This window comes from Lethenteron reissneri, chromosome 52 (assembly GCF_015708825.2).
Source record: "Lethenteron reissneri isolate LAM-NWPU_2019-01 chromosome 52, ASM1570882v1, whole genome shotgun sequence".
NCBI classification, from domain to species: Eukaryota; Metazoa; Chordata; class Hyperoartia; order Petromyzontiformes; family Petromyzontidae; genus Lethenteron; species Lethenteron reissneri.
The window spans coordinates 10,955,820-11,016,833 of NC_083830.1; the positions used below are offsets into that span (position 1 = coordinate 10,955,820).

A 61,014-nucleotide genomic window follows, 5' to 3' on the forward strand; every position below is an offset into this window, starting at 1 on the left:
GCGGTGGTGAGTGTGGTGAGTGTTGGTGAGCGGCGGTGGTGAGTGTTGGTGAGTGTTGGTGAGTGGCGGTGGGAGTGTTGGTGAGTGTTGGTGAGTGTTGGTGAGTGGCGGTGGTGAGTGTTGGTGAGTGGTGGTGGTGAGTGGTGAGTGTTGGTGAGTGTTGGTGAGTGTTGGTGAGTGTTGGTGAGGGCTGGTGGTGAGTGTTGGTGAGGTGAGTGTTGGTGAGTGTTGGTGAGTGTTGGTGAGCGGCGGTGGTGAGTGTTGGTGAGCGGCGGTGGTGAGTGTTGGTGAGTGTTGGTGAGCAGCGGTGGTGAGTGGTGAGTGTTGGTGAGCGGCGGTGGTGAGTGTTGGTGAGTGTTGGTGAGTGGGTGAGTGGCGGTGGTGAGTGTTGGTGAGTGGTGGTGGTGAGTGTTGGTGAGTGTTGGTGAGTGTTGGTGAGCGGCGGTGGTGAGTGTTGGTGAGCGGTGGTGGTGATGTTGGTGAGTTGGTGAGTGTTGGTGAGTGTTGGTGAGTGGCGGTGGTGAGTGTTGGTGAGTGGCGGTGGTGAGTGTTGGTGAGCGGTGGTGTGAGTGTTGGTGAGTGTTGGTGAGTGTTGGTGAGTGTTGGTGGTGAGTGTTGGTGAGTGTTGGTGAGTGTTGGTGAGTGTTGGTGGTGAGTGTTGGTGAGTGTTGGTGAGTGTTGGTGAGTGGTGGTGGTGAGTGTGGTGGTGAGTGTTGGTGAGTGTTGGTGAGCAGCGGTGGTGAGTGGTGAGTGTTGGTGAGCGGCGGTGGTGAGTGTTGGTGAGTGTTGGTGAGCGGCGGTGGTGAGTGTTGGTGAGTGTTGGTGAGCGGCGGTGGTGAGTGTTGGTGAGTGTTGGTGAGTGTTGGTGAGTGTTGGTGAGTGGTGGTGGTGAGTGGTGGTGAGTGGTGGTGGTGAGTGTTGGTGAGTGTTGGTGAGTGTTGGTGAGTGTTGGTGAGTGGCGGTGGTGAGTGTTGGTGAGTGGCGGTGGTGAGTGTTGGTGAGTGTTGGTGAGTGTTGGTGAGTGTTGGTGAGTGGCGGTGGTGAGTGTTGGTGAGTGGTTGGTGCGTGTTGGTGAGTGTTGGTGAGTGCGGTGGTGGTGAGTGTTGGTGAGGGCGGTGAGTGTTGGTGAGCGGTGGTGGTGAGTGTTGGTGAGTGTTGGTGAGCGGCGGGGTGAGTGTTGGTGAGCGGCGGTGGTGAGTGTTGGTGAGCGGCGTTGGTGAGTGTTGGTGAGTGGCGGTGGTGAGTGTTGGTGAGTGTTGGTGAGGGCGGTGGTGAGTGTTGGTGAGGTGTGAGTGTTGGTGAGTGGTGGTGAGTGTTGGTGAGTGGCGGTTGAGGTGAGTGTTGGTGAGTGGCGGTGGTGGTGTTGGTGAGGGTGGTGAGTGAGTGTGGTGAGTGTTGGTGAGTGGCGGTGGTGAGTGTTGGTGAGCGTTGAGTGTGGTGAGTGTTGTGAGTGTTGGTGTGAGCGGTGGTGAGGTGGTGAGCGGCGGTGGTGAGTGTTGGTGAGCTGGGGTGGTGAGCGGCGGTGGTGAGTGTTGGTGAGGTGGCGGTGGTGAGTGTTGGTGAACGCTGTGGTGAGTGTTGGTGAGTGTTGGTGAGTGTTGGTGAGTGGCGGTGGTGGAGTGTTGGTGAGCGGCGGTGGTTGAGTGTTGGTGAGTGTTGGTGAGTGTTGGTGAGTGTTGGTGAGCGGCGGTGGTGAGTGTTGGTGAGCGGCGGTGGTGGAGTGTTGGTGAGTGTTGGTGAGCGGGCGGTGGTGGAGTGTTGGTGATTGGCGGTGGTGAGTGTTGGTGAGTGGCGGTGGTGAGTGTTGGTGAGTGTTGGTGAGTGTTGGTGAGGCGGCGGTGGTGAGTGTTGGTGAGTGTTGGTGAGTGTTGGTGAGCGGCGGTGGTGAGTGTTGGTGAGTGTTGGTGAAGTGTTGGTGAGCGGCGGGTGGTGAGTGTTGGTGAGCGGCGGTGGTGAGTGTTGGTGAGCGGCGGTGGTGAGCGTTGTGGCTCCCCGTGTGGTGCGAGCCAGACTCGCTGTCCGCTGACCGAGTCGGAGGCAGACCGGCCGCTCCGAGTGCAGCGAGGCCTCCGAGCTCTCCTCCATGGAGCCGGGCGCCATCACCTTCATGGCGCGCTCGCCCAGCCAGCTCGTGTCCGACCTGCGCCAGGGTGAGTGGGGGAGGGGCACGGTGGCTATGAGATGTTAACTACCTCGCCTGGTGTACAGGAGGTCGTGGGTTCGATCCCGACCCTGGCGCCTGCTGCTGTTGCTGCGGTGTATTTGGAGTCTGCGGTGTTTCTCTTCCCGTGGCCGCGTGGATTTTTATCCGGGTCCTCCGGCTTTCCCCTCCACATTTAGAATCAACGTCTCCCCTCCGCCCCTCTCTCTATCCCCCGCCACCTCCGCTCGTCTCCATCCCTCCTCTGCCCCCCCCCCCTCCCAACAAACCAGCGCTGGGGGGCTACGAGAACCCGGCGTTCGCCGCCGACGACCCCGCCTCCGGCTGGGGGGACGCGGGGGCCTGGGAGGGGGGCGAGCTGCCGTGGAGGCGAGGGGACGAGCGGGCGACCCCGTCGGCGCGCGCCCAGAGGGCCATCCCCCAGACCCCCGGGGGCTTCCCGCGGCTGACCCCGCTGCGCGCCAGCACTCGCTCCACCGACTCGTTCGCGCTCGCCGACATCCCCGAGGAGGAGGGGGGCCGCGTGGGCTGGGGCCGCTCCCGCTCGAGCACGGTCGTCTCGCTCGTGCCGGGCTCCGTGGCGACCGCCGCCGCCGCGGGGACCCCCGGGGCTGCCGGGGAGGCGCGCGCAGCGGCTGACGAGCAGCGCGGCGGCGGTGCAGGAGAGTCGAGCTACATGTGAGAGGTGGTGATGGCGGCGGTGGTGGTGATGATGATGTTGTGGACACACGTGGGTGGAGTGTGTGAGGGTATGTGTGTGAGGAGCGGTGGCGCAGCGGTTGGCGTGCTGCACTACGAAACTGATCCACGCTCACGACCACCAACACCGGTAGCGATTATCTGAACCGGCCCTTGGCCTCCCTTAGGTCGACTCAGCCTCAAATGAGTACCTGGTGCGGCGTGTAAACGTCACCACGAGGGAGACAAAGGTGGCCGGGCGTGGTGCTGGCCACCCACCCCCTCGTGTGCCGTGCCAGCCTTCATCGGTGCTACTCACTAACAGCACTTTCCCCAAAAGGCAATACGGGGGGCGGGGGGGGGTAGGATCTTTGTGTTTGTCCCATGTGCGTGTGTCCCATGTGCGCGCGTGTGCGTGTGTGCGCGGAGTTGTCTCTCACACCGCACACTACACCAAAGTTCAATTCCAGACCGCGACCACACACACGCACGCACGCGCACCATGCCCCACGCGTGTACCCCCAGTACCGGACGCTGGTGTCGGGGTGGGTTGGCCAATTGCGGGGTAGCATAGATAAAGTACAGCACAATAATCTAGGGTTGCTGTACTGCACACCATCGTCCCGCGGTAGCCTTTAGCACCTGCTATGCACGGTCCGGACTGATCGCAGCGGGCACGCTCTGATCAGAATGATTGCTGCCGCTCAATTGTATGGCATGATAGTTCTTGCTGGGTTAGAGTAAAAACTAAAATGTCTATACGTGTTGAAAAATCGACATTTTATGAAAATATTTAATGTATCCTCAACTATTGACAGGATATTAAATAACTGTTAAATAATTTCCATAGAGTTCTAATCGCATTTACGCTTGTTTGCACGTGCCTTTTTTTACACTAACCAATAAATTACACGTTTTGATAATCGAGGACACATAACATCAACAAAGGGTAGTGAACACGTTCAATCGTCAAACGTTTAATTGTCACACGTAGATAAGCAAATCAACATTGCTGTGGAATTTTTGGAATCTTCAACACGGAGCCGTCCCCTAGGGGTACGCGGCGAGTCGGGACGACCGCCCCGGGCCCCGCGCTTTAAGGGGGGGGGGGGGCGGGGGCGCGCTTGGACGTCACAGTCCCACACTCCCCACGAAGGAAGACCCCGATGCTATATGTGCGGGGACTCCTCTACTTACGAACACTCGACTTGCGAGATTTCAGAGATACGAACAAACCTGCCCCCCCCCCCCCCGTATGTTATTTTGCCTGTTCGAGCCGAGCGCCGTAAGTTCAGCCGCCGCGCAATAGTTGGCAGTGGTGGTGGCGACATCGACATCAGCAGAGCGTGAAGCAGCGGTGGCACCTACGTCTACGGGAGACTATACAACTTTTAAAGCCATTCCCGTGTTGAGTGTACACGCCGTACAGCACGTTTGGAATCGATAGGAGTAAAGTTGGCGTTACGAACAAATCGACTTACGAACAGACCTCTGGAACCTCACTAGTTCGTAAGTAGAAAAGTCCCTGCATATCAAGAAATGTCAAACGTAGCAACAGTAAATATCATGCCATAGGCGGGCGCCTTCAGATGTGATCGATGCGCCCTGTCCAAAACACTGACTGCTGGTCGTAATCTTGCACATTACCATTCTGACCCCCCTTCCCACACCACACTTCCCAAAAATATATATTGTATATACTGTAGTGAGATATATATGTATACTGTAGGGGGAGGCGGGATCTATATTTGTTTTGCACATGCGTGGAAAAGTTCGGGTTTATACGTTTTGGAGTGATTGCCACAGGTGGTGTCTGTGTGTGTGAAGGCTATACGGGGGATCTTTGTCTTTGTACGTGTGGGGAGTGGTGGCGCAGTGGTCAAAGCACACGCGCTGCACTCTACTGCCAAGCCGGCGACCTGAGTGACGGCGAGCATCTGAACCGGTCCTGGTTATCTGCCTAGATCGACTCGGCCTTAAACAAGTACCTGGTGCGGTGTATATTAAACATCAACACTGGGGAGACAAAGGCGGTTGGGCGTGGTGCTGGCCACCCACCCCTCTCGTGTTGCCGTGCCGGCCTTCATATATGCTCGATCACACCACTGGGGGGCCCCTTACGTCTACACGAGTGATCTTTGTGTGTGCGCGTGCAAGATACACGTGTGTACGAATGTGTCTTGAAATAGGTACCATTTGGCCGGAGACGTCACCTTAACGCTTGGCATTGGACATACGTGGTTTAGCATGCAGTACAGCAAATAGGTTTTGCTTTTCACACAGACGTGGCACGCTCCGGTGTTGAACTCGTTTGTCTCCAGGTGAGAGAGACTCTCTCGCGAGGCCAGGATGGTGCGTGAGCGGTTGACCCGGGTCGCCAAACATCATACCAAAAGTAAATACTAAAATATTGGCAGCAAATAGAAGCTAAGAGAAATCTGAGATTTAAAAAAAATCACAAACATTAATTTCTTACGCACTGCACTTACCCGATGTTTGTTAAACAAATCCCACGCGACGTGATGCTCCGCCCCCCACGTCACGAGGGACACATACGTAGGCACACGCGCGCACACAATCACACGTGCACATGCAGGCACACACGTGCACATGCAGGCACACGCGCGCACACAATCACACGTGCACATGCAGGCACACACGTGCACATGCAGGCACACACGTGCACATGCAGGCACACACGTACACAAGCCACGTATGCACAGGCACACAACAACAGCCGCCACCATTCCCCACTACGTGGCAGTGACGCTTGTGCCAGGCTACGTGCACTTTGAGGCCACGTGAAGTGTAGAAGGCCCGCTGCTGGCAGGTCACGAGACAGACCCAGGTGGTGCCGTGGGTTGACTGACTGAGATGACTGGCAGATGCACCAGCTGTGCCCCCTACCGTGCCAACACACACAGACACAAGCGCGTACACGTTACATTAATCCGCACGTATCACGCGGAACCTGTTTTGCATCAGACGCGAGCAGTGTGTAGCCACCTAATTTATATTTGTCAAATATTAATATCAATAGATAATGATGATTGTGTGCTTATGTATGACGCAATTAAACTCCAAACACAATCAATAAGAGCGCCGCGTGTGACTTCAAAACACCGATAATAGGCGACGTTTCGGGCAACGGCCCTTCTGCAAAGCACACAGAGGCCCAGGACAGTGTGGAACGTTGTATATGTTTTGTTTTCCTTTCAAGGCCACGCCTGGCGTTGTTGTTGTTGTTGAGGAGCGCGTCGAGTCGCCGTTAGACCACCACTGCCATCACAGCAGCATCGCCACCCAGAGGTTAGCGGCGAGCAAGGACCCCGAAACCTCGCACAGAGGGCCTTGGCCAATGGACATGTGGCTGGCAGTCCACCTGCAGCATCGGTCCCAGCGAAAACGCGATTCTGCGGCCAATGAGACACTGCGTGTCGAAACCAGTCCAGAGTTTTGCCTGCGTTGAACCATTGCTGGCTGCTGAAATGATCAACGCTCCCAGCGAGAGGGGAGGTGGTGCGTGCCTGTGGCTGATGGGATGCGTGGAGCGGTTCGCGCGCTGCGCTGCGAACCCCGTGCCAACCAAGTTCGACTCCCGCTCACGGCTACCAACAACGGTATGATTATTATCTGGATTGGTCAACTCGGCCTCGACAGAGTACCTGGTGCGGTGTGTAAACATCGCCACTGGAGAGACGAAGGCGGCCGGGCGTGGTTGCTGGCCACCCACCCCCGCGGCCTTCATAGGTGCTTGTGAACAGCACCAACAGTCCGAGGCTACACGGGGGGTGGGGGGGGGGGAGATCTTCGTCGTTGACGGGATGAGTGGCTGATTGGATGTAAAAAAAATAACCACTAACACAACTTTGTGGAGGTGCTGGTGAAGATGTATTGTCTGCGATATTTATTGAGTAACGTATATTTGGCCGTGGAAGCTCTGTGCGGTGACCCCTTGCGGTGACCCCCTGTGGTGACCCCCGTGGTGGTGTCTGGCAAGGAGTAACTCTGCGTGTGAAGGCTTCGGCGTCGTGTGCCGCGACTCGGACGAGACCCTGACGATGAACCTGCAGCAACAGGCCTCGGCACTCTGCTGATCGCGAGTCTTCGGGCTCGTGTCGTCGTCGTCGTCGCTGTTCTTGTTGCTGTTGTTGTCACACTGTAATATACAGGCTGTTGTTGATGTCACACTAATATACAGGCTGTTATTGATGTCACTAATATACAGGCTGTTGTTGTTGATGTCGCACTGTAATATACAGGCTGCTGTTGTTGATGTCACTAATATACAGGCTCGGTGGAAGTTTGCGAGTTCAAATCCTTGTTATGAAGGGGGTGGGGAGTGGGCGGTAGTTGACTTAGCCTAGCATCATCCCAGCGGGGTCGATAAAATAAATACCACGTTGTGGTGAAGTCAACAGCGCGTTGGTCTATGTATGCACCTCCCCCCCCCCCGCCATAGGATGTGGAATGTAAACCGCTGGCTCTGCAGCAGCAGGGCTGTGTTTTTGAATGTAGGACGCGCACCGTGTGTATTCACGATAATCGTATCGTCCGTTCAGTAACGTAGCATCAAATAATTATACAATAGCGACTTGAACCGTGTGTGTGTTGATGAATAGCTTGGGTTTTGCGAAACAAATGTTTGATTTTTCTTCACGATCATCGACCGGTGTGGATGCAGTTTTCGACATTCGATGTTTCATCAGCAGCAGGGTCGGGCGTGGCTAGACCCAATGGTGTACGTGAAACTGCCTGCCAGATGTTAATTGGCAAGCCCCCCCCCCCCCCCTCGTGTTAGACGGCTGGTCCTGGATCCAAGCAAAACTCGATGACTGGCAGCACAGCATCATCATGAGTGTGTCGGAGCGGAGAACATTAAGTACAGAATAATTAAGCGTACAATTAGGCTCCTGTCACAGTTTGTCTCTCCACATTAAAAGTACTTTAAAGAACATTTAAACATCCCATCGGCCATACGGCCTTCCGGGGGGGGGGGGGGGTGAAGGTTCAACACCAAACTCAACCCTGCTGATGAGACACTGAATGTCGAAACCGGCTCAGGGTCAATGCCGCGGGTGAATTGCCCAGATGTTGAATGGCAAGGCGAGTCGCCTCGTGGGCAGCTGTGTGCAGGTGACCCCAGAGTCACTCGCCCTCACCCACACACCCTTCCCAATTCCAACCAAACACACCCCACCCCACCCACACACTCCACCCACACACCCCTCCCACCCACCCAACACACCACACCCCACCCAACACACCCCACCCACACACCACCCCACCCACTCCACCCACACACCACACCTCACCCACCCCTCCCACTCCTCCCACCCATCCCACCCCGACCCCTCCGGAGCGGAGAAGTGAAACCCGGCATGGATTTCCAGGCGCGGAGTGGAGTGTCGAGTCCGCGTTGTCGGTGACCCTCCCCCTCCCCGTGCCTACGGCGAAGCTGTTCGGAACGAGAGCAATAAAGAGAAGAGCAATCCGCGTGATGAGCACCCAAACTCACGCAGCAACCACGCGTGCTCCGTCTCGTTTGTTCCGTCTCGGGTTTCTCTCGGTCTGCCTCGATTGTTCCCGGCTCTCTTCTTAACCGGGGGAGGAGGCGGGAATCCATAATCCTCGGCCAGAATTTCTCAAAGTCCAGTCCGGGTTTTGTAATGAATTGTCACTTGTTGACTGACGCGTTGTCGCCTGTGGATGCAAGGGGCGTCCACTGACAACACGGCGGTCACGTGGCGTCACGTGGACAATCGGACTATTTATACTACAGCAGGAAAATTAACCCGATGAGCTATGAAGCTGTTTGTTTGACAGATGTCCAGTTGGGGCACGGGCTCAGAACGTTACAACAACAAACAGTACAACAACACGATAGGAGTGAAAAGTATTAGGAAGGTAAACAAATCACTTAGAAAAATATTGGGACGCTGTCTTTCCGACAGCTTTGTTTCTTCACCTGAGGACGGCTACTTGTGTTGTGCCCGAAACGTCGTGAATTTTTATTTTATGATGTTTTATTGTTATTATTTTATTATTTCCCTTCTACGTGACTTTACCAAAAGAACCAATAAGATATTAATACAACTTTTTTTTTACCAGGTAAAGCCCCACTGAGCTATTAGCTTCTGTTCCAGAAGCGACCTGGCCCCATGATAGCTCAACCAAGTGGCTTATCACGTGGAAATTAATATCAGCTAAATAATTATAATCTGAATGTGTAGCCTTTAAAAGACGGATGGAGAAAGAATCGGCCTTATTCTTGGGTCTTTCGGTAAAGTCATGTAGATTGGTTCAAAGAAAATAACAAAAAAGTAACAAAACTACGACGTTTCGATCGCAACACAAGCGGTCGTCTTTAGGAAAGGGGGGTCTCCACATTGACTCGCCCACCTACAAACTGCCCCGATTTCTGTCTGAGACCTAACAACCATTCACTGGTAAGACCATCTCAGCTGCACTCAATTCAGCTCACTTGGTATCGTTCATTAAGGGCATCTCACGATCTCCAGGTGATTTGCTCATGAGTTTCGATGTGGCCTCTTTACCAAAGTTCCTGTGCTTGACACCATGCAATTATTGAAATTTTGGTCCAATATGGACTCAATGCTGATGTATCGGCCCTTGTGAGACACTCATCAACACTTACTTCACTTGGAATGGAACATTCTACAAACAAGTTGAAGGTACCCAAATGGGGTTTCCCTTATCTCCAGTTGTAGCCAATGTTTGCATGAAAAAATATGATATTGATGCCATCCAGGCATCCACTCTTCGCCCGTTCTTGTGGAAGAGATCCGTAGATGACACGTTCGTCATCTGGCCACATGGCCCACCAGCTCTGAACCAATTCCTCAACCACATCAATTCCATACACCCAGCCAACACATTCACCATGGAGATGGAAAAGGATGGCAAGTTACCATTCTTGGATGTTTTAATCGAAAATAGAACACATTCCTGCGGAGGGAGGAGGTATTAGGAACGTTGGGTTCCTTTGTCAGTGGCCAGGGTAAACGGCGACGTGGTGTATTCCGCAAATATGGCCGACTGTGAGGGCGGGCAGAAACCTATGTGAGTAGGTTAAACGTTGAGTTTTATAAGGGCACCACGGGGTGACCAGCCCCTCCTCACCCAGCCCCTCCCTCCCCACCCAACCCCTCCCTGCACGACGGATGGACAGACACAATAATCCCCTGGGCTGGTGTAACCAGGAGGTTCCTACCGGTACCAGACACTGTCTACAGGAAAGCCACCCATACTGATGCCTACCTAAAACCTGACTCACCACCACCCATCCCAGAATAATTCTCTCCTCAAAACTCTACACCAGGGGTCGGCAACCAAAATAACAAGAAGAGCCATTTCTTTCCAATTCGGTACAAAATTCAGTATTTCAAGAGCCGCAATGCATCTGAGTACATACATACTCATCGTCAAGAAGCAGCCCGTAAAGAGCCGCATTCGGCTCCGGAGCCGTAGGTTGCCGACCCCTGCTCTACACCATAGAGCATGATGTATTTCCGACCGTAATCACCTAGCACGTCAACTGGAGCACGTACACCAAGCTCTCAAGATGAATGGATATTCAGACTACACAATCCGTAAAGCCATCACCCCAACCGTTGGGAAAGAACCATCTGAGGACCCAATCAAAACCATCACCTTGCCATACATAGCAGGGGTCACTAAAAATATTTCCAAAATCAAGAGCAAACACAAGATTAACACAGTTCGATTAACACAGTACATTTTTATTTTATTTTATACCTACATGACTTTGCTGAAATAACCAAAGAGTATGGATTCCTGCAGTTACGAAAGCTTCAAATCTAGACAGTACATACAATTTGTGATCTGATCTCATCTGTGAAGGATATGATCCCTGACATGCAATTACTCGGCGTCTACAAACCAAACTGTGTCTGCGGCAGCAGTTACATTGGGGAAACTAAGCGACATGTTTCGGACCGTGTTCGAGAACATAAGGCAGATCTGAAACACGGTAGGATCATTACCTCGGCCGTGGCTGATAATTGTTTTAATGCGGTGGGCTCACACGAAATTGATTTCTCTAAGACGAAGGTACTTTGCAAGCCCACTGGCTATCAACAAAGATTCGTTCATGAAGCCATCCAGATATATAAACACAGACACAATTTCAACCGAGAAGATGGCTACAAACTAAATAATCATTGGAAGGACGTTATCAACCAGTTTAAGTCCTAACTGGCTGTGATGTTCCCATCGTACCACCTTGCGATGTGAGTTGTGCTTTTCGCCCATTTCAAACTTGCGCTTTCACAGGGTTCACACCAACACAGCCACTTCGCGCGCCGACCTCTTGGTTGCGGCTCTGCGATCTGCCATTAACATTCTAATCTCTCTTTAACATTCTAATCTCTCATTAACATGCTAATCTCTCATTAATATGCTAATTTTCACCTGGCAGCCCTTTGATGGTGGAAAAGCAACCACCGCCGTGTTGGCTGCCCACCACTCACATTGGCTGTGGCTGCTGATATTTGGGCTACGCCCATTTCAAACCCTTATAAATAGTTTGCTTGAGAAGCTAAACCCCCTTTTCCTGAAGACGACCGCTTGTGGCGAAACGTCGTAGTTTTTTTTGTTATTTTTTGTTATTTTCTTTGAACCTATCTACGTGACTTTACCGAAAGACCCAAGCATATGAATTCCTGCAGTCACGGAAGCTTTAAGTCAAAAGAATCGGTCTAATCTCTTAATTTATCTTGAAGGAATCTGATGAGCTGTTAATATTTTTTGCAGTAGCGAGTAGCACCATCAAGTCCGGGACGGCACACGAGGGCGTGGTGCGCACAACACTCTCGGCCGCCTTTGTCTCCCCAGTGCTCATGTACACTCCGCAAGAGGTTACTCGTTTAAGGTTGAGTCGACCTAGGGGAGGCCCAGGACTGGTTCAGATAATCGTCACTGGTGTTAGTGGTGGCCGTGAGCGGGAATCGAACTCGGGTCGCCGGGTTCATAGCGTAGTGCAGAGCTAACCACTGCGCCACCGCTCCCCCCACACACGGCAAACATGATGGCTCACACACACACTCACACACACACACTCACGCACACGGCAAACATGATGGCTCACGCACACACACACGCACACACGCACACGGCAAACATGATGGCTCACGCACACACACTCACACACGGCAAACATGATGGCTCACACACACTCACACACGCACACACTCACGCACACGGCAAACATGATGGCTCACGCACACACACACTCACACACGCACACGGCAAACATGATGGCTCACGCACACACACTCACACACGGCAAACATGATGGCTCACACACACTCACACACGCACACACACACGCACACGGCAAACATGATGGTTCACGCACACACACTCACACACGGCAAACATGATGGCTCACACTCAACAACAACAACCGCCATTCGCCACTAAGTGGCGGTGACGTCACCACGATGCTTGTGCCAGGCCAAGTGCACCTTGAGGCCACGTGAAGTGTCGAACGCCCGCTGGCAGGAGGTCACGGGGCAGACCCAGGTGCCACGGGTCGACTGACCGAGATGACCGAGATGACTGGCTGATGCACCACCTGTGCCCCCTACTGTACCAACTTGCTGTGCTTTAGCCACCCGGCGCTCCGCTCGTTGTTGTGAGCGTCGCTCCTCCGCCCTCCGTTGTTGTTGGAGGGCGACTGCCTCCAACTGCCCAGTAGCGTCCTTCACGAGCCTCCTCCACTGAGGCCGATCTTGACACCGCTGGTACCAGTCATCGGCAAGTCCACTCAGCTCCACGTCCTCCTGTACCACATCACTCCATCTCTTCTCCAGCCCGTGCCGCGCCCGTCTAGCCCCCTCGATCCGGCCGAACAAAAGCTGTTTAGGCATGCGGTGGCTGGGCTCACACTCACGCACACACACACTCACACACACGCACACGCGTGTGTGTCGTGACGCACCATGTCCTGGGTTGTTACCGATCCGACCTCTTGTTTTGAAAAACCAGTGAAGTCTCCACACGCTGCACGCGCCTGATGATTGCTGAACGCGTCTCTCGATTTGACACTCACGTCAATCGATGTCGAACACATTATTGCTGGTCATGCTGCTGGCAGTGGTGAACACGTACAGCCGGCAACAGCACTGCGGCTGTCGGGTGGCGACGTTTCGCGTCATGGCCCTGCTGCATGGCTCCATCGCATGCCAGCGGAGGGCGGGGCTACCCGCGAAGTGGGCGGAGTCGGTGATTATAATCGAATTTACGGAGTCGGCGACAATCGATTCCTGTGAGTGTTCAGCAGTGGGTTGGTATCGATTCATCGAGTAAAGTTGTCGATTCCCCCCGCGGGACCGCCTCCTGACAAAACCCTGCCTTGCGATTGGTCAACTGGTTTTTTACCCGCGAAAACTCGTCACGTGGTTACCACTTTTGGCGGGAAAGGCACTCGGAGGCGGCGTGTACAGCAGCGGCATCTCCACCTCCACTCACTCGGTGAGAAATACAAGTGGGGGGCACGGGATTACAGGACCCCCCCCCCCCCTCCTCAACGTATCTGCACCGTTGGGGGGGGGGGGGTGCTCCATCGTGTATCGCGAGGGGATACGGCTCGGCTCGCTGACGAGGTCCGCGCGGGTCCCCCAGAGGGCAGAGAGACGCGAGGCGGGCGGGCCGGGGGGGGGTCGCGTCAAAGCGCTGGGCCCGCCGCTCCCGTGTCGGCTTTGCGAGGAGGACGGTTGTCCGAAACGTCGTCCGTCATGTGTTTCCGTTCGGGCCGCTGTTTGTGTGTTTGGAGAATGTGTTGAGTCGCGTTGCGTGTGTGCTCGTGCGCCACTTCCAACGCGTCACCGTACGACAAGTTTGTTTAGTTTTGGCGCGAAAGTCTTTAACAACCTCGAACAGCTGTCACTGTCTTATTTACAACAACAACAATCGCCATCACCACCGTGAGCTGTGGCGGAGGCTGTGGGGGAGGCTGTGGTTGTGGTGTCGCGCGCCCGCCTGTTGCTGTGCGCCCCCGCTGCTCACTCGGCAGTCGCTGTCAAGCGAGGCCTCATCCTAGCACCAACACAAGTCTAGCTCACACTAACACACTAACCTAGCTCACACTAACACACTAACCTAGCTCACACTAACCTAGCTCACACTAACACACTAACCTAGCTCACACTAACACACTAACCTAGCTCACACTAACACACTAGTCTAGCTCACACTAACACACTAGTCTAGCTCACACTAACACACTAGTCTAGTTCACACTAACACACTAGTCTAGCTCACACTAACACACTAGTCTAGCTCACACTAACACACTAGTCTAGTTCACACTAACACACTAACCTAGCTCACACTAACACACTAGTCTCGCTCACACTAACACACCAGCCTAGCTCACACTAACACACCAGCCCAGCTTAGACACTAACACACCAGCCTAGCTTAGACACTAAAACACTAACCTAGCTCACACTAACCTAGCTCACACTAACACACTAACGTAGCTCACACTAACACACTAACCTAGCTCACACTAACACACCAGCCTAGCTTAGACACTAACACACTAACACTGGCCCCAACCAGAACCGGCCCCACGACCTTTGGGGGCCCTAAGCAAAATTTGGTTGGAGGCCCCTTTGATGTATGATTTTTTTCACCCACGAGCTAGCAGTGACTCTAGGGGGCCCTCTGCTGGCCACGGGGCCCTTTGCAATTGCAAGGGTCGCTTAGTGGCTGGGCCGGCTCTGGCCCCAACACTCACCTAGCTCCGATGTAAACTTGAGCTGTACTCTAACCCGTGCCGCTCCGGTCCCTCTGCCCCCCCACCCCTCCTCTCGCCCCTCCCCCTTTGCCCTCTCCAGCCCCCCACGACCAGCAGCAGGACGATGTCTTCTCCACCCTCCACCCCGCAGGGCAGGCGCGGCAAGCGCGGTCGCGAGGCTGCCGGCGACAGCAGCGTGCCCAGCACACGTACGTGGCTGCTGCCCCACCGCCCCCCTCTGCCACCCCCCCCCCCGACCCGTCGCTGCCGCTGCCCTCCTCGTGCTGCCACTCGCTTGCATGCTCGCAATGACATCTCCCACCCCCATCGTTGACATCTGCTGCCCTTATAGTGATATCTCTCTTACTGCCCTCGCCACGGTGGCTATGAGATGTTAACTACCTGGCCCGGTATGCAGCAGGTCGTGGGTTCGATCCCGACCCTGACGCCTGCTGCTGTATATTTGGAGTCTGCGGGGTCTCTCTCTTCCCGTGGCCACGTGGATTTTTATCCAGGTCCTCCGGGTTTCCCCTCCACTTGATAAGCCACTTCGTTGAGCTATCATTTGTGAAAATGAGCTACGTAGCTCATTGGGGCCTTACCTGGCAAAATAAAAAGTTAGTTTAAACATCTCCCTTATGCCATGGCCTCGTGTGGCTGAGAGACAGAGACTCGCAACCAGGAGGGTATTTCCCACCGAGTAAAGCCGAAGAGCTAAAAAGCTCTTTGTCATGGGCCACTCGGCCTGCAGACGACATCAAAGCGTCCCACAGTTCGAGAGTAAATAAATAAAACCAACAAACTTAATAATAATTTCATTTATGTTTTTAAAATTACCTTTTTAACAACATATTAAACTAAGTGATTTTTAATAACACAGTCAGTTTAAGTGAGGACAGAGGAGGCAGAATGGAGATGCCAAAAGACGAAACTTGGGTGCTTCCAAAACAGCCAATTAGTAAGGTTTGTCACGTAAACAAAACGTGCCAATTGGTTACTGTTTCAGCACACACCGGTGTGTTGAAGAGTAAACCCACAACATTTACCATCTTGTTTACGTGGCGGTGTGAGCGGTGTGTATGGTGTGTGTGGTGGTGTGTCTGGTATTTATGGTGGTGTGTGTGCGTGCAGCGGGCTCCGTGGGGGGGTCCCCGCCCCCCCTCCAGCGTGCCCGGCTCTTGGCCGCCGACGCCGTGGCGTCCCCGGGCTCCGCCGACCTCGTGCCGCTGCCCGCGTCCCCGCTGGTGGTCGGCGCCAGTGTGGGCAGCGTGGACAGCGCCGGCGCCCCGAGCCCCGCACGCACCTCGCTCTTCTCCAGCCCCGCGCCGCCCTCGCGCCAGCCCAGCACCATAGGTACCACCACCACCCCCCCAAGTCCTCCTCCACCCTCACGCACCCCCACCCTCGCCTCCCCACGCTCACGCACACTGCGGTGCCAGGACGGTGGTGCCGTGGCCTCGCAGCGGCAAGCTCCTGGGTTCGTTTCCCGACTCGGGTGCTGCCTTTTCTCTGTGTGGAGTTTGCCTCCGCATGAACGGAGAACCGTGTGAGTGTGAGTGAAAGAGTGTGAGCGTGTGAGCTTGTGAACGTGTGAGAGAGGGTGAGAGAGTGAGAGAGTGAGAGAGTGAGCGTGTGAGAGGGTGAGAGTGTGAGAGGGTGAGAGGGTGAGAGGGTGAGAGGGTGAGAGAGTGAGAGAGTGAGCGTGTGAGAGTGTGAGAGGGTGAGAGGGTGAGAGGGTGAGAGGGTGAGAGGGTGAGAGAGTGAGTATGTGAGAGTGTGAGTGAGAGTGAAAGAGTGTGAGCGTGTGAGAGAGAGTGAGGGCGTGAGTGAGTGAGAGTGTGAGTGAGTGGAGTCTGTATGTTCTCTCCCTTGTCTGCGTGAGGTTTCCTCCTCCCATAGCGACACCCACACACACACGGCGGAACTGGTATCAGCCAAACAAACAAACAGCCACATCCCAATGCCATAGGCGGAGTTTGACGTCTATATTTAGGGGGGGGCAGGGGTTTTCTTTGTCTCCCACATTCGGAATTGTAGGTGCATATAATTTATTTATTTTAAATCTTTATTGTAAACTACTGAAAATAAATGGTTTGGGGAGGCCTTGCCCCCCCCCCCCCCCCCTGACCCCCGTGCCCCCCTATCCCAAACTTCGTCCATGCCCAGTGCTGTTGAGAAATTCCCCTGCAAATAATTCAATTTGGAGGCGGCAGGGGAGGCAGAGGTGGCTGCAGCAGCAGAGGCGGCAGTATCATCACCCCCCTTACTGCGGCACCTTGGCAGAACCCTCCTGAAGAAGAGTTGAGACTCGGCGATGCGTTCCTGGGTAAACGAGCAGAATAATAATGATGATTATGATAATACCAAATGCCAGGCTCGAATGGATACCTTTCGATCAGTGCTCTTCATTCATTTTCAGGTGGGCGGGGGAGGTACTTCCGCTGATAAGACATCATCTAGTGTGTGAGGGCCGCCACACGTTTGAAACCATTGGGGGCTTGACAGCAGCAGGATGATGATGGGGGTGCATCAGGGGCTGTACTAAAGCCCACCAGGTAGCCGCCAGTGGCCCACGGGCCTTGCAGTGAAGAACACAGCTCTTGATCATACCAGATGATGCCAGATGCACACCGGTACCATTGGACACTTGGCAGATGCCACCAGATTGCCATGGGCGTCTGTGAGTGCGTGGGAGACAAAGGCGGCCAGGCATGGTGCTGGCCATCACCCACCCCCTCCGGTGCCATTCCAGCCTTCATAGGTACTGCTACTCGCTAACAGCACTTGCTCTAACAGTCTGTTAAGGTTATATGGGGGATCTTTGTCTTTGCAGCGGTAGCTACGAGCCTGGCGAACCGAGTTCGGTTGCCGCTCGCAGTCACCAACACCGGTGATGGTTATGTGAACCGGATCCTGGGCCTTCCCTAGGTGGACGCAACCTTAAAAATTAGCTCCCGGTACGGCGTGTAAATGAACCAACCAGGCCGTGCCGGCGCGGTGGTGCCGGCCACCTCGTGCACGCGCATGCCTTCCCGGCCTTCGTAGGGTGCTACACTTTGCCCTATCAGCTGGCGTGGCCTACCCGGGGCGTCTTTGTCTGTGCAGGAGCGAGCGAGCCGTCTTCCCCGCTGTGCTACGGCACGCCGAGCTCGGGCCGCAGCGGCGCCCGCGGCACCCCCCGGCGCCAGCGCCCCGACCTCGGCTCCGCGCACAAACCCCGGCAGGTGGACCTGGCGGCCGTGGACCAGTCGGTGAGAGACTCGCCCGCTCACCCGCCCGCTCACCCACGCACACTACCACCCACCCGTCCATACACCCACCTGTCGACACACCCACCCACCTACCCGTTCACACCAACCCACCCACATACCCGCCCACCCACTCACTCACACACCCACCTTCGGTTGGCGTGGTTGGTATGGTCGCTGTGGTTGGTACGGTAGGTGTAGTAAGTGCGGTTGGTGCAGTGGCTCTTGGTTGCGGTTGTAACCGCTGTTGCACTCACGGCGGCTGTGGTGGTGGTTGGAGCGCAGGCGGATGACTCGGTGGCGAGCGAGCAGTCGCTGGGACAGAAGCTCGTCATCTGGGGCACGGACGTCAACGTCAACACCTGCAAGGACAAGTTCAAGGTTCGATTCCCGCCTGAGGCTTTTAGAGTTGCTTCGTGGAGTTGCCAGCCCCATACGATGTGAACTGTCTTGGTGGGTGAATGAGTGGATAGTTGAGTGGGTAGGTTGCTGGGTGGGTGAGTGGGAGGGTGGGTGGGTGAATGAGTGGGAGGGTGGGTGGGTGAATGAGTGGGTGAGTGAGAGGCAGGGTGGTCCAATATGCCACAGCCACATTCCGCACCTGTGAACGGGACCTCGTCTCCCCAATCCTCTGATCCCTCCACCGCCTCCCCACCCAGTTCCCCTGCGCCACCCACGAGATCCCTCTCACCGCCTCCTACGTCCTCCATGCACTCACCCCTGCCCCGTTATACGCATTCTCCTACCCATTTTTAACGGTGTACGCGTGCAGCGGTGGCGCAGCGGTTAGCGCATTGCGCTACGAACCCCGGCGACCCGAGCTGACGGTCACCACCAACACCGGCGGCGATTATCCCAATTGGTCCTGGGCCTCCGTCTAGTTCGAGAACCTGTCTCAAATGAGCGCCCGGTGCAGCGTGTCAAAAAGTCGACCCACTGGGGGAGACGGGCGGCCGGGCGGCCGGGCGCGTCGCTGTGCCGCCCACCTGTGCGTCGTGGGTGCGTTGTCCACGTGCGGCACTTGACCCCGCATCCCGCGTGGCCTCCCTGGGGAACCTGTGTCCGTGCGCCTGTGTGTTTGTGCGCTCAGCGCTTCCTGCTGCGCTTCGTGACAAGCGAGGAGCGCGAGGACGAGGACTGCCCCGGGGTCGACCTCGCGGCGCCCCTCTACATGCAGCGCCTCGAGGAGGTGACCGCCCGCTCACTCGCCACTCGCCCACTCGCTTGCTCACTCACCCACTTTCTCGCTCACTACTCACCCACCCTCGCTCACCCGCCCACTTACTCACCAGTTCGCTCACTGACCTGCTTGCTCATCCGCTCGTTCGCCGCTTGCTCATCACTCACTCGCTAGCTCACTCTCCCGCTCGCTCGCTCACCCACTCGCTCACTCACCCATTCGAAATTCACTTGCTCACCACTCACTCACCCACATACTCACCCACCCGCTCTTGCTCTCTCGTCACTCTCCATCTCGTTTGCCACTCACTCGCTCGCTCACCAATTGCCTGCTCGCTCACCCGCTAACCACTCGCCAGTTCACTCGCCACTCGCTCGCCTGCACCACGACGTTGCGTGCGAACCAGTCGCGTCCCTCTCCCGACACTCGCCTGCACCACGATGTTGCGTGCGAACCAGTCGCGTCCCTTGCCTCCCTCTCCCGACACGGCCTCGGCAAATGCAGCTCGCTGCTCGTCGCTCACTTCCTCTCTATGACACATCATCATCATCATAACTATCACTACCATCACCACCATCATCGTCGTTAGCAACAGCATCATAATTATTATTATCATCATCATCACCACGAACTTCATAATCATTACCACCACTATCATTCACAATCGGGTAACCAAGTTATTATATTAATAACTAAAACTATCAGCTATATGTTCATTTTACCAGGTAAGGCCCACTGAGCTACATCGGTCTTTTTTCACAAATTGTACTGCAGCAGCCAAATACTTGAAACGCATGGTGATGTCGATTGTCAATGTGGAGGGCAAAAGCCGGAGGAGCTGGAAAAAATCCACGCGACCACGGGAAGAGAGACACGCAAACTCCAAATACATACAGCAGGCGTCATGGTCGAGACGAACCCAAGGCCTCCTTGAAACCAGGCGAGGTAGTTCACATCTCCGAGCCACCGTGGCGCCCTACATACATGAATGTGTACCTCACCTTCCCGCCCCAGGTGAGTGTGATCGGGGAGCCTTTCCTGAACGTGAACCTGGAGCACCTGCGGCTCTTCGACGCCGACCTCTACCGCCAGCTCGTCAACTACCCCCAGGTAGCGCCCGTACCATGCGCAGCACGCGGAGCGGTGAAGTATGGTTACGCGCCCGCCCCCTACCCCACGGAGCCGTTTGCTCGCAAACAGATGCTGACACTCGCATAGGGACCGATAGACTCTCTCGCTCGCGCGGAGGCCCGTGATTGGCTACTTGTGTAATATAAATGCGCACTCTTTCTGTGTGCAGTGAGTAGGGACGCGGTGTCATTCATGCCGCTTTGTAACACGCACACCGCTCCTGTGGTCGTATCTCAGTGTAAGGGATCAGTGAGATTGTGACGAATGAGATTGTGGCGAGCGAGATTGTGACGAGCGAGATTGTGACGAGCGAGATCGTGACGAGCGAGATCGTGGCGAGCGAGGTCGTGGCGAGCGAGGTCGTGACGAGCGAGGTCGTTGCGAGCGAGGTCGTGGCGAGCGAGGTCGTGGCGAGCGAGGTCGTGGCGAGCGAGGTTGAGATTGTGAGGTTGAGGAGCGACTGGTTGTGCTTGCCATGGCAGGAAGTGATTCCGACGCTGGACATGGCGGCCAACGAGCTGTTTGTGGAGCGCCACGCGGACTCCGTGCTGGAGCACCAGCTGCAGGTGCGGCCCTACAACGCCGTGAAGACGCGCAACATGCGCAACCTCAACCCCGAGGGTACGGCACGCTACATGCCACACATGCTACACACCACACGCATGCTACACGCCACACACGCTACACACTGCACACATGGTACAGGCCACACCCGCTACACACCGCACGCATAGGACAGGCCACACACGCTACACACACCCTACACACTACACACAGTACACGCCACATTCGCTACATGCTCACACACGCACGGTGCACACACACGCTACACACGCTACTCGCCGCACACACGCTGCATGCTACACACGCTATTCGCCGCATACGCTACGTACTGCACACGCGCTACACGCTACAAGTTGCACACACGGGCTACACACCACACGCGCTAACACCCGTGTGCGTGCGTGCCCGTGCGTGCGTAGACATCGACCAGCTGATCACCATCTCGGGGATGGTGATCCGCTCGTCGCAGCTCATCCCCGAGATGCAGGAGGCGGTGTTCCGCTGTCACGTGTGCGGCGCCGGCGCCCGCGTCGAGATCGACCGTGGGCGCATCGCCGAGCCGGCGCTCTGCCGCAACTGCAACACCACGCACAGCATGGCGCTCATACACAACCGCTCGCTCTTCTCCGACAAGCAGATGGTGAGGGCCCGTGCAGTGGGGGGGGGTGAGGGCTCGCGGTGAGCGAGGGTAGAGGTGTGTGTCTACGTGTGTGTGTGTGTGCGGAGGGGAGCGGTAGCGGTCGCGGTTAGCGCGTTGCGCTACGAAGCCGGCGACCCGAGTTCGATTCTCGTTCGCGGCTGACACCAGTGACGATTATCTAAACCGATCATGGATCTCCCCTAGGTTGACTCGGCCTCAAATGAGTACCTGGTGTGGTGTGTAAACGTCACCACTAGAGAGACAAAGGCGGCCGGACGTGGTGTTGATCGTCCACCCCCTCGTGTGCCATGCCGGTGTTCATTGGTGCTACTCGCTAGCAGCACTTGCCCCAACAGTCGCTAAGGCTCCACAGGGATCTTTGTGTGTGTGCTGCCCTCTGGCGGTGAATCGGCACAATCGATTTCCAGTCGGGTCGTTGTCTTTTTAACATAGGCCAAAGGTCACAGGCTATATACATAGGTCAACATCACTAGCATCATCATCACGACCATCATCATCGCTATCATCATCATCGCTACCATCATTATCACTACCATCGTCACTACCATTGCGAACTCTGTTCATTACGTGCACCTCATCCCCGCTGAGCGACTAACGGCGGCGGTGGTGCTGGTGGTGCTGGGCAACTCGCGCTGCTGGACGTGGTGGTGGTGGTGGTGGACGTGGTGGTGGTGGTGAACTTGGTGGTGAACGTGGTGGTGGACGTGGTGGTGGACATGGCGAGTGACAAGTGGTGGCCCTGCGTGTGTGCTCAGATCAAGCTGCAGGAGTCCCCGGACGACATGCCGCCCGGGCAGACGCCGCACACCGTGGTGCTGTATTCACACAACGACCTGGTGGACCGAGTGCAGCCCGGGGACCGCGTCAATGTCACTGGTGAGCACGCGCACACACACGCACGTGCACATGCACACACGCGCACACGCATGGGGGTGGGCGAGCGAGCGGTTGAGTGGGCAGGTAGGTGAACACGCATGGGAGTGGGCCGGTGAGCGGGTTAGCACGCACGGGTGGGTGGGCGGGTGGGTGAGCATTTGGGAAAGCAGTTGGATAAGCAGTCGAGCGGGCGGGAAAGTGGGTGAGCACGGCACGTGGGCGAGCGGTTTCGTGACTGGATGAGAGAGTTGGTTAATGCGTTTGTAGATGGATAGAAGATCGGGTGGGTGGGTGGATGGATTGACGAGCGAGTAGATGAGAGAGTGGGCGAGTTGATAAACGAGTACCCCGGTGCGGCGTGTGAATGTTGGCATTTGGGGATACAAAGGCGGCCGTGTGCGGTTGGTGCCGACGGGCCGCTCATGGCGGCCTAAATGGAGAGGAGCCTGTTAGACGGCGCTCGCCCCGGTGGGCTGCGTGGGCTGCGAGGGCTGTGTGGGTGACGTGGGTGACGTGGGTGACGAGGGCTGCGTGGGCTGCGAGGGCTGCGTGGGTGACGTGGGTGACGTGGGTGACGAGGGCTGCGTGCGTGACGTGCGTGACGTGCGTGACGTGCGTGACGTGGGTGACGTGGGTGACGAGGGCTGCGTGGGTGACGCGGGCTGCGTGGGCTGTGCTGTGCGAGTAACTTGGGGCTGTGTCGCGGTATGCGGGCGAGCAGGCATCTACCGCGCGGTGCCACTGCGTGTTCACCCGCGTGCGGGCAACGTGAAGTCCGTGTACAAGACCCACATCGACGTGGTGAATTTCATCAAGACGGATGCCAAGCGCCTCCGCGGCATCGACGACGAGGAGCAGCACAAGGTGCCGGGCGACCACCCCCCCTCCCCCACCTCGTTTGCTTGGTTACAAATCGATCCACCTTGTCGCGGTTCAGGGAGATCAAGGCAGGAGTTGGGGAACCCCACGATCGCGGAGACCCCTGGGTGAGTTTTGTATGACGCTCATCGCCCCCCCGCCCCCCCCCCCCCCCCCCAGGTGTTCTCTGCGGAGCGCGTGGAGGTCCTGAAGGAGCTGGCCTCCAAGCCGGACATCTACGACCGTCTCTCCTCCGCTCTGGCGCCCAGCATCTACGAGAACGACGACATCAAGAAGGCGAGAGGCTCACGGGGTCACAAGGTCACGGGGTCACAACTAAGTGGGGTTGGAGAGCAAGGGAATTGTGGCTCTTGGGGTCCGATGACAGACGGTTGCGGGTGCACGATCGGACTCCTTTAGTAAAATCGCGTTCATGCGATCTCGGTCGGAGCCATCCATTGTGCCTCCTGATGACAAACTCGCTGAGGCCATCGGCACAGACGCTGCGCCAGCCAAACCGCTGCCCGGGAGCTCAGAACACTCACGGTGACTCGGCTGCTGCTACCAACGATTGCCCAAGCTCTGCGGTCCTCTATGCGTTAAGTTGTTTTCGGCCATCCAATGTTAAATGTTCACACGCGTGGGGGGATACCGGAATGCGCGTGGAAAATACACGCGCTGTGAGGAGGTTTGTTGGGGCGGGCAACACACTTATCTCATGCAGATGGAACAGATGGGGATTAGTCCACACTTTGCTGTACTGCCCACCCACGGGTAGAGTGAGTTCATAATAACGATGCCTTCATCCAATCAGGGAGTGGATTATACGTGAACAGGTCACATGATTGATGACGTCGAAGATGTTGCTGATTACGACATCTATGACATTGATGTCGATGATGACGATGACAATGTTGATGACGCGTGATGTTGACGATGTCGATGATGTCGTTAATGATGATGACGATGTTGATGATGGTGACTTCGATGACGATGTGGATGACGATGTGGATGATGATGTGGGATGGTGACGATGTGGATGGTGATGATGTGGATGGTGACGATGTGGATGGTGACGATGTGGATGGTGATGATGTGGATGGTGATGATGTGGCCGTAGGGGATCCTGCTGCAGCTGTTTGGCGGCACCCGTAAAGACTTCAGTGGAACCGGCCGCGGGAATTTCCGCGCGGAGATCAACATCCTCCTGTGCGGAGACCCGGGTGAGCGGGCGACACGCTTGTACACAACACACAAAGGGCCCCCGTGTAGCCCACGCGGCCCATACAACAACAACAACAGCCGCCGTTCGCCACCAAGTGGCGGTGACGGCGCCTGTGCCAGGCCAGGTGCACTATGAGGCTACGTGAAGTGTCAAAGGCTCCATCGCTGCCATGGGTTGATTGACTGAGTTGACTGGTAGATGCACCACATTTGGCTCCCTGTTGTGCCAACTTGCTGTGTTTTGGTCACCCCACAATGCGCACACACACACACGAGACAAAGATCCACCGTATAGCCTTAGCAGACTGTTTGATGCAAGTGCTGTTAGCGAGTAGTACCTATGAAGGCCGGCACGCCTTTGTCTCACCAGTGGTGATATTTACACATCGCACCAGGTACCCATTTGAGGCTGAGTCAACCTAGGTGAGGCCAATGACTGGTTCACATAATCGTCACTGGTGTTGGTCGTGAGCGGGAATCGACCACGTGTCACCGGGTTCGTAGCGCTGCGTGCTAATCACTACGTTACCAAAGACTTAGATCCCCTCCATATAGAACAGACTGTTGCCTATTGTTGGTTCTTTGGGTTAAGTCACGTAGATAGAAAATAAAAATAATAAAATACAATTTAAAATTTAAGCAAAAAACCCACAACGTTTCGATCGCAACAGAAGCGGTCTTCATCAGGCGAAGAGAAAAGAGGGCAAGCCTCCAAATGCAACTGCTTATATAAGGGGTTCCAAAGTGAGTGGGCGGGTGACGAGAGTTGGGGGGAGGAGAACTTGTGCAGCGTACAGAGCATGGGCGGGGCAGCCAGTCAGACAATGGGGGGGTAGGAAGGGGGTAGAGATAGGGGGGGTAGAGATAGGGGGAGAGAGAGGGGGGGTAGAGATAGACCACTTGTGTTGCGATTGAAACATCGTGGGTTTTTGGTTTTATTTTACTTTAATTGTATTTTATTATTTTATTTTCTATCTACGTGACTTTACCGAAAGAACCAAGAATATGAATTCCTGCAGTCACGAAAGTTTTAAGTCAACACTGTTGCCTGAACAGACTTTTGGGGTTAGGTGCTGTTAACGAGCACACTGACACACACACACGGGTGTGTGTGAGAAATCCTCGTGGCAGCACCATCACGGTGTCTCTCTCTCCCCCCCACCGCCCCCTCTCCACACGCAAGGCACCAGCAAGTCCCAGCTGCTGCAGTACGTGCACGGGCTGGTGCCGCGGGGCCAGTACACGAGCGGCAAGGGCTCGAGCGCCGTGGGCCTCACGGCGTACGTCACGCGCGACCCCGAGACGCGCCAGACGGTGCTCCAGACGGGCGCCCTCGTGCTCAGCGACAACGGCGTCTGCTGCATCGACGAGTTCGACAAGATGAACGACAGCACGCGCTCCGTGCTGCACGAGGTCATGGAGCAGCAGACGCTCTCCATCGCCAAGGTGCGGGGGGGGCTGCAGCACCACCAGACGCTCCTCCGTGTGAACGCGAGCGGTGCGCTGCGCCGCGTCGCCAAGAGACACCGGTTGGATCGTGCGTAGGGCTTGCCACCGTTGTCGAGTTTCCTTTGACAGGAGATGTGGTGGCGTGTCGTAGGAGTTGCGTGCCAGGGGAGCAGCGATTCGCGAGCTGCGCTTCGAACCTGAGGGCCCAGGGGTTGATTCCCGCTCGCGGCCACCAACATCAGTGACGATTATTTGAACCGGTCCTGGGCCTTTCCGAGGCCGACTCAAATGAGTACCCGGCGCGGTGTGTAAACATCGGCACCGGGGAGACGAAGGCTGCCGGGGTGCGGTGCTGGCCCCCACCCCCATTGTGTGCCGTGCCGGCCTTCATCCGGCACTGCTACTCGCTATCACGGCGCTCGCGCCAACTGCCGCGCGGACCGAACGGAGCGGTGAGGGGGGGTTGACCCTTTTACTTTGTGTCCGCGCGCGGCCGCAGGCGGGCATCATCTGCCAGCTGAACGCCCGCACCTCCATCCTGGCGGCCGCCAACCCCGTGGAGTCGCAGTGGAACCACAAGAAGACGACGATCGAGAACATCCAGCTGCCTCACACGCTGCTCTCGCGGTGAGGACCCGAGCGGGGCAGGGGGGGTGGGGGTGGCACGGGTGGTCCTCTCGCCCGGACACCCCCTGACGCACGGAGAGTCGACGTTCCGTCGCACGTCGACATTTGAGCCGATGCGCTCGGTCCTCAGAGCTGTGGAGGGGGTTGCCGGTGTTAAGTCGTGGGGTTCATTCTCCCCGTGGTCGCGTGGATTTTTCTCTGGGTCCCCTCCCGAGTTTTTCCCCTTCACATTTAGAATCAACGCCACGCGTTTATAGTTTTTGGCCGCTGCTATAAATTTCCACGTGATAAGCCACTTTGTTGAACTATCATTTCTCCAGGTCGCGTCTGAAGAGCTATACAGCTCAGTGGGCCGAACTGGATAAAAAATAAAAATTTGTTTAGTGCAAGTGGTGAGGAGGTGGCAGAGCGGTGAGTGCGTGCCACAATGTGAACCCGGCGACCCGAGTTCAATTCCTGATAGCTCTGTGAATCTAGACATTTTAAATTTGACCAGGTAAGGCTCACTGAGCTATACAGTTCTTTTTTTTCAGAAGTGACCTGGCCGCAAATGATAGTTTTATCGAGGTGGCTTACAGTGTGTGAATTTATAGCAGACACAAATACTCTAAACGTGCTTTGAGTCTAAATGTGGAGGGAAAAACTGGAGGACCCGGAGAAAAATCTACGCGACCACGGGGAATAATTTAGAGCAGGCGTCACGGTCGGGATCAAACCACGATCTCCTGCATGTCAGGTGAGGTAGTTAACATCTCTTAGTCACCGCGGCACACAAAACTGTTGGTTTCATGGGGCTGACGAAGAGCAACTTCTGGAGACTCGGTTCTCACTGATTTGGCTGCTCAGTTGCTTTGTCTGAGAGTTGGTGGATTGCAGATACTCGCTCACTCACTCAGCCACCTACCCACTCACCTACCAACCCCCATGCTCATCTACTCACCCACAATTGTAAATGTGTAGAAAGAGTTGAGTAACCTTTTTCTCCCTCCCTCACTCCCTGTTGGCCTCCGTCCCCCTTCCGGTCTCCGTCTCTCCCTCTCTCTCCCCTGTGTGTCTCTCCCCCCCCCCCTCCCCGTGTGCATGCTGCAGGTTCGACCTCATCTTCCTCATCCTGGACCCGCAGGACGAGGCGTTTGACCGCCGCCTGGCACACCACCTCGTCTCGCTCTACTTCCAGTCGCAGGAGGAGGTGGACGAGGAGTTCCTGGACATGGCGGTGCTGCGTGACTACATCGCCTACTCGCGCCTCTACGTGCACCCCACACTCAGCGAGGAGGCCGGCCAGACGCTCATCCAGGTGAGGCACAGACCCCCCCCCCCTCCGACCCCCTCCCCCCGCTGGACAAAAGACGGTCGCCATATCATGCGGCGCTTTTGGACGCACTTGTGCGGCCGTCTGGAACGCTCTTTCCTTCCGAGATTAGGAAGCTACTGGGAGCTATGCACTTTTAAATCATCGTCACTCTAGATTGACAAACTCGTTTAATTAGAACTGCTTTTTGTGTTTAGTTTGTTTTCCTTCCCCTAGGGGGCGCCTCCGATTAGCGCAGTTGGCTACGTACGGTGCGAAAGATGATGCCGACTACGATGATGATGACGATAGCGACGATGATAACGATGACGACGATAACGGCACTGACGGTGACGACAGTGACAACGAAGATGGACGTGTTCCAGACGGACGGGGGCTGCCACGGAGAAACGACGCTCGGCAGTGGCCTTGGTCATGGTCCAGGGTCTAGAGAGGAGAAGGGGGAAGTCGTCACTGCCGGTACTGCCACTGCAGAGAGATCCACTACGAGCCACAGTGCAGGGTGACAGCAGCGAGAAGAGAGATGTGCGTACGCGCGTTTTAACTTCTTTCGCACCGTATGTAGCCAACCGCGCTAATCGGAGGTGCGGGACGGGGTATACAGGGGGGGTGGCTGAGAGTCCGAGGTGCGGCGGCGGTGGTTCGTGGTGGTGGTTGGGGGTGATGCTGGGGGTGATGCTGGTGGTGGTGGTTGGTCGTTGGTGGTCGTTGGTGGTGGTGATGGTGGTGCAGGCTGCAGCAGGCGACCTTGTAGCTGAACCTGCTGCCCAAAGGAATTACGGTGGAGGGAGAGAGACGGGGAGAGCGCGCCGGCACGGCTCGCATGTGCCAGTGAAAGCAAGGCGTTGATGACCATGTCCCTCCCCTCTTGTCTCAACCCCCCTCCCCCACCCCCCGTAGGCCTACGTGGACATGCGCAAGGTGGGCAGCGGCCACGGCTCCGTGTCGGCCTACCCACGTCAGCTGGAGAGCCTGATTCGCCTGGCCGAGGCCCACGCCAAGGTGCGGTTGTCCCCGCGCGTCGAGATGATCGACGTGGAGGAGGCCAAGAGGCTGCACCGGGAGGCCCTGAAGCAGGCCGCGACGGACCCACGAACCGGCATCGTGGACATCTCCATCTTCACCACGGGTACGGGGGGACGGCGATGCCATCGTCATCATCGCCACCGTCATCTTCCATCCTTGCCACGGTTACGGAGACTTCTCCAACATCATCATCACCGCCACCATCATCACCACAATCTCCATCTTAGCCACGGAGGACGTCGCCGCCATCGTCAACATCATCATCACCATCATTACCATCATCACCACCAACATCACCACAATCACCATCCTCACCATGGGTACGGAGACATCGCCATCACCACCATGACTACCATCACCACAATCACCTATCATCCCTATGGGTATGTGAACATCATCACCATCACCACCTCCATCATCACAATCGCAACCATCCTCGCTACCATCACCACGGGTATGTGGACATCGGCATTATCACAATCGCCGTGTGTGTGTGGTTTTTGCTGCGCTTGTGTGTTTATTATGTGTGTGTGTGTTTGTGCGGTGCTGTGTTGGTGCAGGGATGAGCGCCACTGCCCGCAAGCGCCGCGAGGAGCTGGTCCAGGCCCTCAAGAAGCTGATCCAGGCCAAGGGCCGGGGCCCGGCTCTCAAGTACCAAGGCCTACTCGACGAACTCCGCACGCAGTCCGACATGGTGCGGGCAGCTCGCTCTATTACACAAACACTCGCTCTGCTACTCAAACACTCGCTCACTCTGCTACTCAAACACTCACTCACTCTGCTACTCAAACACTCGCTTACTCTGCTACTCAAACACTCGCTCACTCTGCTGCTCAAACACTCACTCACTCTGCTACTCAAACACTCGCTCACTCTGCTTCTCAAACACTCGCTCACTCTGCTACACAAACACTCGCTCACTCTGCTACTCAAACACTCGCTCACTCTGCTACTCAAACACTCGCTCACTCTGCTACTCAAACACTCGCTCACTCTGATACTCAAACACTCGCTCACTCTGCTTCTCAAACACTCGCTCACTCTGCTACTCAAACACTCGCTCACTCTGCTGCTCAAACACTCGCTCACTCTGCTGCTCAAACACTCGCTCACTCTGCTACTCAAACACTCGCTCACTCTGCTACTCAAACACTCGCTCACTCTACTACTCAAACACTCGCTCACTCTGCTACTCAAACACTCGCTCACTCTGCTACTCAAACACTCGCTCACTCTGCTACTCAAACACTCGCTCACTCTGCTACTCAAACACTCGCTCACTCTGATACTCAAACACTCGCTCACTCCGCTACTCACACACTCGCTCACTCTGCTACTCAAACACTCGCTCACTCTGCTACTCAAACACTCGCTCACTCTGCTACTCAAACACTCGCTCACTCTGCTACTCAAACACTCGCTCACTGCTACTCAAACACTCGCTCACTCTGTTAATCAAACACTCGCTCACTCTGCTTCTCAAACACTCGCTCACTCTGCTACTCAAACACTCGCTCACTCTGCTACTCAAACACTCGCTCACTCTGCTACTCAAACACTCGCTCACTCCGCTACTCAAACACTCGCTCACTCTGCTACTCAAACACTCGCTCACTCTGCTACTAAAACACTCGCTCATTCCGCTACTCAAACACTCGCTCACTCTGCTACTCAAACACTCGCTCACTCTGCTACTCAAACACTCGCTCACTCTGCTTCTCAAACACTCGCTCACTCTGCTACTCAAACACTCGCTCACTCCGCTACTCAAACACTCGCTCACTCTGCTACTCAAACACTCGCTCACTCTGCTTCTCAAACACTCGCTCACTCTGCTTCTCAAACACTCGCTCACACTGCTTCTCAAATACTCGCTCACTCTGCTTCTCAAACACTCGCTCACTCTGCTTCTCAAACATTCGCTCACTCTGCTACTCAAACACTCGCTCACTCCGCTACTCAAACACTCGCTCACTCTGCTACTCAAACACTCGCTCACTCCGCTACTCAAACACTCGCTCACTCCGCTACACAAACACTCGCTCATTCCGCTACTCACACACTCGCTCACTCTGCTGCTCAAACACTCTTTCACTCTGCTTCTCAAACACTCGCTCACTCTGCTTTTCAAACACTCGCTCACTCTGCTACTCAAACACTCGCTCACTGCTACTCAAACACTCTCACTCTGATACTCAAACACTCGCTCACTCTGCTTCTCAAACACTCGCTCACTCTGCTGCTCAAACACTCTCTCACTTTGCTGCTCAAACACTCGCTCACTCTGCTTCTCAAACATTCGCTCACTCTGCTTCTCAAACACTCGCTCACTCTGCTTCTCAAACACTCGCTTACTCTGCTACTCAAACACTCGCTCACTCCGCTACTCAAACACTCACTCACTCTGCTACTCAAACACTCGCTCACTCCGCTACTCAAACACTCGCTCACTCCGCTACACAAACACTCGCTCACTCTGCTGCTCAAACACTCGCTCACTCTGCTTCTCAAACACTCGCTCACTCTGCTTCTCAAACACTCGCTCACTCTGCTTCTCAAACACTCGCTCACTCTGCTTCTCAAACACTCGCTCACTCTGCTACTCAAACACTCGCTCACTCTGCTTCTCAAACACTCGCTCACTCTGCTTCTCAAACACTCGCTCACTCTGCTACTCAAACACTCGCTCACTCTGCTACTCAAACACTCGCTCACTCTGCTTCTCAAACACTCGCTCACTCTGCTTCTCAAACACTCGCTCACTTCGCTACTCAAACACTCGCTCACTCTGCTACTCAAACACTCGCTCACTCCGCTACTCAAACACTCGCTCACTCTGCTTCTCAAACACTCGCTCACTCTGCTACTCAAACACTCACTCACTCTGCTACTCAAACACTCGCTCACTCTGCTACTCAAACACTTGCTCACTCTGCTACTCAAACACTCGCTCACTCCGCTACTAAAACACTCGCTCACTCTGCTACTCAAACACTCGTTCACTCTGCTACTCAAACACTCGCTCACTCCGCTACTCAAACACTCGCTCACTCTGCTACTCAAACACTCGTTCACTCCGCTGCTCAAACACTCGCTCACTCTACTCCTCAAACACTCGCTTGCTCTGCTTCTCAAACACTCGTTCACTCTGCTACTCAAACACTCGCTCACTCTGCTACTCAACACTCGCTCACTCTACTCCTCAAACACTCGCTCACTCTGCTACTCAACACTCGCTCAGTCTACTCCTCAAACACTCGCTTGCTCTGCTACTCAAGCACTCATTCCGCCAGTTGACCATTCAAATACTTGCTTGCTCAACCACTCGTGCACTCACCAGACCAATATGACACTCGCTCGCTCTAAAATACGTGCGTGTGTTTATGTATGGGGAGCGGTAGTACAACGGTTAGCATGCTGTGCTACCAACCTGGCGACCCGAGTTCGATTTCCACTCACGACCAAAATCCGGTTCAGGGCCTCCCCTAGGTCGACTCAGCCTCAAATGAGTACCTGGTGCGGTGTGTAATGATCGCTGCCATGGAGACAAAGGCGGCAGGGCGTGGTGCTGGCCACCCACCCCCTCGTGTGCCGTGGCAGCCTTTACAGGTGCTCGCTAACAGCACTTGCCCCAACAGTCTGTCAAGGCTAGATGGGGGATCTTTATCTGTGCGTGTTTACGTGTGCGTGTGCTTGTGCAGGCCGTGACGAAGGAGCTGTTTGATGAGACGCTTCGGGCTCTGGCTGACGAGGACTTCCTCACCGTCACCGGCAAGACCGTCCGTCTGCTCTAATTGCCTCCCTCCCTCTCTCCATCCATGCCTCTATCCCTCCCTCCCTGCCTCCCTCCCTCCCTCCCACCAACCCTCCTTCCATTGCTCTATCCATTCCTCCCTCTCTGCCTCCATCCATCCCTCCCTCTCTGCCTCCATACATCCCTCTCTCCCACCATGACTCTCTCACTCTCCACATCCCTCTATCTCTCCCTCCATCTCTCACTCTCCACATCCCTGCATCTCTCCCTCCATCTCTCCTCCATCTCTCCTTCATCCCTCCCTCATGCAACGCCTCCGCCACTGTCTGGTAGGCAGTGTCCAGTTGCCAGGGAACCAGCCCAGTTCCGTTCCAAGGTCACCAGCACCGGGACCCAGTCCTCCCGCACGCTGTGAGACACGAGGCTCCATCACCTTTCACTTCCCTCCCTTGCCCCCTCAGGGCAGCAGCGGAGCGGCCGTGAATACAATCAATAGAAGCGTCTAACGCTGGCGTCCCTTGGCTTCCGCTGTCCCGAGGCGAACTCGGATTTTGTCATTTTCCACCCTCTGTGTTTTTCCGGTGAAAATGCGTTTCCCACAAGTTTGTACCGTGTGCGAGCGGAGCTGCTGAGCCCGCAACCCCCCTCTCATTTATGTTTCCGCGTTGACCACCCCCCCCCCCCCGTTGTTAAAGTCAACAGCTTGTGGCGGTTCATACCTGGTTTGTCAGATGGGATCGTGTGGGCATGATGTCTAGTGTTTGACTCGAACCCTCCACCACCCGACATCGCCAATCCAGTCAAGCAATAGTGGCGAGATGTTATCTCCCTCGCCTGTTGTGCAGGAGGTCGTGGGTTCGACCCTGACACCTGTATATTTGGAGTTTGCGTGTCTCTCCCCGTGGTCGCGTGAATTTTCCTCCGGGTCCTCCGGTTTTACATTCCACGTTTAGAATCAACATCACACGTTTAGAGTATTTGGCTGCTATAAATTTCCACGCGACAAGCCACTTGGTTGAGCCGTCATTTGTGATCGCCAGGTCGCTTCTAAAAAAGAGCCACGTAGCTCAGTGGGCCTTACCTGGTCAAATAAAATGTTTAGTTGAGTAAGTTGTGGTTGTCGTTAAACATTGACATTAAACCTACACAATCTAATCCAAAAGACATTGATTATGAATCGTGATGTTGGTAGACTGTTTTAAGACAAAGTGTGAGTTCGTGGTAAATGGTGAGGTGTTATTCGTGAGGTAAATAATGAGGCGTTATTGGTAAACAATGAGGCAAGAGGTAAGAAGTGAGGTGTTAGTTGTCGTGAGGTGTGTTAGTGGTAAATGATGCAGTGTGAGGTACATTTTCACGAGTTAGTAATTTTTGTAGTAAATGATGAGGCGTGTGAGGTAAATGTTGATGCGTTAGTATTTTTCGTGCTAAATAATGAGGGGCGTGAGGTAAATGGTGGTGTGTGTGAGGTAAAAGTTGATGCGTTTAGTACAGAATAGTGGCGTTAGGTGATCGTTGTGACGTCGTGTGTCGTTACTCTGAGCCCTGCCTCGGTGTGGCCGACAGCCAGCAGCAGCAGCACTGCCAGTGTGTAACGCGCGCTCCACCAAGCCTCGAGTTTCCCTTCTTCATGGCTGTGGTTTATCGCACGCGTGTGTAAACGTAATAAAGATAACAAAGTTTGTCGCAGTGTTTGTTCGTGACAAGTTTGTTTTTGTTTGTGCTACAGTCTTGACAATTCGGCTCCCACACTCTCCCCCACCCCACGCACGAGAGATGCCCGATAGCTGTGGGGGGGGGGGGGGGTATTTGACCATACTTCACCACGCCGGTCATTGCGTGGCGAACGCGTATACTGCAGCACATGCAGACAATTTTGTAAATCCACTGCTGGATGTATGAGGGCCTCGTGCATAGGAAGATGGTCATCTATATATAGGTGATATTTGACCATACTTCACCACCCTGGAGGAATGCAGGGCGATCTGTTCCTGTGCTTGACCACGGCGTGGCCTATAGCACCTGTTATGCGTGGTGGTGGTCGTCCTTCCAAGCACTATCCAGGCTCAAACCTCTGCTGAGCTGAGATCTGACGAGACTGAGGCACAGTATTATAAAAATGCTTATTGTACAAAATATTAATCAAATAGTTGACTCGAATGGTGAAATTAATGGATTTATAAGGGAGATATGGTGATTGTATCTACGCTACAAGTGATCAATTACTGTAATATTAAATCAAGCACGCAATCGTGAAAAACGTCTTTAGTTTGTGTAAATTGGAGCAAAATCGACTGGCTCCATCTCACACAAGGACTCCTAAAGAGAACGTTGCACAGACACGAATGTTAATCACTAAACATTACAACGAATCATTAAAAGTGGGCCCGGGCACATTCCATTGTGATGACTCGGAGCACAATTAGAAAAAAAGCGAGTTACAGGAATATTAATTAGAGATATTGAGGTGACTATTCTCTGTAAAACGGACTCGAGTCCACTGCTCTGCGTTGTCTGTGTGCGTGTTCAACTTCTTTCGCACCGTACGCAGCCAACCGTGCTAGTCGGAGGTGCGGGGGAAGCACAACAAACTCGAGACAAGCCCTTTTAAAGAAATCACTTTTCAATTGGTTTGCTCTCGTCACCCACTTCCCACTTTTACACAACGGCCTCGACACACCCAGAATCAAAATATTGAAACTGGAGGAATCCGATGAGCTTTGAAGGTCTGTTTCACAGCTCTCCAGCAGCTATTGAGCTCTTTTTCAGAAGCGACATGGCTGCAAATGATAGCGAAGTGGCTTGTGTGGAAATGTTTAGCAGTCGCCAAATACTCTTAAGTGCGTGATATTGATTCTAAATGTGGAACGAAAAACCAAAGGACCCAGAGAAAAAATCCACGGGACCACGTGCAAACTCCCTATGGTGTAGTGTGGGTGGCTTTCTTGGAGATCGACATTCGGTCTACAGGAAAGCCACCCACATGGATGCCGATCTAAAGCCTGACTCCCACCACCATCCAGCCCAGAAGAATTCCCTAATCAAAACACTACACCATCGGGCACGTTGCATCTCCGACCAGCACTACCTAGTCAGTGAGTTTGAGCACGTACACTAAGCCCTCAGGATGAAGGGATACTCGGACCGTACAATCCGCAAAGCTGTTTCCCCAGCAATGGGGAGACAACCTTCTGAGGATCCAACCATAACCATCACTTTGCCATACATAGCAGGGGTTACGAAAAATATTTCCAAAATTTTAAACAATATCCAGGTTCGTTTCAACACAGTACACAAAATCCGTGATTTAATCCCATCTGTAAAGGATGTGATTCCTGACATGCAATACCCTCGTGTCTACAAACTGAGTTGTGGTTGCGACAGCAGTTACATTGGGGAAACGAAAGTATGAAACGACATGTCTCGGACCACGTTTGTGAACACAAGGCAGATCCGAAACACGGTAGGACCAATACCTCAGCCGTGGCTGATGATTGTTTTAATGCTGTGGGCTCACATGAAATAGATTTTTCCAAGACGGAGGTACTCTGCAAACCTACCGGCTACCTTCAGAGATTTGTTCATGGACCCATCCAAATATATAAACACAGACACAACTTCAACCGAGAGGATGGGTACAAACTGAGCAAGCATTGGGAGGACGTTATTAACCAGGTAAAGTCTTAACTGACTGATGTTTCCATCCTACCTGCCTCCGTCAGCTGTTATTTCGACTCTCTGCGTCTCTCTCTATGCCTCTCTCTTCGATCTCTCATGCTCACATGTCCGTTGCATTGCACTCTCATGCCTTTGGATTGCACTCTCATGCTCACATGCCCTTTGGATTGCATCCTTTGGATTGCACCACTCTTCGATTTCACATTAACATGCTAATCTCTCACATTAACATAGCCACTTCCGTGCCCTCGTCGAGGAGGCCGCTCTCCACTCTTACATTTACATGCTAATTTCTCACATTAACATCACTAGCCCCACCCACTTCTTTATGACCCTTGGGCTACACCCATTGCAAACCTTTTAAAACAGTCTGAATCAGCAGCAGATCAAGCTTTCCCACCTGATGACGGGCACTTGTGTTGCGCCCGAAACGTCGTGATCTATTTTATTTTCTACCTACGTGACTTTACTGAAAGAACTAAAGAGTCTGGATTCCTGCAGTCGCGAAAGCTTCACATCAAGATGATCCAGGCAATCGTTCTGGACACGCGCCTCTGCTCTCGCAGCCGAACATAGAAGACACCGCCACTCGGTGCTCTGAATCGTGGGCGGCTGTGGACGTGGCAAACAAAAACATCGTCACGACCCGTGGGTGGAAGTACCTACTAAGATGGAAAATTGTATTTGTATACGAGCCTTTTGCCCGTCAAAGAGACGGGTGTAGTTTAGTAATTCTGAAACCTACAAGCAAAGAGCAGACCGCGGACGTGATATATTAATTGCATCAATTCGTGTGCAATTTGTAAGGGTGCGGTGACACGGACTTATTTCATGTAAAGGTTATAACCCCTTGTTCATCAAGACGTCCTTTTTACTTTGATGTCTCAACAGCGTGACGGAGATCGCGTGACGTGAGGGTTCTGCCTTTGTAGTGAGGGTTGTGAGTTGACGCCGAGGAGGGGGGAGGAGGCGCCTCGCCCCCCCATGTGGAGTGACGTCACCAGCTAATTAATATTAGGGGCCGTCCAAAAATGACGTCAGACATTTGTGAGGGGGGGGGGGGGTGAGAAATGGGACGTTGACACCAAAATGCGCAACTTTAAATAAATATAGACAACACGTTCTACTTAATTGAATAAACGTTTTAATAAATGTTTTCTCCGACAACATCAGAGTGCAGCGCCACATTAAATACGCACTACAATGACAATAGTTTAAAGCGATTTGAAGCATGTTTTATTTTTAAAATGGAAATATGGTTTTGAGCTTTGTGACGTCATATTTCAGGGGGGGACTTTTTGTGACGCCGTGTGACGAGGGGAGAGGTCAAAACTCGTCCAAAATCGCGTGACGTCATTTATGGACGGCCCCTTGATGGTGGGGGGTGTCCATTTGGAAGCTGTCACCTCTTCATGATTATTAATGTTGGGGGCTGTTCGATGTGTAGTGACGTCACCTGCTCATGATTATTAATGAGGGGGGGGTGCTACATGTGGAGTGACGTCACCCGCTCATGATTATTAATGAGGGGGGGTGCTACATGTGGAGTAACGTCACCCGCTCGTGATTATTAATGAGGGGGGGGGGGGGTGCTACATGTGGAGTGACGTCACCCGCTCGTGATTATTAATGAGGGGCGGTCCATGTGGTGGACGTCACCTGTTCATGATGATTATTAATGAGGGGGGCTGGCCGACGTGGAGTGACGTCACGCGCGGGACACACAGACATTTTTGGCTCATTGTATTTTTTTTCGGTAAAGTCACCGTAGGTTAAAAATAAAATAAATGGAAACAATTAAATTAACTAACGACCTTTTGGGCGCAACACAAGCGTCCTTCAGGTGAGGACAACGTAGCGAAAGCACCACAACCGCTTAAGTGTGTCTAAGAGCTGGCTGTGACGAGGAGTTATTATATAGTAGCGGGGGGTGGAGGAGGGGAGGGGGGGCATGGTGAGTGTGAGGGTGGGCTGTGGACTGGGAGGCAACGCTGTGAGGAACGGGGAGGGCGCTGGGAGGCAACGCGTGGAGCTCAAACTGAAGCCTGAAGCAATAGCAAAGGCTGCTTAATCTGAGCTTTCTTATCTACTTCCGCCCCCTGCATCACAAAGCTTCAGTTTGAGCTCCACGCGTTGCCTCCCAGCGCCCTCCCCGTTCCTCACAGCGTTGACTCCCAGTGCACAGCCCGCCCACACACTCACCATGGCCCCTCCCCTCCTCCATCCCCCGCCACTATATAATAACTCCTCGTCACAGCCAGCTCTTAGACACACTTCAGCGGTTGTGGTGCTTTCGCTACGTTGTCCCCACTTGGAGAAGGACGCTTGTGTTGTGCCCGAAACGTCGTTAGTTAATTTAGTTGTTGTCATTTAATTTATTTTTTTACCTACGTGACTTTACCGAAAAAACCAAAGAGTATGAATCCCTGCAGTCACGAAAGATTCAAATCTAGAATTCATAGTACATTTGTAAGTGAGTTGCTGACCCATTCCTATACTTTGCACTCGTATCGTTTTTTTAATCGTTTGTTGTCGTTGTAACGTTCTGACTCCCCCTCCCCCACCAAAAGAAAATCTATTCTTAAATCTAAATCCTAATTCTAATTTTGAGGGCAGTGGAATGGAATGGTTGGTGATGTCAAAGGCGTCAATCATCGCGGTTGTTTTAGGGTGGGGGCTAAGTGGGGGGGGGGGGGGGTTAGGGGGCCCTGTGACGTCACCGGCGTCGTGATTGGTCCGCGTGGAGTGGCGCGATGCCGCCCGCCCCCGTCGCGGCCGCGGCGGCGGCGGTGTCATCGGGCGGGACGCAGCGATGGCGGCGGCTGCGTGTGAGGCACCTCGGGCGCGGGGCTCCATGGCCGAGGAGGACCCCAACCAGAACCAGCCCGAGGAGGAGGCCCGCGAGGAGCGCGCCCCGCGCTGGGGGCCTCAGCACGCGGGGGCGCGCGAGTTGGCGGACCTCTACTCGCCCGGTGAGGCCGCGGCGGGGGCCGCGTTCACGGCGGCTGCGGCCTACCAGAGCCCACCTCCCCGGTCTCGCCTAGGCGCCTGCCCGGGATTGGTGGTTGCCCCGGGCGGCGGGTAGCTGCTGGTGTTGGGGGGGGGTCGGGGTGTTGCGGTCTCGGTGTTCGCGCTACGAGCCCGCGGCTCGGGCTCGATCCCCGCTCACGGCCAACAACACCCAGTGACGATTATCTGAACCGGTCCTGGACCTCCCCTAGGTCGACTCGGCCTCGAGTAGCTGGTGAGACAGGCGTGGTGCTGGCCGTGCCGGCCTTCATAGGCGCTACTCGCTAACAGCACTTGCCCCTTCAGTCTGTTCAGGCTACACGGGGGATCTTTGCCTTGTCTGAGTGTTGATGGCTGTCAAATAGATGGAGTTGGCTCGCTGATGAGCTCCAAACTTGTCGATATCCAGTGTTCATGGTGCCCAGCAGAAGAGGGTCGTGCATCAGAGTTGTTGTATTGTGCTTCTATGCTTCTGGTTGGGTGCTCTCCGGTTTATAAACACTCAGCATTGGCCAAACATGCCCATTGTAGCAGGAGATAAGTGGAAAGGGATCCTGAGACTCTGTGAGGCTCTCCTTGGTAACTCGTTTAAATATCAATCTGCTCCCTCGCCCGTTCCCCCCGCCGTCACCAACCCGCGCTGACCGGCGTGGTGAAGTATGGCCACAATCCCCGCGCTCGCTGCCGCCAGCCTGTAGCCGGGGGGGGGGGTGTGTGGTTGGCCGATGCCCGGTTAGAGCGAAACGTAGCCTTGCATATCTCTGAAGTGTTTATGGCTTTCAGAGAGCCAGTGCTTATCGGCAAATAGTGGCGATAAGGATGTCTACTTGTGATTGCTCACACACACGCGGAGCGGAAGGGAAGCGCTACTGTGTTGTGAGCCACAGGCGGGCAATCGAATGTGATCTCGGTGGTAGTTCTGCGACGTCCACTTCTCTGGGCCGTTCTCTCAATGGCACGGGGTGACGCTGCACTCACCGCTCTGCGAGGTTTCTGACTTGGGTTCGTCTCATGACATCACAGCCGGGATATTGTTTGGTGGGGAGAAGGACACAACGTGTACTACGGTCGCGTTATGTGTCGGTCAGAGCAAGATTTTGTGTTGCATAAACGGTGGCGACGTCACGCCCTTCTGTGTCACGCGTATGCAGCCGAGGTGGCTATGGGATGTTAACTCCCTCGCCTGGTATACAGGAGGTCGTGTGTTCAATCCCGAGCCTGACGCCTGATGTATGTTTGGAGCTTGAATGTTTTCCCCGTGGTCGCGTGAATGTTTACGGTTTTTCCCTCCATGTTTAGAAACATGCTCTTGGACTATTTGGCTGCTGCTATACATTTCCACATGAGCCACTAAGTTGATCGATAATTTGTGATAGCCAGGTCGGTTCTGAAAAGCATCTACATAGCTCAGTGGGCCTCACCCGGTAAAATAAAAAAATTGTTTAAAACTAGTTCATGGTGTGTAATGGTGAGTTGATGTTGAGATATTTTATCTTTTTACACGGTCCCAAACACCATGCAGCCAGCAACAAACAGTACATGAAGGTGTCATAGGTTACGGTTAATACGCCCCGTCAATTGAGCTCGGCAATTCTAAGAGCTTGGGAAAAGAGACGGTGGGAGGCGCATTGTAAGTTGAGCAGCGCGAGCGACGGAGCGCAGTGAGAAGTGTAAGTGACCCCCCCCCCCCGTGTGGCGAGTGAGAGAGTGGGAGAGTTTGTGGTGAGTGAGTTGTTGTTGCGACCTCCAGTGTGGCGAGGGAATGGGTGGGTGAGTGTGGGGTGACTTCCCGTGTGGTGAGTGAGAGAGTTTGTGCGTGAGTGTTGTTGTGACGTCCAGTGTGGTGAGTAAGTGGGTGAGTGTGTTGTTGTTGTGACCTCCAGTGTGGTGAGTAAGTGGGTGAGTGTGTTGTTGTTGTGACCTCCAGTGTGGTGAGTAAGTGGGTGAGTGTGTTGTTGTTGTGACCTCCAGTGTGGTGAGTAAGTGGGTGAGTGTGTTGTTGTTGTGACCTCCAGTGTGGTGAGTAAGTGGGTGAGTGTGTTGTTGTTGTGACCTCTAGTGTGGTGAGTAAGTGGGTGAGTGTGTTGTTGTTGTGACCTCCAGTGTGGTGAGTAAGTGGATGAGTGTGTTGTTGTTGTGACCTCCAGTGTGGTGAGTAAGTGGGTGAGTGTGTTGTTGTTGTGACCTCCAGTGTGGTGAGTAAGTGGGTGAGTGTGTTGTTGTTGTGACCTCTAGTGTGGTGAGTAAGTGGGTGAGTGTGTTGTTGTTGTGACCTCTAGTGTGGTGAGTAAGTGGGTGAGTGTGTTGTTGTTGTGACCTCCAGTGTGGTGAGTAAGTGGGTGAGTGTGTTGTTGTTGTGACCTCCAGTGTGGTGAGTAAGTGGGTGAGTGTGTTGTTGTTGTGACCTCCAGTGTGGTGAGTAAGTGGGTGAGTGTGTTGTTGTTGTGACCTCCAGTGTGGTGAGTAAGTGGGTGAGTGTGTTGTTGTTGTGACCTCTAGTGTGGTGAGTAAGTGGGTGAGTGTGTTGTTGTTGTGACCTCTAGTGTGGTGAGTAAGTGGGTGAGTGTGTTGTTGTTGTGACCTCCAGTGTGGTGAGTAAGTGGGTGAGTGTGTTGTTGTTGTGACCTCCAGTGTGGTGAGTAAGTGGGTGAGTGTGTTGTTGTTGTGACCTCCAGTGTGGTGAGTAAGTGGGTGAGTGTGTTGTTGTTGTGACCTCCAGTGTGGTGAGTAAGTGGGTGAGTGTGTTGTTGTTGTGACCTCCAGTGTGGTGAGTAAGTGGGTGAGTGTGTTGTTGTTGTGACCTCTAGTGTGGTGAGTAAGTGGGTGAGTGTGTTGTTGTTGTGACCTCCAGTTTGGTGAGTAAGTGGGTGAGTGTGTTGTTGTTGTGACCTCCAGTGTGGTGAGTAAGTGGGTGGATGGATGGGAGAGTTTGAGGTGAGTGAGTTGTTGTGACCTGCAGTGTGGTGGTTGAACACTGTGGATGAGACGACACGGTCAGTCTGGTAGACTCACTATAGCTGGAGGAATCGGTGAGTGAACCTCATGAGAACAGGAACTATGGTAGTAGCGTCAGAAGAGTGATACAGAGGTGGCTGACAGCTGGCGATCAAGTGACAGGTGCATTTCGGAGTATCTGGATGATCAATAAATTTTACTTATTAACTGTGACTAATCCGACCGGTAATATGTACTGCATAATCTCAGATGAACATAATCCATTGTATGTTGATTAACTGTGACTAATCCAACCGTTAATATGTACTGCACACTCTCAGATTAACAATCAATTGTTATTTATATGATTACATTCACACCCTGCAGATCTTCGCACCTGATAGGCTCACAGTGATGACGTAACTTTACTCTATTTAAGACCGGAAACAGGAAGACTTGTTCACAATTCTAGCAAATCGCCTGATGAAGCTGGTTCTTGTAATCGCCAGCGAAACGTCGTACTCAAATTGTAAATGTCGTGGGTTTACCCTCCAACACACAAGCGGTGTGCTGAAGGAGTTAGTAACTGATTGGCTGTGTCGGGTGGTGGTGGATTAACGACACGTAGTTCCGCGCTCTAACACAAAACTATTTCTTTATGAGTAATATCGGTCGTGAAAGCCTACTACATGTTATTCCTATAAACATGACTGCTGTATGTTGATTTCTGTCCAATACAATTATGTAAGGGAACTGCTGGCTCCACCCATAGGCGTGTTACGTATTCGCACAAAATGATGGGTATTGATTGACGTGTTGACGTGAGAGCTGGAGATGAAAAGTGGCTGCCGCGGAGTGTTGCTGATTAGGAAATTAAAGCATTTCACCAACTGTCTGCGTGGCAGGTGGTGCTTACTGCGTGCAACTTTCAAAATGCAATCTTTGCTCTAAAAGTCTGACGTGTAAGAGAGCCGTTAGCATGGATTGTAATTACCCTGCAAGTCAAGCTTACAACGTCACCTGGAATGTGCTCGATCTCACACTGAGGCACGGCTGAACCTGGCACTAGAGCAGTGCATTGTGGTATCAGTCCGTGAAGAGGTGTGCATGTTACCCTGTGTCCTCCGGAAGTGGGGTGAATTATAATTGTGATTACAGTGGTATCGTTATGTCACATTGCAATTACATTGTGATTGCAATTCATGACTAATTATACATTTATAATTTACACCAATTCTGGTTTCCCCATGAATAAGAGGTTTGAGACTTAATGAAGCTTTCTTGGGTAAAGGACGTTATATTGGTTCCAAGTGCCCTACTGGTAACGCTCATAAACTGGCATTCTCTCTTTTACAAGCAGATGACCGCAATCATCTCCATCACCACGACCGTTACCATCATAACCATCATCGCTACCAATCTCGCCGTCATAATGACCACAATCGTCACAACCAGCATCATCTCCATCACCCCATCAGTAACTTTCGTTATCATCAAAATCACCATCGCAACTGCACAATAACCACAATGTCCACCACTGTAACTCATCATCACCAAAGACAAAGATCCCCCGTATAGCCTGAACGGACTTTTAGGGCAAGTGCTGTTAGCGAGCACCTATGAAGGCCGGCGCGGCACACAAGGGGGTGGGGGGCCAGCACCACGCCCAGCCGCCTTTGTCTCCCCAGTGGCCATGTTTACACACCGCACCAGATACTCGTTTGAGGCGTTGTCGACCTGGGGAGGCCCAGGACCGGTGCAGATAATCGTCACCGGTGTTGGCCGCGAGCGGGAATCGAACTCGGGCCGCCGGGTTTGTAGCGCAGTGACCGCGACCACTACCGCTCCCCACCACCACCACCACCACCACCGCCGCCGTCGTCACCGCCGCTGCTGCTCAACTTCCCTCCTTGTGGGCAGCTGAAGCGGTCGTCACGTAGGCACCGGCTGGCGGGATCGCCGGGTGTGGCGCAGGGCAGGGTGCGGTCCATCGTGACTCCGGTGTCAAGAATTCTGCCGAACTTTTTTATTTTTCACAAGCTGGGGGGGTAACCGGAGTTGCCGCTTCATCTATGAGACTCCCACCGCCACCCCCGCCACACCGCCTCATTCCCCACCCCAAAGCCCTGACCGCCACCACTCCCTTCGTAAATATTATAAATATTGAAGAGTGCAGCCATCAGCAGCCATCAGCAGCCTCAACTGCCAGCATGATCGCCGTCACCACAACTAATGATAATCACCACAATCACCATCATCACCACAATCACCGTCATCACCACACCTGTCGTCACCACGATAACTATTGCCATGACAAAAAATAATTACCACGGTAATGATCACCATCATCATCACATTTATCACCATCACCACAACCATCACAATTAACTGACGAAAGTAATTGGCTCAACCACATGTCAATGTGAACTTACTCTACGTCAACATCGGCCATATGAGGAAGAAGGTGACAGCCAAGTGTCTTGTAATCTCCTGCATGTTACACATCTGCAGGAGCTTGCAAAATACATAGTGGCGTTGCATTGTAATACATTGTGTTTGTTCATGATAAGCATTGCAGGACATGTAAAGGGTACGCCTTTTGGCGTCATCTGGTCCAACACCAATGGAGACTAGGCTCTAAGAAAAGCTGTCTCGGGTGTGGACCAATCAACTTCAAGGACAGTGCATATCATTATCAGAGTTGTTTATTTTTGTTTGCATTTTGACTGCTTGTGTTGTGGTTATTGCAAACATAATGCCTTGTATAAAGGTGTCAGTTTTTGTACTAGTTGAAAGGGTAAAAAACTATCACTATGTAAAGGGTGCTTGCTTAAATGCCTTGGCAACTCAAAGCCCTTTACATAACCTCTCACCTGAACCATTCCAGTGCGCTGCTGCAGTTCACCTGGGGGGGGCCCAGTGGCAGCTGTCCCTGTGTGGCACAAGGTGTACGCAGCACCGGCTGGCAGCTGGGCAATGTTTGCCATGTAGTGTGTGTGTCGTTTTGTGGTGTCGTGGATTGCTACGTTGGGGGCCTCCTCCCGTACACAGGTGTGGATGAGTGTGATGCTGTATCGTATTATGGGGAGTGGTAGTTTAGTGGTTAGCGCTACGCTGCGCTATGCACCCGGCGACCCGAGTTCGATTCCCACCAACGGCCACCAACACCGCTGACGATTATCTGAACCAGTCCTGGGCCTCCCCTTGGTCGTCTCGGCCTCAAATGAGTCCCTGGTGCGGTGTGTAAACATCACCCTTGGGGAGTCGAAGGCGGCCGGGCATGGAGTTGGCCACCCTCCCCCTTGTGCATACTTTGTCAGCCTTCATAGGTGCTCGCTAATAGCACTTGCCCCTACGGTCTGTCAAGGCTATACGGGGGATCTTTGTTTTCGTTTGTATTATGTTGTAATCTGTGCCATTGTATTGTCATGTATGTGTAGTGTAATAGCGCCGGCTGGTGGACAGCAGCGGCAACTGCGGTGGACAGACAGCACACACGCCGGTGGGGGCGTGCGTGGGGTGTGGGCAGAGGGGCAACTGGGGTAAGGGTCACGGAGGGCCCCGTCTGGAGGCCTACTGGAGCCTGCTGGCGGGTTCGAGACGGGAGGCGCGGTCAGGGCTGAGCCAGGCCGTGCTGGCCTTTATAGGTGCTCGCTAACAGCACTTGCCCCAACAGTCTGTTAAGGCTATATGGGGGATCTTTGTCTGGAGTGGGTGAGCGTGGTGACTTATTGCAATGCAATTAATGTGTTGTATTGCAGTGGATTGCGATGTGTTATATGCGCCACTTTGCATTTTGACCACAATTGTATTGGCTGTATTGAAACGCATTGCACATTGTTGCATTGTACCGTAGCGCGCTGCCTGGTGCTGTCGTGTGTTGCTTTACAATGCCACGCCTTTCGTCTGCAGGTAAGCGTCTGCAGGAGTGGGTGAGCGTGATGCTGTGCGCCATCCTCGTCATTTTCAACGGTTACCACCTCGTCGTTAACTTCAGCGTCGACCACGTTCACTACATCCTCATCGCCATCGGTAAACTGCCCCCCCCCCCCCCACCACGCACTTTCACCTCCGCTTGTGACGAGGGCTGCGAGTCGATTAACCGTAAGTAAAAAAAGGAACGGAATCGATTACCGGTTCCCAAATATCGCAAAATCGCTAACGATAGTAACCAGTTAAAATGTGGCTACCAAAACTCGTCACAAACATTGCCGTTCGCCGAGATTATATAATAAACAATATAAATAAGCAAGGAAATTCGCTTCCTTTGCATATCTATTCCTTCATCAACAAAAACCCAACCAATATTTTTTACACATCCCATCAGCGCATGGTCTTGCTCTTCACCGCATGCGTTCAAACCGCACGGCGCGTTCCGCTGCGGTTGGTCACGTGACGACCCGTGACAGGCCACGGAGCGACGGCCCGGCTCCAACCCGCTCCGAGCCATTGCTGCTCATTTCCTGTTAACAGTCCTGCGGAGCCAGTGGTGGAGTATCCACTTTCGTAAGGTAGGGGGGGGGAAGTCTGTCCATAGGACAAGCGCTGCTGATTTGGTACCACAAAATGATACTCGTTTTAACTGCCCCCCGGGGGGATGATGCATCAACGCGTACGTAAACACAACCTACAGACCTTCGCCAATCCACTGCTGAATGGAGACGGAGGCTCGTTTGACCGTGCCTCACCGCTTCCGGTCGATAAATAAACCGAGATGATCAAGTTTTACACGTTCTTTGTTGTTTGCGCTTATCGATAACGGCCAAAAGTCAATACAACACATGCGGCTGGTGACCTCTGGTGATACTGGAAGTTACACGTGGAGTTTGCTCTGTCTGGTCATCTGGGTGAGAGGTCATCTTGTTGCTTTGATGTTTGGAGGTGGGGTGGTTGGGGGTAGGCAGGGAGGGGGAGGGGCAGGGGGGGCTGCGCAGTATTTTAACTGTAGCACCGGCGATTGAGCACTGTTCCTTATTGCTGCAGGTTGTGCACTAATCATTCACGACTCTTGGCTGTTATCGAGCACCTGTGAAAGTCGGGACGGTGCACAAGGGTGTGGGTGGCCAGTAACATGCCCGGCTGCCTTTGTCTACCAAGTGGCGATGTTTACACACCAGCTACTCATTTGAGGCCAAGTCTTAGGGGAGGCCCATGACGAGTTCAAATATTCGTCACTTTGATTGGTGGAAAACCAACCACCGTCGGGTTGGGCTGCCCACCACTCACATTGTCATTGGCTGCTCACGTTTGGGCTACGCCCATTTCAAACCCCTTATAAGCAGCTTGCCTTGGAAGTTAACCCCCCTTTTCCTGAAGACGACCGCTTGTGTTGCGATCGAAGCGTCGTAGTTTTTTGTTATTTTCTTTGAACCTATCTACGTGACTTTACCGAAAGACCCAAGAATATCTGTTACATCTTTGATATTAGTGCTGTTTGTTGCTGGCAGCTTCATGGCCTTCTGGGCCTGCGCTCAGCAACCGTGTACAAAAACACAATTGCCATATTTTGGTGTAACGGTTCGGTTCAAGAATCACTGACGGTTAGATTGGAGAAGGTAACAGGATGATTGATCACAGGAAAACACAGGAAGTGTAGCTCCGCTAGAATCTGGCCATGCGCTGCTCTGGTGGCGAGATGTTATCTCCCTCGGCTGGTGCGCAGAAGGGTGTGGGTTCGATCCCAACTCTGACGCCTGCTGCATATTTGGAGTTTGCATGTCTCTCTCCCCCCGTAGTACCGTGAATTTTTCTCCAGGTCTTCCGGTTTTGCCTCCGCATTTAGAATCAGCATGCGTTCAGAGTATTTGGCTGTAATACATTTCCACATGATAAGCCACTCTGTTCAGCTATCATGTATGATAGCCAGGTCGCTTCTGAAATAAGTAATATTTAAAAATACTTTTTTTAAAAACACGCTTTAATGAAATGTACTGTAATCATAATGGAAAAACTCCACGACTCCAGGAAGTGGCCCCGAAGCTTGCCGTGACGTAAGGGACCGTGGTGATTTACAGCCAACGTTAGTTGAGCGTGGACAATTAGACCCAAGCCGAAACATAACATATAAAAAAGATGGTTTAAAAAGAGTTTAAAAAAAATGATAGAGTATAGTATTGTCATCAGTATTACATAATTATACCAAGTTTGCAGTCGATAGCACATTGGGAAGTGGGTTAAAATTGAGATACAAAATTTCAGGATACGACAACAACAATAGACAGAGTTAGTTAATATAAAGCGTGTAAAAAGATTGTTTAAATATATATGTGTTATTTTTTATGATAGAATATAGTATTGTCATCAGTAAGACATAAGTATACGATGTTTGCAGTCGATAGCACATTGGGAAGTGGGTTAAAATTGAGTTACAAGATTTGAGGATACAACAACAACAGACAGAGTGAGTTAAATAAAAGTGTGTAAAAAAAAGCTCCATAGCTCAGTGGGCCTTACCCGGTGAAATAAAAGTGTAGTACCGCCTGCTGGCTTGGTCCGAGTGCCTTGCATCTTCTCTCTCGCTCGTTTTTGTTCGACCCAGCCTTAGGGGTCGGGTACAGCGCATTGTTATCATCCAACCGTTTCCACCCCCAGCACGCCACATCCAGTATTGCCGCTCTCGATCTCACTATGGCTGTGGCTACTGCTAGTGACATGCCACCCACTCCGGTTGTTACCAGCGAGCCCGGAAAATACTCGTTGAGAAATGACGCCACAACCGCAGAGAGAAGTTGTCCTGCAGCAGTAGCAAACTAACTTTACGCTTTTTAAAAAAAATTTTAGCAGGTAAGGTGCACTCAGCTATTTAGAAATTTTGTCAGAAGCGACCTGGACATGACGAATGATAGCGCAACGAAGTGGCTCATCACGTGGACATCTATAGCAGCAGCCAAATACTCTGAACCATCGACCCCACAGCCGCTGCTGTGCAAAAAACATCCCGGGAGCTATCTTGAGGGGGAGGCAGGAGGATATCTGACAAGCTCAGCGGAGGTGGGAGGCTACGCGTGAATGCATTGTCTTGAGTAGTGAATTTTTATTGTTATTGATAAAAAAAACGGGGACTTTCGACGTTACCCCGGGAACACGCACAGATTTCCCAGGACACCAAGTTGCCTTGCTCAACGCGAGGATGATCCTGGGGCAAGCCAGGGCAGCTGGCAATCCCTACCCAGCCACAGGTCGCCTCGGCTTAACAGGACTGGACCCGTAATAACTGTTTAATTCAGCCGTCCTGCTGTTTACAACGCCTCCTGCCGTACCGAGGGATTTGTTTTATATGAGGAGACGTTTTGGACAATCGGCCCTCCGCCTTTATCTTGAGGGCCAGAGCGTCACTTATGGAGGCGTTGAGTTGTTTGGTACATTTGAATGTTTTGTCAGTTGCTTATTAGGCCGGTGGCGCGACACGTGGGGCTCAACGGTTGCCGTGACGACGGTGCCGCGGAATTGCCGTTGCCGTGTCTACGGTGCCGCCGTTTTGCCGTTGCCGTGACGACGGTGCCGCCGTTTTGCCGTTGCCGTGACGACGGTGCCACCGTTTTTTCCATTGCAGTGGCCGGGACGGTGACGGCCGACTTCCTGTCGGGTCTGGTGCACTGGGGAGCCGACACGTGGGGCTCCGTGGACATGCCGATCTTCGGAAAGGTACAAAGACAAAGGTCCCCTGTATAATCTTAATGGGCCGTTAAGGCAAGTGCACTTTGTGAGCACCTACGAAGGCTGGCACAGCGTGCACCTAATTAGTTCGCAGTGTCGCCAGCAGCATGTCCGAACCCACCTTTGTCTCCACAGTGCTGTTGTTCACACACTGCACCAGGTACTGCTTTAAGGCTGAGTTGACCTAAGGGGAGGCCCATTACCACTCGGATGTTCGTCACCGATGTTGGCCACGAGTGCGAGTCGAACTTGAGTCGTTGTTCAGCCAGTGGAAATGGGCTCTTATCTCTGTTTACTTATTTACGATTCAACTTGTCTACCCAGGAAACCCTCGCTGAGTCGTCTCTGGAGGTTACTGCCAAGGAGCCTAGTGCCGAGATTGTTCGCAGTCGGGCGAGATGTTGCTGCTGCGTGTGAATCCCAATTGAGTAATGTGCAGATAATCATTTCGCCATTGCGATGTGCCCTTTGTGTGTTCTGTTAAACTGTGGGAGAAAACTCGGAGACCCCAGAGGAATGGGGACAACATACAAACTCCACTCAGAACCCAGCAGCTTCTGGCTCTGTTGCCACTACGCCACCGTCTGAGCCGACGCGGCACACGAGGGGGTGGGTGGCGAGCACCAAGCCCAGTTGCTTTTGTCTCCCTCCTCACCCCCTCCCCCATTGGGGATGTATGCACACCTCTCGTGGTACTCTTTTAAGACTGAGTGGCTCTCGGGGAAGCTCAGGACTGGTTGTGATATCAATCGCTAATGATGGTATCCGCGGCAGGGTATCAAACCCGGGTCTGCAAAGTCTCATAGTGCAGCATGAGGGAGTGAGGCAGGGCTGGAGGGAGTGAGGCAGGGCTGGAGGAAGGGAGGGAGGCGGTCGATACGGGGTGTCGCCGTGACCTCTACACCTTCTGCTCACTCACTCGAGGTTTATTGGCGGTCGCCGGGCCGACAGAAGTCTATTTAACGACATCGTGCCCTCGGGGTGGTGCACTGCTCTCTCGCGGGGTGAACTTGGACGACCTCGCGAGGCAGTGACGCGGCGTAGCCGCAGCAGAGGTCCACGGTTCAACTCCAGCGGCGGCCCTGGCTAGTACTGCGGCGGTGACGTAACGGCCACGGTGGATGTTAAAGATTCCCTGACGTCGTCGCAAGAACGGGGACAAGTTAGACAAATTGAAAGCAAAACTAAAACTATTTTATTTTACCAGGCAAGGCCCACTGAGCTATTATCGCTCTTTTTCAGAAGCGACCTGGCTGCCATAGATGATAGCTCAACGAAGTGGCTCATCACGTGGGCATTTATTGCAGCTAAATACTCTAAACTCACGTTGACTCTAAATGTGGAGGGAAAAACCAGAGGACCTGGAGAAAATTCCACGTGACCACGGAGAGAGAGAGAAACGCAAACTCCAAATAGACAGCAGGCGTCAGGTGGGGATCGGGATGGAACCCATGACCTCCTGCACACCAGGCGAGGTAGTTAATATCTCGCCACCGTGGCGCCCCGCACATTTACACCGCACGCTATTCAGTTGCGATTGCAGCAGCAGCAGCAGCAGCCATGGCCCCCTTCAACCAAAACTTGGCAAGGACCCTCCTGAAAAAGTCTTTGGACCCCGGTGAGGCTTTGCTGGGTAAAACAAACGTTTACAACAATAATAATACAAACTTAAGGGACTTGCTTATTTACACTGCTCCACCCTCCACACCTCCACCGCTGTACCACAATGGGTGGCGTCCGTGCGTGTGCTGTATGTGCTGTGCGTGTGTGTACGTGCATGTTTGCACGTGCCTCTGTCAATATTTAAGCGGTGGTGGGGGAGGAGGAGATGACCTGTGGCTTAGAGGTCATCAGAGCGCCAGAGGCGCCGCGCTCCGTCCGCTGAGATCTCAGATTTCAAATCTTGCGGTTCGAGCCGCCCACCCAGAGTGATGAAACCGGTTCGCCAAGTGCACGCGAGTTGATGGCCTGCTTCGTTGATGGTCACAGTCCGGTCGCCAATAGTAGGTTTAGTTCCTCCGATTGCTCGCAAACCAGAGGTCGCAACCGGGTACCCGATACCCGTACCCTACCCAATACCCGGCTACCCGTACGTGACCCTGGTGCGGCCGGGTACGGGTACGGGTAAGGAATCAAAACCCGTTTGCGACCTCTGTCGCAAACGCCACTGCTGGTGCTGGGCTCGCCACGAGAGGGAGCTCCTCTTGCCCAGTGGGAACCCCGGACCCAGCAGTGGTCCACAATGAGATTATTGAGATGAATCTGCTGCTATAAATATAAATGTGTGTCTCAATGACAATCCGCTTGGTTGAGGTATAGTTTGTGGGTAGCCAGGTCGCTTCTGAACAATAAGTTAATACCTCGGTGGGCTTTGCCTGCCAGGATGGGGATGGTTTAGTTGTATTTGTTTGTGTTTGGGTGACTTTGTTTACCTTGTTGTAGTTTGCACTACGACCACCGTGTGTTTTGTAACTGTTGTTGTCGTCGCGTTCTGACTCCGTGCCTCCTACTGGACATCCGTGAAAAAAAAATCTTTATAGCTCATCGCATTGCTCCTGCAGTAGAGCGTGAACATTCTGATTCTTGTTCATTGATGTTCCAGGTGGTCCGCGGGCTGTGATGGCCGTGCAGTTGATCAAGACAATAATGACAATAGTTTGTTTCGGACATTAGGCAATATTCTTATCGTGATATTTAATTTGTAAAAAGTGAGGTTAAACTCCCCTGATTTAGCTACCCCAACCCTAACATATAAATGCCCTCCCAGAAAACAAAAAACAAAACCTATCGTTGCATTTAAATATATATGTTGTTATTTTCCGGTAATGTGAATCATTTTGTGTGAGTGGCATTTATATAGAGATGAAGTGAATGCGTTTTGTCAGTAAGGGTGGGGGGGGGGCTGGGTGGTCCACGGAAATGTTTGCATGCGCTGAGTGGACTGCGGGATAGAGGGGCATCCTCTAGGGGGCTCCACAGGAGGTGTGAACCTCCTCTGGGGGGGGGGGGGCTCCACAGGAGCTGTGAACTCCTCTGGGGGGGGGGGCTCCACAGGAGCTGTGAACTCCTCTGGGGGGGTGGGTGGGGGGGGGGGCTCCACAGGAGCTGTGAACTCCTCTGGGGGGGGGGGGGGCTCCACAGGAGTTGTGAACTCCTCTGGGGGGGGGGGCTCCACAGGAGCTGTGAACTCCTCTGGGGGGGGGGGGGGGCTCCACAGGAGTTGTGAACTCCTCTGGGGGGGTGGGTGGGGGGCTCCACAGGAGCTGTGAACTCCTCTGGGGGGGGCTCCACAGGAGTTGTGAACTCCTCTGGGGGGGGGGGGCTCCACAGGAGCTGTGAACTCCTCTGGGGGGGGGGGGCTCCACAGGAGCTGTGAACTCCTCTGGGGGGGGGGGGGCTCCACAGGAGCTGTGAACTCCTCTGGGGGGGGGTGGCTCCACAGGAGCTGTGAACTCCTCTGGGGGGGGGGGGGCTCCACAGGAGCTGTGAACTCCTCTGGGGGGGGGGCTCCACAGGAGCTGTGAACTCCTCTGGGGGGGGGGGGCTCCACAGGAGTTGTGAACTCCTCTGGGGGGTGGGTGGGGGGGGGGGGCTCCACAGGAGCTGTGGACCTCCTCTGGGGGGGGGGGGGGGCTCCACAGGAGCTGTGGACCTCCTCTGGGGGGGGGGGGGCCTCCACAGGAGCTGTAGACCTCCTCTGGGGGGGGGGGGGGCTCCACAGGAGCTGTGGACCTCCTCTGGGTGGGTGGGTGGGGGGGGGGGGCTCCACAGGAGTTGTGAACCTCCTCTGGGTGGGGTGGGTGGGGGCGGGGGGCTCCACAGGAGCTGTGGACCTCCTCTGGGGGGGGGGGGGCTCCACAGGAGCTGTGAACCTCCTCTGGGGGGGGGGGGGCTCCACAGGAGCTGTGAACCTCCTCTGGGTGGGGGGGCTCCACAGGAGCTGTGAACCTCCTTTGGGGGGGGGGGCTCCACAGGAGCTGTGGACCTCCTCTGGGGGGGGGGGGGCTCCACAGGAGCTGTGGACCTCCTCTGGGTGGGTGGGTGGGGGGGGGGGGGGCTCCACAGGAGCTGTGGACCTCCTCTGGGGGGGGGGGGGGGGCTCCACAGGAGTTGTGAACCTCCTCTGGGTGGGGGGGGGGGGGGGCTCCACAGAGCTGTGAACCTCCTCTGGGGGGGGGGGGGGCTCCACAGGAGCTGTGACCTCCTCTGGGGGGGGGGCTCCACAGGAGCTGTGAACCTCCTCTGGGTGGGGGGGGCCTCCACAGGAGCTGTGAACCTCCTTTGGGGGGGGGGGGGGGGGCTCACAGGAGCTGTGAACTCCTCTGGGGGGGGGGGGGGCTCCACAGGCGTTGTGAACTCCTCTGGTGGGTGTGGGGGGGGGGCTCCACAGGAGCTTGTGGACCTCTGGGTGGGTGGGTGGGGGGGGGCGGCTCCACAGGAGTTGTGAACCTCCTCTGGGTGGCGTGGGTGTGGGGGGGGGGGCTCCACAGGAGCGTGGAACCTCCTCTGGGGGGGGGGGGGTCCACAGGAGTTGTGAAATTACTCTGGGTGGGGGGGGGGGGCTCCACAGGAGTGTGAACCATCCTCTGGGGGGGGGGGGCTCCACAGGAGCTGTGGACTCCTCTGGGGGGGGGGGCTCCAAGGAGCTGTGGACCTCCTCTGGGTGGGGGGGGGGGGCTCCACAGGAGCCTGTGGACCTCCTCTGGGGGGGCGGGGGGCCACTCCCACAGGAGCTGTGGACCTCCTCTGGGGGGGGGGGGCTCCACAGGAGCTGTGGACCTCCTCTGGGTGGGGGGGCTCCAGCAGAGTTGTGAACCTCCTCTGGGTGGGGGGGGGGGGCTCCACAGGAGTGTGAACTCCTTTGGGGGGGGGGTGGGCTCCACAGGAGCTGTGAACTCCTCTGGGGGGTATTTTCCGGCTTGCCCTTCCACGCTGGTCGGTACGTGTTGGAATAGGTCAGGGGGTATCGACACTTTACCCCACCATCGTGTTCTGATTGCAGGCTGGGTGGACAGAGATAGTTGCGGTGGGGCGGGCGGGCGGGAGGGGATGGGATGGACGGGGATGTAAGAGAATTGCGGCCTTCGCCTGCGGTGCTGGGTGGTTTGGGTGTCGACTGGGTGGCGGCCTGCGATGCGTGACCAGTGTGCTCACCGTGACACCGGGGGTGCCGCAGTGGCTCGGAGATGTCATCTCTCGCACCCGCTATGCAGGAGGTTGCGCGTTTGATCGCTGCCCCTGACGCCTGCTGTATATGTGGAGTTTGCACGTCTCCCTCTCACCCCATGGTAGCGTGGAACCAACATCACGCGTTTAGACTTGGCTGCTATAAACGTGCACGTGATGATGAGACACTTTGTTGAGCTCTCGTTTGTGGCCGGGTCGCTACCGAAAAAGGGCTACATAGCTCATAGGGCCTTAACCTGGTCAAATAAAATGTAAAATGTTGAATGAGTTTAATAGTTTAAACTCCACCGCGGGCAGCAGCAGCAGCTTCCGTCACTGGTGACCACAGCGCAAAAAAAAGAAAGTTTTTAACCATTAAACCGTCGTCGTTGTCGTTGTTGTTGCGGTTGTTGTGGTTGTTGTGGTCGTTGTGGTCGTTGTTGTCGTTATTGTTGTGGTTGTTGTGGTCGTTGTTGTGGTTATTGTTGTGGTTGTTTCGGTTGTTATTGTCGTGGTTATGTCATAATTGTGGTGTTGTTGTGGTTGTATTTGTTATGGTGTAGTGGTCGTGGTTGGGTTTGTTGTCGTCATTGTTTTTGTGGTTGTTGTAGTGTTGTAGTGGTTGTTGTCGTTGCCTTTGTGGGTGTATTGCCATTGTGGTTGTTGCCATTGTGGTTGTTGTTGCGGTGAGCAGGCGTTCATCCGGCCGTTCCGCGAGCACCACATCGACCCGACCGCCATCACGCGCCACGACCTGGTGGAGACCAACGGGGACACTGCCTCGCCACGCGCTGCGCCGCTCTCCCACATGGCCTACAAGTTCCACACCCTGTCCCCCGGTGCGTCCCCCACGCACGACAGCCACCGCACGCACAGCCACGCACGGCACAGCCACGCACGCACAGCCACGCACGCACAGCCACGCACCCCGAAGGCGGCCACCGGATCGTCGGCGCGCTGCTTTCACGCGCGCTTGTGTGCCCGTCTGGAACGCTCTTCCTTCTGATATGAGGAAGCCACAGGGAGCCATGCACTTTTAAATTATCATCATCAAGGATTCACAAACTCATCATTTACTTCCCCCCCCCCGCACCTCCAATTTGCACGGTTGGCTGCGTTACAGTGCGATATATAGTTTAACATACGTACATTCCCCGTAAAGACTGAACAGACTGTTGGGGCAAGTGCCGTCGGCCAGTAGCAACACCGGTGAAGGCCGGTACGGCACACGACGGGGCGGGTGGCAGCACCACGTCGCGCCGGGTACTTGTTTGAGGCTGAGTAGACCTCGGGGAGGATCGGGACCACTTCACATATTCGTCCACAGATGTTGTCTGTGGGTGGGAATAGAACTCGGGTCGCCGGGTTCATAGTGCAATGTGCTAACCACTGCGCCGCCACTCCCTTTTGCATAACTCCATGTTCTAAAACTATAAAGGATAAACTTTTTATTTTACCAGGTAAGGCCTACTGAGCTATAAAACTTTTTTTCAGAAGCGACCTGGCCACAAATTATAGCTCAACAAAGTGGCTTGTCGTGTGGATATTTAAAAGCAGCATCCAAATACTCTAAACACGTGATGATGTTGATTCCAAATGTGGAGAGGAAAAACCGGTGGACCCGGAGAAAAATCCACGCGACCACAGGGAGAGAGAGACACCGGCAACTCCAAATGTACAGCAGCAGGCGTCAGGGTCGAGATAGAAACCCTTGACCTCCTGCGTACCAGGCGAGGGAGTCAACATCTCGCCACCGCAGCACCCATCGTTTGATGCGAGTTGAGGCCCCCAGGACCTGTTGAGACATTTGCTGTCACCGGTGGTGGCTGTGAGCGGGAATCGAACTCGGGTGGCCCGGTTCGTAGTGCAGTGCCTTCATAACCGCCGTGCCCACGTTGCTCTCGTTCGTTCGCTTGGCTCTGATTTGGGTGCAAACGAAATAAAAACAAAATCACGAGCATGAGAAATCGATTTCCGTTGCAAGGCACCGTAGCCGAGCCAAATTGCCTGCGGTGCGTTGCCAGTTGAGAAGCCACCACGCAATCACACAAAGACAAAAGATCCCCAGTATAGACTCAACAGGTTGTTGGGGCAAGTGCTATTAGCGAGTAGCACCTATGACGGCCGGCATGGCACCGAGGGGGTGGGCGGCCAGCACCACGCCCCACCGCCCTTTTCTCCCCAGTACGATGTTTTACAACAATCGCACCAGGTATTTTTTTTAGGCTAAGTCCACCTATGGGAGGCGCAGGATTGGTTCAGATATTCGCCACTGTTATTGGTCGTGGACAGGAATGAAAGAACTCGGGTCATCGGGTTCGTAGTGCAGTGCGCTAACCGCTGCGCCACTGCTCCCACACAACTATACACACACTGCACACACATGCACACAGAAGCAGTTATTTGTTTTCCTGAACATAACGTTTGATAAACTGTCAGCGCCTCTAACAAACGTCACATAGGTCTTCTGGTTCTTTCGGTAAAGTCACGTAGAAGGGAAATAATAAAATAATAAAAATAAATATAATAAAATAATTCTCAGGACGTTTCGGCCACAACGCAAGCAGCCGTCCTCTGTTCGACAGACCTGTTCTTCACATGAGGACGGCTGCTTGCGTTGTGGCCGAAACGTCGTGAGAATTATTTTATTGTGTTTTATTTTTATTATTTTATTATTCCCCTAGTACGTGACTTTACCGAAAGAACCAAGAAGATGAATCCCCGCAGTCACGAAAGCTTTAAATCGAAATTGAAGTCCATATAGGTGTTGACGATTGCGTGTGGCTATAAAAAAAAAGTATAGGGTGGCCGGGGGGAAGGGGTGGTGAGGTGTTAATTGCCTTGCCTGGTGTACAGGACGTCATGCGTTCGATTCCCGACCCTGTCGCCTGTATGGTTGGAGTTTGCCGGTGTCTCTCCCCGTATTCGCGTGATTTTTCTCCGAGGTCCTCCGATTCTTCCCCTCCACATTTAGAATCAACGTTACACGTCTGGAGTATTCGGCCACTGTAAATTCCCACGCGATAAGCACCACTTCGTTGGGCCACCATTTGTGATTGCCAGGTCGCTTCTGAAGTAGAGCTTACATAGCTCGGTGGGGCCTTATGTGTTAGAATAATAGACATGCAGTTTTGTTTAATGTGAAGGTACTGATACGTGAGGGATGTGGAGTGCCGCGATGGACCGTTTCTCTTGCCTGGGTCTGGGTTATTATCGGCTGGCCAGGGGATCGGTGAGCACAAGTAACAAGAAGAGTAATTTATTCTCGAATTCGGATGAAACAACAAAAAACCTCGACTTCAAGAGCCGCAGTGCCTGTGATGGATACGAGAGGGGGTGGTCCTTCGTAAATAACGTGGACTATCGGTCCCTCAAAGAGCGATCGCATACGGCTCCGGGCTGTGGCGTTCCAGTCCTGTAGCGCTTTTAAATTGCAAACATTTTTTCCTCGTGGCGTTCATTTGGCGCTCACACTGTTTTCAATTTAACACTTAGTCTGTGCTGCTCTGCAGTTGCCTGGGTGAAAAGTGGGCTAAGTGTTGCCCAGTCCTGGCGAGCTGTCTCTCTACAAACTTAGTCGGCTGACGGACCGTACGACCGTACGACCGTACGTGCGTGAGCCGGGACCACGTCCACGGTTAGCCCCACGCTGTCCGCAGCTTCCTCGGGAACCGAAACGTAAGCGGCCGTCTTCGAGACTCGAGGATCGTATCGCCAGCGCCCGGCGTTCTCGACTCACCCCCCCCTCCCCCCTCCACAGAGGCGGTGCATGAGACATACGCGTGGGAGTGCTACGTGTTTGCGCTGGCCGTGTTCGTCACGCTCACCAACCAGATCCACAAGTGGTCCCACACCTACTTCGGGCTGCCGCGCTGGGTCACCGCGCTGCAGGCGGCGCACATCGTCCTGCCGCGCCGCCACCACCGCGTGCACCACGTGGCGCCGCACGAGACCTACTTCTGCATCACGACCGGGGGCGGCGCACCCCGGCACTTCGCCGCCGCCACCACCGCCGCTGTCACCACCGCTACCACCACCGCTGTCACCCCACCACCACCGCTGTCACCACCGCCACACCACCGCTGTCACCACCACCACCACCGCTGTCACCACCGCCACCACCACCGCTGTCACCACCGCCACCACCACTGTCACCACCACCACCACCACCGCTGTCACCACCGCCACCACCACCGCCGCTGTCACCACCGCTGTCGCAATCACCGCCGCCACCACCGCCGCCACCGCCGTCACCGCCATTGTCCCCACCACCACCACCGCTGCTGTCACCACCGCCGCCACCGCCATTATCACCGCCATCACCACCGCTGCTGTCACTACCGCCGCCACCACCGCCGCCACCGCCATTATCACCGCCATCACCACCGCCAATGTCCCCACACCACCACCGCTGCTGTCACCACCGCCACCACCACCACCGCTGCCACCGCCATTATCACCGTCACCACCACCGCCATTGTCCCCACCACCGCTGCTGTCACCACCGCCACCGCTGCCACCGCCATTATCACCGCCATCACCACCGCCACTGTCGCCACCGCCGTTGCAATCACCGCCGCCACCACCACCGCCTTCACCGCCATTATCACCGCCATCATCACCGCCATTGTCCCCACCACCACCGCTGCCACCACCGCCACGCATACCCCTGCTGCATCGTCACCGTCGGAGATCTGCGCACCACGACCTTGTGCGAGCCAGACCACTCCTGCCCTCATCGCCCGCCCCCCACACCCCCTGCCCCCCCTGCCCCCCCTGCCCCAGGCTGGCTGAACTACCCCCTGGAGTTTCTGGGCTTCTGGGCGAGGCTAGAGAGACTCATTGAGATGGTGACGGGCGAGAAGCCGCGTGCGGACGACTTGAAGTGGACACAGAAGGTCAAGTAGCCTCAGCCTCTGTGGTGGACTCGCCCACCCCCTCGTCGCCCGCTCGCCCGTTCGTCCCTCCGTCTATCGGCTTCCAGGTCGTCCCAGGCTCCACGGCTCATCTGGACACGAGCCCCCCCGCTCCCTCGCTCCTGTGGCACCCCCCCCCTCCCCCAAAAAAAACAATCGCCTTGCACCTCGTCGTGAAGAGTGGGTGGCGGGGGGGGGCAGGAAGAGTGGCGGGGGGGGGGAGATGCGACGGAGAGACGGCAGCCGAGTGAACTCCAGAGAGGGTGCGAGCAGCGAGCGCGCTGTAAGTGTGCACCTAGCCTGGCACAAGCGCTGCGACGACGTCTCCCGTCACGTAGCGCCGAATGTCGGCTGTTTTTGTTGTGTAGAGCACGTGTGAGTGAGGGTGGTGTAATAGTGTGTGTTGGTGGCGGTCGTGCGTTAGGTGTGCATGTGTGGGTATGTGTGGGTATGGGTGTGCAAGGGTGTTGCCGGAGATTGTGTGAGTGTGGGGAGCGGTGGCGCAGTGGGTTAGCGCTGCACTGCGCCGTGAACCCAGCGATTCATGTTCAATTCCCCGACCACACGGACATGGGTGGCGATCATCGGAACCGCTGCTGGCACCCTCTCATAGGTCGACTCAGCATGAATACTAGGGAGACAAAGGCGGATCGGCGTGGTTCCGGCCACACCACCTCTTTGTACACCAAGCTTGCCTTCGTAGGTGCTGCTCGCTAACAGCACTTACTCCAACAGCCTGTGGAGGCTGCACGGGTGATCTTTGTCTATGCGTGTGGGAGATGCTAAATGCACTTTCCCCAGCAGTCTGTACGGCTATTGGGGCTTTTTTGTCTTTGTGGTGGAGGAAGGGGGGGGGCGGCGCGGTGGTGGTGGTGTTGTTGTGTTGTGTACTGTTCTCGGTAGTGGTGGTGGTGGCGTTGTGTTGTGTTGTGTGCTATTCTCGGTAGTAGTGGTGGTGGGAGGTAGACGGCGTGGTGGTCGCGGTGAAGCCGGCGATGGATTTGGTCGACCCACCTCCGCCGCTCGTGATGTGGGGAGGTAACTCATCCAGCAGCGGAGCGACGGGGGGAGGGGGCGGGGGGTGATCACACAATGCACAATTTGTGAGCGACGGGCGA

At 54.4% G+C, this 61,014-nt stretch overlaps 3 protein-coding genes across 3 annotated transcripts in view; all 3 read left to right on the top strand.

Annotated features, from left to right (window-relative positions):
• LOC133355889 (sodium/hydrogen exchanger 3-like) overlaps positions 1-8,069 on the top strand; it is a 55,548-nt gene extending 47,479 nt beyond the window's left edge. The window contains exons 15-16 of the mRNA XM_061573304.1: positions 2,042-2,150; positions 2,434-8,069. Of these exons, the coding sequence (XP_061429288.1) occupies positions 2,042-2,150; positions 2,434-2,843 (519 nt within the window). The 3' untranslated portion in view covers positions 2,844-8,069. The remainder of the gene's footprint in view (positions 1-2,041; positions 2,151-2,433) is intronic.
• A 5,210-nt stretch (positions 8,070-13,279) lies between these two features.
• On the top strand, positions 13,280-34,229 carry LOC133355976 (DNA replication licensing factor mcm4-like). Its single transcript, XM_061573444.1, has 19 exons — positions 13,280-13,357; positions 14,728-14,836; positions 15,759-15,980; positions 17,733-17,878; positions 18,161-18,256; positions 18,966-19,064; positions 20,070-20,165; positions 20,669-20,807; positions 21,170-21,390; positions 22,167-22,287; positions 23,009-23,151; positions 23,326-23,442; positions 24,266-24,368; positions 25,553-25,815; positions 26,318-26,445; positions 27,535-27,742; positions 28,658-28,886; positions 29,344-29,477; positions 32,485-34,229. Exons 2-19 carry the CDS (start codon positions 14,752-14,754, stop codon positions 32,575-32,577), a joined length of 2,643 nt encoding a protein of 880 aa, XP_061429428.1. The 5' UTR covers positions 13,280-13,357; positions 14,728-14,751; the 3' UTR covers positions 32,578-34,229.
• On the top strand, positions 33,813-60,688 carry LOC133355890 (plasmanylethanolamine desaturase 1-like). The gene is made up of 7 exons (XM_061573305.1): positions 33,813-33,824; positions 38,962-39,187; positions 46,071-46,190; positions 49,711-49,802; positions 55,675-55,819; positions 58,741-58,956; positions 59,766-60,688. The coding sequence occupies exons 1-7, from the start codon at positions 33,813-33,815 to the stop codon at positions 59,885-59,887; spliced, it is 933 nt and encodes a 310-aa protein (XP_061429289.1). The 3' UTR covers positions 59,888-60,688.
• Positions 60,689-61,014: the final 326 nt, after the last annotated feature.

Excerpts from the sequence above, each read along its gene's own strand:
- LOC133355890 (XM_061573305.1), top strand. Across the intron at positions 49,803-55,674 it reads ACATGCCGATCTTCGGAAAG|GCGTTCATCCGGCCGTTCCG; the intron begins GTACAAAGACAA and ends TGCGGTGAGCAG. Across the intron at positions 55,820-58,740 it reads GTTCCACACCCTGTCCCCCG|AGGCGGTGCATGAGACATAC; the intron begins GTGCGTCCCCCA and ends CCCCCTCCACAG.
- LOC133355976 (XM_061573444.1), top strand. The coding sequence starts at position 14,752 with ATGTCTTCTCCACCCTCCACCCCGCAGGGCAGGCGCGGCAAGCGCGGT. Across the intron at positions 21,391-22,166 it reads TCTTCTCCGACAAGCAGATG|ATCAAGCTGCAGGAGTCCCC; the intron begins GTGAGGGCCCGT and ends GTGTGTGCTCAG. Across the intron at positions 24,369-25,552 it reads CCTCCTGTGCGGAGACCCGG|GCACCAGCAAGTCCCAGCTG; the intron begins GTGAGCGGGCGA and ends TCCACACGCAAG.